General features: G+C 43.8%; 3 protein-coding genes across 3 annotated transcripts; all 3 read left to right on the top strand.

Moving 5' to 3' along the window:
- Positions 1–3,232: 3,232 nt before the first annotated feature.
- LOC310869496 (jupiter microtubule associated homolog 1-like) lies at positions 3,233–32,388 on the top strand. Its single transcript, XM_083780262.1, has 5 exons — positions 3,233–3,467; positions 9,798–9,940; positions 25,449–25,597; positions 26,707–26,734; positions 31,975–32,388. The coding sequence occupies exons 1-5, from the start codon at positions 3,412–3,414 to the stop codon at positions 32,133–32,135; spliced, it is 537 nt and encodes a 178-aa protein (XP_083636388.1). The 5' UTR covers positions 3,233–3,411; the 3' UTR covers positions 32,136–32,388.
- Positions 32,389–39,102: 6,714 nt separating this feature from the next.
- Positions 39,103–44,274, top strand: LOC310868665 (uncharacterized protein; the record flags this gene model as incomplete). The annotated part of the gene is made up of 4 exons (XM_083779121.1): positions 39,103–39,319; positions 41,999–42,013; positions 42,728–43,075; positions 43,832–44,274. The coding sequence occupies 4 exons, from the start codon at positions 39,103–39,105 to the stop codon at positions 44,272–44,274; spliced, it is 1,023 nt and encodes a 340-aa protein (XP_083635247.1).
- An 11,919-nt stretch (positions 44,275–56,193) lies between these two features.
- Positions 56,194–59,081, top strand: LOC310868664 (uncharacterized protein; the record flags this gene model as incomplete). Its single annotated transcript, XM_083779120.1, has 4 exons — positions 56,194–56,263; positions 56,994–57,341; positions 57,601–57,743; positions 58,921–59,081. The coding sequence occupies 4 exons, from the start codon at positions 56,194–56,196 to the stop codon at positions 59,065–59,067; spliced, it is 708 nt and encodes a 235-aa protein (XP_083635246.1). The 3' UTR covers positions 59,068–59,081.
- Between the last annotated feature and the right edge of the window lie 1,867 nt (positions 59,082–60,948).

Below are 60,948 nucleotides of genomic sequence, written 5' to 3'. Positions count from 1 at the left end.
TGTGCACGTTCACGACGGCAGCACGCTCGTGCGCGTTCAACGGCAGCGCGTTCATGTGTTTGGGGCCACTCACTATTGCAATCCATCCCAGAATGCACTCTGTTCCTACCCGGAAGGAGGAGTGAAATCGCCTCATGCGCTTTTGAGCAACTTAATGCAAGTGGATGGAAGGAGAACTCGGATGTCATCTCTATTCATATATACTCTAAGCATTTAACACGTCAACTATCAGGAGCAGTGGGTGTCATTTAACACGTCAACTATCAGGAGCAGTGGGTGCCATTTAACACGTCAACTATCAGGAGCAGTGGGTGCCATTAATACAACGCTCTGGGAGCCATTATAGGGGCTTAATAGTCCTGCTCGGACTTGGACTTCTGTTTTCCCAGATGGCCTCTCTCTGTCTGTCTCTCTCTCTCTCTCTCTCTCTCTCTCTCTCTCTCTCTCTCTCTCTCTCTCTCCCCATTCAGAATGAAGAAGTAGACAATGGGCAACAATAACATAACACGTGGTTAATAAGTGACTCAAAGATCCTCAGATAAATCAATACATGGACAGATCTTTATTGATCCCTCTCATTATGAAGACATTCAGGTGTCTTCATGCGTGCAGCAACAGCAGCCAGTAAGCGTGAAATTCAGGATAATTACAGACTGTGAGACCATATAATAGACATCTGTCTCTGACTGAGATGTGGTTTTTTTTGCGAGAGTCCTCGAGGGGGTTCCAGGAGTTCCCCAGCCAGCAAAATGAGGAACTGTTTAATTTGACCGAATGATCATAGGTTTCTCTCTCTCTCCACAACAGCACGTATATTGGCTACGGCAGGGGTACTCAGCTTAAGATGGCTCAGGGGCCACTCAGAAAAACTCAAAAAATTCAAAGCTAAAACATGTCAATATTTTTTTTTTTAACGTTTTACATGTCTAAATGTACTTTGTAACAGACTACACAACTAGTCTAAAAAATAAGGAAACAATAAGAGTACAAAGCCACATTTCCATCTATAAGACCAAAACCTCAATAAACAAAAACATTGTGATTTAATGATGAAGTTACAAAATGAGGCTTTGTCCACCCCGCGGCCTTCATCATGTGGCTGAAGAACGGCCAGCCGTTGGAGTCCGACGGGATGCGTGTCTTCGTCACGTCCACCGTGGCGGTAGACTCCTCCACCGGTCTGTCCACCACGTCCTCAACTCTCCAGTACGAGGCCACCAAGCAGGACGACGACGCACATTTCTCCTGCCTGTCCGTCCACGAGCTGGGCACGGAGGAGTCCGAGCCGTTATTTGTCGTCAGTTATTGTGTTTGTCACAACCACTGAGAGCTCTCCGTTCACTATGACGTAAAATCCTCCATTCATGTGTGGGGGGCCAAAAAGGGCTTATGTGGAGGGCCAATAAATAAGGGCTTGTGTGGGGGCCAATAAGGGCTTATGTGGAGGGCCAATAAGGGCTTGTGTGGGGGCCAATAGGGGATTATGTGGAGGGCCAATAAGGGCTTGTGTGAGGGCCAATAAGGGATTATGTGGAGGGCCAATAAGGGCTTGTGTGGCGGCCAATAAGGGCTTGTGTGGGGGGAAAATAAGGGCTTATGTGGGGGCCAATAAGGGCTTATGTGGGGGCCAATAAGGGCTTATGTGGGGGGGCAATAAGTGCCATTGGCCCTTCAAGACAAACATTTGACAAGTAATGATAATTCCACTATCATAATGAATTATCTTTTAATGTGCTGGCTGCCATCAGTCAGTTTTTGTTTCAGACTAATGAAAACATATTGCTTATTTTATTGTCCAATGACATGAAATGGCACAAGGGACGGACTCCACAAAAAGACCACCCCCAAAAATCGGCGCGCGCTGTGCACGCGCCCACACATGTGCCCTTTTCTGGAGTTTGAGCCCCTGCCCCCTCAGTGCTCTCTGCACGGCCCTGTTTAGCACCCTCAAAGTTTGTGTTTAGCACAGGGGGGACGTCAGACAGATATTTTGTGAAGCCACTAAGGAAATCGGGACATCCTGAAAGTTCATATAATGGCCTGTTGTGGCGCTGTCATTGGGCCCAAAAAAACCCATATCCCCATAGAGGTCCATGTATTTGGGCCCAACTTCACCTAGACTAGTGTATTATCTTAATACACATGGTCATGAATACTTTTTGCTTCCAGTCACTAGTTTAAAGTCTCATTTGTCATAATATTCTTTTTGGAAAATTATATAAATTTAAAAATAAAGTTGCGTATGTTCTGAGGGGCGTGGCTACCGTTACAGTCTATGATCGGGAGCCACCCCCCGTTCAGTCAAAATAAAAACCAACTAAGAAGAAGGGGGGAAGTCCCGCCTCGTTGTCTGGGCCAGCCAATGGCCAGCCAAACGGATCTAGAAAGATGGCGATTTACAATACAAGGACTGACTGGCTTCATTTTACGTCCATATCAGACCCGGCGAACGCTTTGTCCATATTTGTTTTTACAGTCTATGGTTTAGCACCCTCAAAGTTTGTGTTTAGCACCCTCAAAGTTTGTGTGTAGCACCCTCAAAGCTGGACATAAAACGATATAACACCCCTCAAAAAGTATTGGAAATTGGAAAATAATATTGGAAAAAGTACAAATACATACAAATTGTACTTTAAGTATATAATGTATTGATTAAAGTTATGCCTGATGCCATGATGACGACACATTGACGTTAGACAACACACTCCATATTTGGGCGTATAGCTGCTTTGGAAACGCATTATATGGTCATAGTTTAGTCACTCACGATGATGACATCATGAGTGTGATGTCAGAGAATCTAATTCAGAGAGGTTCTCAAACTGCGGGCCGGGGCCCCACGTGTGGCCACAGGTCAAATGCACAAAAAATGCAATAAAACAATAATGTGATATATTATTGAAACAAAAAGGATACATCATATCCATAGTAAATAAAAACGTCTGGGTTTCCGAGGCTATATCCATAGTGATAATAGTAATAGTAAAATATAACCTAGTAGTATGACATCAAAAGATGTCTCAACTAAATTAAATAAGCTGTTGACTGACTTCTCCACTCTGATCATTGATTGGATGTCATTGGACAGACAACTGACTGACTGGCAGGACCGCGCAGCCAACCGGAGAGTCCCTGTCCGTGCGTCTTGGGTCCAATCAGAGCGGCCGAGGGGCGGGCCCATGTGCAGCAGTGCGTCGGGTGGAGTCTCGGTGTGTGCGTGTGACTGTGTGTGTGTATGTGTGAGAGAGAGAGACAGAACAGAACGCAGAAGAACCGTTTAACAGACACACAGGGAGGAGACCCTCTGCTTTTCTTTTTCATTTCAACAACTCCTCTTCTTCCTTTTTTCATTAACCTCCCACCACACACACACACACTACAAAGACTGTGATTTTTATTAAAACAAAGACAATGACGACGACCACCACCTTCCAAGGAATGGAGCCAGGCGTTAAAAGCAGCTCAAGGTAAAAAAAAAAAAAAAAGAAAAGAAAAGAAAAGAAAAACCTTATTTAAACAAAAAAAGAACATTTCCTTCCAGAACAAACAAAAGACGGGTCGGGTCGGTGTGGATGCACATTATTTCAGAACCAGTATAGAGGGGTTCTGGATCTTTCTAAAAAGAAAAAAAAATCTTTATAGTTGCATTGGTTTGTTTTTTTCTGCTAATGGACACAGAAACAGACTAGGGGGGTGGGATTATAATGTGGATTATGGTTTAAACTGCTATAATTAATCTTATTGTTGGTGGGAGTGGAGTGGAGTCTGGGACTGACTCAAACTGAACTGTCTGTTGGACCAGCAGAGCCTGAAGCTAGGCTAGTTTTTTTTTAGTTTAGGGTTCAGGCTCTCCGCCTGGCCTTTATTTGTCGCTAAATAGAGACACTGACTCTGCAATCAGGAAAAAGGAAACTCAGAGAATATACATGCCTGATGCCACGAGGTGGAATCACCCTTTCTCTCTCTCTCTCTCTCTATCTCTTTCTTTTTGTTTATCATGGTGATTTAATTTTAGAAAGCCTGATCAAATCAAATGTGCCAGCAATGAAAGCTGATCCAGGGAGGAGGAACAGCAGAGAGAGAGAGAGAGAGAGAGAGAGAGGAAGGAACTTTTATTCTGTTCCAACTATCTGTCCAGCTATATGCAGACAGATTCAAAGAGTGTTGCTCTGAAGAAGCAGACGAGGTTGGAGTGTTTTTCCTCTAGTTAGATCTATGTATGCTTCTTATGATCTTGTCGCTGCATTTTCTACTGCATTAAAGAAGCATAATAATAGGAAAAGATTTATAAGCTTTCAGATGATGTCCAGCCCTATAGCCACGACAGGGCTCTCTGTCTCTCTGCTTGATTCATTACAGGAACAATATATCCCAGACAGACCCAGACTCTATCAGTCTGCGGATCTCATTATCTCTCTTGAGTTGGCCTTCACTGTAGTCAGTGTGTTGTTGGATCAGAGAAGCTCGTCTAAATAGTTTCTTCTGGAAAGATCCAAGTGTTTGCTCAACATTGTCATTGTCAGATGGTGCTTATAAACGTGTTTGTGAACTGAAGTATGATGATCATTTGACCCATTAAAAATGCCTCCTTTTTAATAATAATAATAATAACTTGCATTTTATAGCGCCTTTCAAGAAACCCAAAGCGCTTGAAGTTGCTTTTTGAAGTTGTTGTGAATGGACTGAGGGAAGGAGGGAGGGAGGGAGGGAGAGTACCTTTTGTAGGGGCCCATTTTTAGGGAGTCATTCCTCAGGAACTCAGTCAGACCTTGGCTTCCATTTCCTGGAAGTGGTGATGATGATGGTGATGATGTGTTGCTGACTCGCTGTGTGCTTTCACTCAAAGTCTCAAACACTGAAGTGAAAAGAAGATACTTGGATAAGGAAAGATCTGTCTGTAAACAACCAGACAGTTTGTCATGAACATCTGAAACGGATCTAATTTGACAGCTATATTGCTGAGCGAAGGAAGCATGTGAGATGCTCGAGCGTTCCCTATTGGCGTGGTTAATATAAAGGGTGGTGTGGGGGCTTTGAGTGAGCTGGCTAAAAGCCGCCCTGTGTGCAAATCACTGGTATACGATCTTTGCTTTTCCCGTCCGTTGGGCACTTTTCCTTTTAATGCTGACCGACCCACTGCGATCGGCACACAGCCGGCAGCAGCAATCCCCAACTTCAGCAGAAAGAAATTTGCCTAGGGAAAAATAATCTTACTAGGCCATCAGAAGCCATCTTTGTGTCTGTGTGGACTGTGGAGAGAGCCGGGCTGCATGGTGTGTGTGTGTGTGTGTGTGTGTGTCCCTATCTGCCTTTTCCACTTTTCCCAAACAAACATAAATTTCTCCTGCTTTTTTACCCCCCCCCCCCCGCCTTCCCTTCCCTTCATAGAAAATATTTGCAGTTTCATTCTAGGGTGGGGTCTGCCCAGCTAGCTACAATCCCTCTCTCCCTCTCGTCGCAACAATCTGAGCGTGGAAACCATGATCTCATCCTCCTCCTCCTCCTTCTCTCTCTCTCTCTCTCTCTCTCTCTCTCTCTCGGCCTCGAGCGAGGTGAAGTCTGGTTCAGGCATTAAGCGTTAACCCCAGTAAGACGGAGGAGGATGGGTGTATACACAGATTACACTGCACACACACACACACACACACACACACACACACACACACACACACACACACACACACACACACACACACACACACACACTCAACTAAACGAACAGACCCCAGCAGAAACAAACATCCATTCCACCTCCTTTTGTGGATTGTTGCTTCTCTTCGTTATACAGTTGTATCGCTGTATAGTTGTATAGCTATATGGTTGTATAGGGGCGACATTGTTTTTAGGATTCCATCTGCCTCGCCTGGCCTTGGCACAGCTGCTGTGTGTGTGTGTCAGCTGGTGGCTGCGTGTGTGTATGTGACTCTGTGTGTATGTGACTCTGTGTGTGTGTGTGTGTGTGTGTGTGTGTGTGTATGCGAGTGACTGTGTTTGTGCGTGGGTTCTTGTGTTAACATGTCGAGAGGACCAAATGTCCCTCCCCACAAGTACACAAGAGAAATGGTTGTTTTGTGGTCGATACAGATTAGTTTTTGTTTTTTTAGAGTCACGCTTTGCAATTAGCCAGAGGTTGAGGTTAGGATTGTACACTTTAGAAACTTTGGTTTTCGGGTTGGGTCAAAGATATTGACATCTGAGTTGTTGTGCTCCCGAGATCCGCTGATGATCCGATCTACAAGCTCACAAAGCACTGATGATCCGATCTACAAGCTCACAAAGCGTCACAGTCTCTAGAGAGAGCAATCTAATGGACACACTGGGCTGTATTTTGCGTGTCTTAAGTACCAGGTCTTATTCCCTAACTTAGAGAGAGAGAGAGAGAGAGCTAGCTCTGCAAACGCATCAGTTTGTGTGTCCTCCGCCCGTCCCTTAACGCCAGCAGAGAGAGAGAGAGAGAGGCTTTCCCTGCCCATGATCATGTCCTCTATATGGAGGAATGTCTGTGGAAGCAGCCGGGGGGGTGGGGGGGGGGGTGAGATGATGTGGTGGTGGTGGTTGAGGCCCTTCCACGCTGTCTTCTGGAACACTCTAATTATTAGGTGACCTATATCGGCTGTGTGTGTGGAGTACAGTACAGTATAGCGATGCTATGCTGACCCCGATGGTGATGGCGGGTGGCTTGGCTTCATGCACGCCACCACAGTCACAATCAGTTCTGTCACATCACGGTTAGTATTATACAGCTCTAGAGAAGATGGTGAAATGATATTGATGCTGTTGTTGTTAAATGCTAAAGCACCAGCATTTGTAGTGTTAAGGAAAGGGGAAGAAAGAATATATAGGAATGAATAAAGGCCTATTCATAGTACTCCAGTTTTGGGTGATAAGGTGACCACCGAAACGGTGTTTAGGTAAAAAAACTAGAGAGATGTGTTTGGGGTGAGAGGTGAGTCGCTTATTTACCACTGCGGCTCAGTGACGTCATGTTGTAGTTTTAGTAAAAACAGAGGGATGTGTTTCGGTGAAGTGGTGAGTCACTCTCTTACCACCGCGGCTCAGTGACGTCATGTTGTAGTTTTAGTAAAAACAGAGGGATGTGTTTGGGTGAAGCGGTGAGTCTCTTACCACCGCAGCTCAGTGACGTCATGTTGTAGTTTCAGTAAAAACAGAGGGATGTGTTTGGGTGAAGCGGTGAGTCTCTTACCACCGCGGCTCAGTGACGTCATGTTGTAGTTTTAGTAAAAACAGAGGGATGTGTTTGGGTGAAGCGGTGAGTCTCTTACCACCGCAGCTCAGTGACGTCATGTTGTAGTTTCAGTAAAAACAGAGGGATGTGTTTGGGTGAAGCGGTGAGTCTCTTACCACCGCGGCTCAGTGACGTCATGTTGTAGTTTTAGTAAAAACAGAGATGTGTTTGGGTGAAGCGGTGAGTCTCTTACCACCGCGGCTCAGTGACGTCATGTTGTAGTTTTAGTAAAAACAGAGGGATGTGTTTGGGTGAAGCGGTGAGTCTCTTACCACCACAACTCAGCGACATCATGTTGTAGTTTCCGGTGGGCACCTTTTAATATCACCTAAAAGTGATAAGGTATGATGAATTGGCCTTAAGAGTAAGGAGAAAATGGGTATAAACTACAAAGAGGTCTAATAGAATAGATTGGAGAAAACAAAGTATATATACATTATAGTATACATATTATATGTACAGGTGCAATACAGGGGGTCAGATAAGTCCATATATTCACTGTAGACATAACACATAACATTGCATTATGAGGAATTATCTGCGACTAAGCCCCGGCATTTTTTTCCTGCGATGAATGGATGAGTGCCAACCAAGTGGTTACTGGACTGGTAAGAAAGGGCGCGTCTGGCCTGATAAACGTGTGTGTGTGTGTGTGTGTGTGTGTGTGTGTGTGTGTGGTGTGTGTGTGTGTGTGTGTGTGTGTGTAGGTGAGTCATTGGAATGGAGGCAGCTGCAGGTCCAGATTGGTATATGACAGGCTGACAGTTAGCCGGGGCTTAGCAAACAGAGGTCTTTGTGTGTGTGTGTGTGTGTGGGGGGGGGGGGTGTATGGGGGGCTTGGATGGGTATGGGGGTGGAGCATTAACAGGGTAGCAGCATGTATGCCTAATGTATTGGATTTGTTTATTGATTATTGGGTTTTGTGCAGCTGATCATCACCCCCACCACCACCACCACCACAGTTTGACTGACTGACAGGCTAATCCTGACCATTGATTCTCAACCTTTGTCATTTCAAGGATCCCAGCAGTTTAAGATTGTGTTTTTTAGGCCACACTGACTGAACCCTGGCCCATTATTTTGATGTGATTCTGTTCATCTCTGGGAACTCCCACGTTACAATTATCAGAGCGCGTCTGAGTTACAGACCCGTAAGGGTCCATCTGTTTTGTTTTGTTCTTCCGGAACTGAATGGAATTGAAATGTCCTTTTTATCATTGTGTTTCCTTTGCTTCATGTTTTATATAAAGCAGGTTAGGTTGAATTGCTTTGTTGTTGAAATGTGCTGTACAGATAAACTTGCCAAAAAAACAATCATTTAACCCATTTTGGGCAGGAACCCCTTTTGGAGAAATAGCAGACCTACAAGCTCGAGCTTGTTGGTCTGCTATTTTTGAAAAATCGAAGAACCACTGACATAGAAACATAGGCCTTTTCAGAAAACTGTCAGGATGTAGAAGACATTTTTAAAATCTGATCTCAGGTCAGAATGGGTTAAGTGGGGAACCCCCTGGAACCCCCTTAAGGACCCCCTGGGACCCCCTTAAGGACCCCCTTAAGGACCCATGGTGTCACTGGTCGCCTTGTTGAGAACGTTTGAATGAATCTGGTTTCTTAACGATTCCCTCTTGTCTGAACGCTCAGACTCCCTTTAACGATTCCTTTAGGCCAGAGGGTTCCAAATGGACCCTTACAGGTCTGTCACTCGGACCGAGGGTCCTTTTTCCACCGTTGAACCCTAATATTATTGAACTAGTTCAGAGTTCAGACTCTGAGAGAGTTTCCACTGATGATGAGTTGATTCAGAGTGACTTCAGTATAGGGGGTTGCACCAGCTCCAGCTCACACTAAGTTCAAACCTAGTAGTAATAGCCTTACTATAACCTAGTAATAGCCTTACATGGCTTATCGTAATGCATAAGTCTTGACTTAAAAGCTAATTAAACTAGCCGTTTAACTAGGTTAAGTTTGAACTTTGAACTTGGTGTGAGGTGGTGCAACTTTGAACTTTGTGTGACGCGGTGCAACTTTGAACTTAGTGTGACGCGGTGCAACTTTGAACTTAGTGTGACGCGGTGCAACTTTGAACTTAGTGTGACGCGGTGCAACTTTGAACTTAGTGTGAGGTGGTGCAACTTTGAACTTAGTGTGAGGTGGTGCAACTTTGAAGTTTGAACTTAGTGTGAGGTGGTGCAACTGGTGGTGCAGGACTGGAACCGGGCCGGTTCCTCGGAAGCACCAATAAGGTTCCGAAACGAAACCAGTTCTAGGAAACGGGGCCTGAGAGTGTACAAATGGAACCAAATTCATGGTTCCATTTGTCCACTCTCACAGTTATGGCCTCATAATTATTATATGTCAAAACTGTTCCTGTGTGTGTGTGTGTGTGTGTGTGTGTGTGTGTGTGTGTGTGTGTGTGTGGGGGGGGGGGGAGAATGTTATAGCAGGCCTGTCACAAAGGTGATTTTATACTATACAGTATATCGTCATGATCTGATTGACGTTTTATTCCACCTAAATGTTCTAACGGATCGTTTCCTCCCCCGTCCAGGATTCTGCGGCCGCCGGGCGGAGCCTCCAACATCTCGTTCGGCACAGACGAAGACTCCACCCCGCAGCGCAAGAACAAGATGGTGTCCAACATCTTCGCCGGGCCCGACGACCCCCACGCCCACCGGAGAAACAACCCACCCAGTACGTACCGCACACACACACACACACACACACACACTGATGCACACACACCGATCTATTGGTTTGATTGATTGGTGTTTTTATTGGCAAAACACGCATATCTCTGTCGCTGCCGGCAGAAACCAACTAAAATATTCACTTTTGGGGTTCTCCTTCCTTCCACTCTGTTTAACAAAGCACACAATGGGACTTGAAATATGTGTTTTCTTTGCTTTAATGGCCTGAGAACAAAACGGTTTCAGACGGTGAAATGAAAGGAAGCGAGCTGTTTTACAACTGGACTAATTGATGGTTGTGTCTCAGCTGCCATTCGGCCAGCTGTTTGTGGAGGATTTGAAGTTAACAATGGAGCTCATCATCATGGTGTTAATGGGCTTATGCCCCGTTAAAGCCGGGACAGCATCTGTGTCATTTGTTAGACGTTGGCTGGACGTTTTAACCCTAACCCTAACCCTTAGACGTTGGCTGTTGAAAAGTAGCAGATCTACAAGCTCACCGCATGTCACTTTGTGCTGCGGTGCAGCAATCTTTATCTATTAATTGTTTATAGCTAACAATTTAACTCAAATCTTTGCTTCTGGGAGGTCCCTAGAAGAAAATATTTTGAGATGGTGGGGTTAAAGGGTTTGAGAACCACTGATATGGCGACATGAGTCTTTGTAGAATCGCTCACAGGTAACCAACCCTCTCCGCATAGAGTCTGTCTGTGCCTCCAGAACTGTCCCCCATAGGTAACTGCTGTAACAGTCTGTGTCTCCACTGTCCTCCATGGATAACTGTAACAGTCTGTGTCTCCACTGTCCCCCATAGATAACTGCTGTAACAGTCTGTGTCTCCACTGTCCTCCATAGATAACTGTAACAGCCTGTGTCTCCACTGTCCTCCATAGATAACTGTAACAGTCTGTGTCTCCACTGTCCTCCATAGATAACTGTAACAGTCTGTGTCTCCACTGTCCTCCATAGATAACTGCTGTAACAGTCTGTGTCTCCACTGTCCTCCATAGATAACTGTAACAGCCTGTGTCTCCACTGTCCTCCATAGATAACTGTAACAGCATGTGTCTCCACTGTCCTCCATAGATAACTGCTGTAACAGCCTGTGTCTCCACTGTCCCCCATAGATAACTGCTGTAACAGTCTGTGTCTCCACTGTCCTCCATAGATAACTGTAACAGTCTGTGTCTCCACTGTCCCCCATATATAACTGCTGTAACAGCCTGTGTCTCCACTGTCCCCCATAGATAACTGCTGTAACAGTCTGTGTCTCCACTGTCCTCCATCCATAGATAACTGGGGCGGTGGTGTCTCAGGGGTAGAGAGTGGCTGGATGGTAAACCGCAAGGTTGCCAGTTTGAAACCGGGCTGCCCCAGAGTTGGTGTCGAAGTGTCCTTGAGCAAGACACTGAACCCCTAATTGTTTCCGCCGCCATCGGTGTATGAATGTGCGTGTGAAAGGGGTAAATGTAATGCACAATCTTATGTAAAGCGCCTTGGATAAAGGCGCTATATAAATGCACCATTTTATAACCGTAACAGTCTGTGTCTCCAGTACTGTCTTCCACTGGGCTGTGTGCAGCGTTGTGTTGTAATGTTTACGCTGGGGCAGGTTCTGCATGTTTTCTGTGGCCACACTTTGGGCAGCGAGCAGCAAAGAAAACCCCTCCACCACATAACTGTGTCTCTGTAGAGACACCACCTCCTCCTCCTCCTCCACCAGCAGCACATGACTGTGTTTCTGTAGACGCAGTGACCCATGGCCTTGCTATGTCGGCCATGTTGTTATAGAAGACACAAATCAAACACGTTTCACAATGTTTAAAAAAGTAACCGATTAAGCAATGTTTCACGAGAGGGTGTGCGTTACCGACCGCCATTCATGGCAAGCCTGCGTTGCTGCAGTAATCAGCGCATTATGCCACACAAGTTACCCTTATAACTACGATATTCAATATCAAATCATTGAGGTCGATGAAGCAAAAACTCAGCAATGTCCAACAGATCAGAATATAGAATTTAAACTTTTTTTTTTTTTTTTTTTTCTTTTTTTACAGAAAACACTCTGTTTTAACCAGAAAAATATCACTTACAGCGCCTTTTGAATTCTTTGGTGGGCAGAAAAAGCCTCCTAAACCAAACAACACACCCAGGTGGTCCCAGGAGGAGGAGGAGAAGTACTGGGATTATGGGTAATCTGACCCCTCCTTGGTGTTGGTGTTGTGTGGAACGGTGTCCCTCCGCGGAAAGAAATAGGCCAGCTAGCTGAAACGTGGGGGCGGTTGATGGCGGTCGGTGCACATTAGCCACAGAGTGCTTTCTGCTTATGTGTGGAAAAAGCAAAGTGGTGCCATGTCGCATCCAGGGCAGCTGTGTGTGTGTGTGTGTGTGTGTGTGTGTGTGTGTGTGTGTGTGTGTGTGTGTGTGTGTGTGTGTGTGTGTGTGTGTGTGTGTGTGTGTGTGTGTGTGTGTGTGTGTGTGTGTGTGTGTGTGTGTGTGTGTGTGTGTGTGTGTGTGTGTGTGTGTGTGTGTGTGTGTGTGTGTGTGTGTGTGTGTGTGTGTGGGACACACAGACGGAGAAAGCAGAAGGAACGCGCACAGCGCCAGGGGATTTCAGAACCCTCACAATGACACTCAGTCATCAAGGTCAAAGCCGTGTGTGTGTGGAGGCATGCATACATGCCACAAACCTAGACTAGTTTCATTACAGTGCTAAATCACAAGTTGTCTTAAGACAACTCTCTTTCCTTTTAGTTTACTTTATAGAGAGCAGAGCGCCAGTGTTTCTCTCCCCATGTATGAGCAAGCATTTTTTGGTGACAGTCGGCGGGGAGGGAAAAACTCCCCTCTGACGCGGTGAAACCTCCAGGCGAGCAGAGCTAGCCTCTAGACTAGAGTGTGGGCCGCTGTCTGGTCTGACTGAGCTGGAGGGGACAGACAGACAGGCAGGCAGGCAGACGGATGGAGAGAGAGAGAGACAGACAGACAGACAGACAGACAGATGGAGGGAGAGACAGGCAGGCAGAGGGAGACAGACAACAGCAACAACAACAATAGTAATAACTAGAGCTGACCAATTAAGCGAAAATATATCAAAAACGAAATCTCTAACCGACTTAATCTAGCTGGTGTATGTGCTGTGTAGATACATTGGCTATTCGGTCAAGATGTTTAGTCTCGGGCGCCACCGACACAATTAGAGAATAGCAGAATTGATATTTTGATCAACGTTATCTCTCCTCATGGTACCAACATAAACACAGCATGGAATTGTGGACAAAATCCTATTCAACGATCTGAGAGGCTAAAGCTCATCTAAAATAATGGTGGTCCGTCCGTGGCTCAAATGTGGAATGGAAAATGGATGGACCTTGATATGAAAAGGGTTGAAAACCAGCGGTTTAAGCCGGTAAATCATGTGCATGTGTGGGTATTCGTGTGTGCGTGCGTGCTTTTGTGTATGCGCGTGAGTTTGTGTGTGTGCGTGCGTGTGTGCGTATTAATGAACAACGATCAATGTCGCGGAGGGAAGCTGTCTGATTCCCGGAGCGCTGCCTGGGAGGGAGGGGGACATTGCAGCATTACAGCTAGTGTTGCCTTACGGTCCAACTGGTAGCCGGTGGGAACCAACTCACAAGGCTCCACACATCACATGTTTGCACATTATCCACTTTTTGCAGCGAAAATAAACCCTTTTTAGCACAAAGAAGTGTATAGCGTGTCGTGTCGTATAGTGTGGCTTCAGAGGGTGTGGAGGATGTATTCCTTCATTCTACCTCCACCAAAAAAAAAAACTGTCAGGATTTCGAAGACATTTCTTTTTATTTATTTCCGATGTTTCGATGTCTAAATGGGTTAGAATCAGGTTAATCTGCACAAAAGGAAAATGAAGTGGGTGGCTGCGGACGCTAAGGGGTAATCGTCATCCCCAAATGACACCCCTGGTCTGGGTCAAGAGTGGGCCAGTCTGGGTCCCAAATGACACCCCTGGTCAGAGCCTTATAGCTGAGAGAGTTGTGCCATTGAGGGGTCAGAAAGGAAATTATGTGTGCTATGTATGAAGTTCTATGACCTGTATGTCCACCATTTCCGAAAATAAAACTGAACTGAACTATTACTAAAAAAAAATCTAAAATAAAGGGAGTTAAGATCATTAACCCTTAGAAGAGCAATCACGGGAAAACCCGTGAAGTAATAGCGTTCCGTAAATGGGCAATCACTGGAAAACCCGTGATTCTGTTTCTTGATTAATATCGATATATTAATAACCTCCGCATCGCTGTGTGAAGTCCCTTTGTTGAAATTCCAACTGCAATACCCAGAAATCCCGTGTCACGTAACACGCGCGCACATCTTGGCTATAAAACGTGCCCGCCCCCTGGGGATCTGCATGCCTGGCCTGCATGGGGAGCAAGCCAGCTGCTTGCGGGCTTTCTGAGTTCGCTCTTCCCGGCCTGGCTCGAGCGATGACACCGTACTACGATCTGGACGGGTGACCAGATTTTTCTATGGTAAGAATCTTATTGTCTGAAACATTATATGCTATATCTATTCAGTGTGTATTATAGTTTCTAATCGCTGTTTGCCGCGCCGCTGGGGTAAGGCAGGCCGCTGAGCTAATGTGTTTTTTTTTCTTTGCCGAGCCTCTGGAGCGTAGCTAGCGTTACAGGCTGCGGCCTGCGCTCCAGAAGCTCTGCAAAGTTAAAAAAACAAACACTGCACAAATGGTTACATACATACGTGATACTAATTATACAATCATCCATTTGTAGCGACGACTCGGCACAATAAAATCATTTGATCGCTAGCAGTCATCGGAGAATATATAAGGGTCGGTATTAGCCCAAACCGACCATGTAGCTGCTAATTAGTTAGCATTACTATTAGCTATTTGTAGCATCGGCCCACGGCAGCACAATAAATGTATTTGATCGCCGGGTAAAAAACACCATGTAATGGACATATATAGTAGCGAGCACTGACTACAGCTAAATGTGTCTTTATTTGTATATACATCAGGCGAGCCGCGAGGACGAGGACGACCGAGGACCATGATGATGATGATGATGCTGATGATGACGATGAAGAAGAAAAAGACTTCTCCGACACTGAACCAGATACATTAATTCATTTCAGGGGGCAGTTGTGTTTTCTATTTAGCCTACACAGTACACACCGTCAAGAACTGGACTGCAGTGGTTTGGGGACACTGGGGGAGGCGTAACTGTTTTGTATGTAGAATGAATAGTTTATTTCGATCTTTTGAGAGGGAGACATTACACAAAAACAGTTTACTTTTTCTTTTGTGATCGAAAAGGCATAGGCAGAAGCTTAAAGCTTATTAGTGCCTATCCTTATCTCAACGTATTCCAAAATACTGTTGAAGATATGCATAACAATCAACATATAAACAAAACAAACAAATGACATTTATAGAAGAATAGAAAATTAAACAAACAAAAAACAACAGACAACGAGAAAAAACAAAACAAGGAGTGGAAAAAAGACAAACAGACAACGCTACAATGTTATACCTTAGTCCAACACTATACATGGCATAAACAAGGCTCAGCTCCCCGCTCATTCCAGGTTATATCTATGCAATAATTCCTGTTTGAGCCTCTTTTTAAATTGTTTTAGGCTGTAGGCCTATTTATTTTCTGTAATATATGTATTATAATTTTATTATGTTGGTAGTCAGAATAAATAAAAATGCACTATTTCAATCCGAGATACATGTCATTTTTTTACACTATTCTGAGGTTTATGTTCTGACTAAGCGAGTTTCAACTGTGATTTACTCTGTAACGGTAGATGGTAAGAACCCAATTTTTTTTTTATATAATACAGTAAACATTCAAGTCTACATTTCTATACATATCATAGGCACCAAGTCCGGAAAACTATGTCATTGGATGTGTTTTTTATCAAAACTGTGTTTCTTCATAACAGGTTTTTGAGATACATGAATGAATAGACTAGGGTACTGGTAAGACTATGTAAACATATTATATATCGAAATCTTCGTTAAAATGTCAAGTTTCATGAAAGAATAACAGTGAGTTTCTATCTTGTTCCAGTAGGGGGCAGTAGGCGGTTTTATTTGGGTTGGTCAGTTTGGTAATGACTGACCATGCTATTTATAGATGGCAAAATATCTACAGTGGTACATGTGGGAAACTTTTTATTTTTTTATTATTGAACTAGACAAATCACCCTTTAAAATGAGATATGTCATAGGTATGGGCTCCCTGTAGAAAAAAAGTTGTTACCAAAATAAACATTAAAATGATTGTATCTTTTTTCCATGTGCTAAAAAGCACTTTTGAAAAAAGCGCATTTTTTTTAAATGGCTTCCAACACAAAAACTATACATTGTATCAACTCAATTCATTTTTTTCCTGGAAGAAAACTTGTCAAGCTTTCTCTGAAGGTCTTTTATTGTCACAGAGTCACAACAGAGAATTTTCAATAAATCATTCAAAAACGCATATTTCCCATAGAGAAAAGCAATAACAACATGGGATTTGACTTGAACACTTCAGAGGGTTAAAGCTGGGTTGTTGCCTGAGTCCAGTCCAATGCATTCTGCCAACTTCCAGTCCAGGACTTGGTCACTCTTCGCCTATAGCACTTTAGCCAATAGAAGTCTCCATGTAGGAGAGCCGCCCGCCGCCATTGGACTGAAGCCCCACGAAGTGAACGGAGCTGTCAGAACTCTGTCTTATTCCAATGGCTCTGGTCTGGGTCAAGAGAGGGCCAGCCAAGAGGGTGTCATCTGGGGTCTGGGACCCCCAGATGACTGGTGACTGGTCTGTGGGTCAAGACTAGGCCAGCCATCCTGTACATTTATTACACCACATCCACGGATACACCTGCCTGTAGGATGTTGTCCTGCTTCAATGAGCCACACTGTTTTTATATCAGCATTGTTTGAGCACTTTGACCTTTACTTAAACCCACATTGGAGCCGAGCAGGTGTGCTTTATGTTGCCTATACATGGAGTCCTCTCTCTGTGTGTGTGTGTGTGTGTGTGTGTGTGTGTGTGTGTGTGTGTGTGTGTGTGTGTGTGTGTGTGTGTGAGAGAGACTGTGTGTGTGTGTGTGGGGCCTGTTGTTCACGTAGCTGCAGTTTGTTCAAGGGATTACGCCGTTTAGAGCCGAGGTTGATTCTACAAAATGTCTTCTAAATCCTAAACACAGTTTGTGTCAGTGGATGTCAAACGTTTTCATGTCAAGGACCCCCAGAGCTATGCATTCTGCTGCCAACCCCCAAGCGGAACTAATATTTGAGTTAAAAATGATATATATATATATATATATTCAAAAGATCTGCGCCATGTTTTGACGATTTTTCAAAAATAGCAGATCTACAAGCTCGTAGTGAGGCACCGAGTGCTGCGCTTACGAGCTTGTAGATCTGCAATTTTTTTAACAGCTAGTCAGCTACAGTTGCAAATAATGTTTGAAAGCTAATGTGACACAGATGCATTCCATTCCATGTCTTAAGGGATTAAGCTGTTTCCAAAATGAACCATCTCTCCAACCATGTCTGCAAGTTTAGGCTTTTCTTGACAGAGCTGTGCTGTGTTCACAGTATGGATTATAAGGGCCCTATTTTCACTGTGCTGTTCACAGTATGGATTATAAGGGCCCTATTTTCACTGTGCTGTTCACAGCATGGATTATAAGGGCCCTATTTTCACTGTGCTGTTCACAGTATGGATTATAAGGGCCCTATTTTCACTGTGCTGTTCACAGCATGGACTATAAGGGCCCTATTTTCGCTGTGCTGTGTTCACAGTATGGACTATAAGGGCCCTATCTTCACCTGACAGAGCTGTGCTGTTCACAGTATGGATTATAAGGGCCCTATTTTCACTGTGCTGTTCACAGCATGGACTATAAGGGCCCTATTTTCGCTGTGCTGTGTTCACAGTATGGACTATAAGGGCCCTATCTTCACCTGACAGAGCTGTGCTGTTCACAGTATGCACTATAAGGGCCCTATTTTCACTGTGCCTGTTCACAGTATGGACTATAAGGGCCCTATTTTCACCTGACAGAGCTGTGCGGTCACTGTGTTCACAGTATGGACTATAAGGGCCCTATTTTCACCTGACAGAGCTGTGCTGTCACTGTGTTCACAGTATGGACTATAAGGGCCCTATTTTCACTGTGCTGTTCACAGTATGGACTATAAGGGCCCTATTTTCACTGTGCTGTTCACAGTATGGACTATAAGGGCCCTATTTTCACTGTGCTGTTCACAGTATGGACTATAAGGGCCCTATTTTCACTGTAGCATGTGGTTGCTGACACAATGCCACACACAGCTCTCCTCGCCACATTGTGTAACTTGTAGACCACTGGTTCCCAACACTGGGTCGCGGACACATTGTTATGGGTCGTCTTAGTCTTGGTTTTCTACTCAATAATTATGATTTCAAAACATTTCCAAAAACATAAAAAAAAAAAAAAAAACTATTCATGAATTAATAACAACCAGTTCATGTCTTGAAGAAATGAACGACAAATCTAAGAAGAAGTAGTGAAAATAGCCGATCTACAAGCTCGTTCACGCCGGCGTTGTGAGCTTTGTTGTGCGTTTGGGTCCCGGGGAGACATGACACGTCTGGTGTAGACCAACCAGACGAACCCAAGGAAGAACCGTCTGGTGTAGACCAACCCGGGGGAGACCCATTTCTCACTGCAGTGTTTCCGACGGAGCCGCGCTGCAGAATGTGCTGACATTAGCGTTCGTATGAAACCATAAGAACAGGAAACACAGGCCTCGCGTTGTTCCTTCCTCTGCCCTGTTCTCCTCCTCCTCCTCTTCCTCGTTGGTCGAGAAGCGTTGTTCCTTCCTCTGCCCCGCTCTCCTCCTCCTCTTCCTCCTCCTCCTCTTCTTCCTCCTCCTCATGTGTCGAGAAGCGGACCGGTTGACGACGCTGTGGGTTTGTTCGAGTGCTCTCTGCCCTCAAACACGCAAAGAATACTCTGTAATCAGAGATGAAAACCTCAAAGGGCCTTGAGGCGGCAGCAGCACTACAGCTGTCTGTTGTGTGTCTGTGAGCGTACTTGTTAAATCGGGAACAAGTAGAGCAGGCATGAGCGCTAGTCTGTGAACGAGAAAAATAATAGATGCAACTCGTAAACCATGTAAACCTCTGTCTAAAAAATAACACACTGTCTAACATTTTGGACTACGGGGTAAACGGTGTGTGGAGCATTGTCCAGGGTATTTTAGGGAAGGGAGAAGAGCCTAGGACGTTTTGAGCGTTGTCCAGGGTGTTTTAGGGAAGGGAGAATATAGTCTAGGACGTGTGGAGCGTGGTCCAGGGTGTTTTAGGGAAGGGAGAAGAGTCTGGGACGTGTGGAGCGTTGTCCAGGGTGTTTTAGGGAAGGGAGAAGAGTCTAGGACGTGTGGAGCGTTGTCCAGGGTGTCTTAGAGAAGGTAGAAGAGTCTAGGACGTGTGGCGTGTTGTCCAGGGTGTTTTAGGGAAGGGAGAAGTTTCTAGGACGTGTGGAGCGTTGTTCAATGTGTTTTAGGGAAGGGAGAAGAGTCTAGGACGTGTGGAGCGTTGTCCAGGGTGTTTTAGGAAAGGGAGAAGAGTCTGGGACGTGTGGAGCGTGTTTCAATGTGTTTTAGGGAAGGGAGAAGAGTCTAGGATGTGTGGAGCGTTGTTCAATGTGTTTTAGAGAAGGGAGAAGAGTCTAGGACGTGTGTCTTAACAAGAGCTTGTGACTAAATTATAAATCACATTGGATCCATGGAACACAGGTTCTTTAGACAAATGCACTTTCCACCCGAGTCCCGACATCAATGACATACATATATATATATATCATAAATACACCCCCACAGGCACTAGACTGTATGAGTTAAGTAGAAAGCTATGTGTTGTTGCGATCGATGGCATAAAACATATTAGTCCTGACGATCAATGTGCTTCATTCCTATCTCGGCGTGCCAGTGGAGAATTGATTAGGCTAAGTAATGCGGAACCCGCCCGGGAATGAAAGGGCCCTTGTCCAGTCATAGTGACTCTCTCAACAATGCTGAATCATCTCACTCCATCAGCCAGCCAAAATGGCTACCAGGCAACAACTCAACTCAAGCCCTTCAAAGTATATACATGCATGCTTCTGGTACTAGTAGCTGCTGAGAGAGTTAACCCATTCTGACCTGAGATCAGATTCATACGAGGTTTCCACTGGACACACATTGGTCTGATTAACCCATTCTGACCTGAGATCAGATTAAAAAAATGTCAGTCGTTCTTCGATTTTTTTCAAAAATAGCAGACCTACAAGCTCGTATCGCGCCACTCGGTGGCGCGATATGAGCTTGTAGATCTGCTAATTTAATAACTTGTAGATCTGCTAATTTTTAAATAGCTAAAGCACAACATGATGCTGACACCAAAATGGGTGCCCGGTCAGAATGGGTTGAGTGTGTGGCAGCATTCAAAAGTACATGGTAGCATGCTTTAAAAAAAATTGTGAAACATATTTTCCTTTTGATTTTAATATATTGCTTGCTGTGCTGAAATTTAAGGGCATTTTCCCCCGAAAGTATGGAAACATGTTGAAGATGGATCTAGTACAAGATGTCGGTATTATCGTATGACACTGTTGCACGGTGAGCGTTAAAATAATCTGATTGACAGCCCATACATCCACACAGTAAAGTCCTATCTGATTGACAGCCCATACATCCACACAGTAAAGTCCTATCTGATTGACAGCCCACACATCCACACAGAAAAGTCCTATCTGATTGACAGCCCATACATCCACACAGTAAAGTCCTATCTGATTGACAGCCCATACATCCACACAGTAAAGTCTGTCCAATTAATTTTAGTTGCTCTTATTTGTTTTTGTTACAAGAGAGAGACTTTAAGAGAGGTTTAATTCAAGCACGTTGATGTTGTCTGCTTAAAGCCACAGTAGTTCTGGCTCCAGGTGACACATTTTTAATGTAATAAATGTTCAGCAACTAAAGACAATACATATTTTCATGGGGGAAAAAAATATAATTGTGATCTCAATTCTTGTGGAGGAAAATCGAAATTCACATTTGAGAGAGAATCGTGCAGCACTACTATGTGATTTGCATTAAACACTGTTAAACTCACTTTGCCACTCGCTCTATGCATGCGCACACAGCCTCTATAAAAGGACCTCTTGTTGAGTCTAGACAGTGAGTCTAAACAATGCAGAATGATCTCTCCACTACTCCATTAGCTGGTCAAAATGGCTACTACTGCTGTACTGTAACTCTCTTCAAGTCTTTTGTTTCCTCATGTCACACGCAATCTGTCCCCTCCTCCTCCTCCTCCTCCTCCTCCCTAAAGCCTTCTGGACTACAGCTGTTGCCTTATGTGGCTCCTCCTTGGCACGCAGTGCGAGGCCGCTGCCCGCTGGCTGGGCCCTAACGCTGGTTCGGTAGTGCCTCGTTCGTCTGCCTTTCTTTCTGCTTCGGGTCAGAGGAGAGAGCGACGCTTTGTAGAGGTTCGTTGTCTGCTCTGTGTGTGGAGGACACGTTCAGACTTGGTCTATATGTCCACTCCCAAACTGCTACCTTTCAGGATCGCAGATCTACAAAAGTAGCAGATCTACAAGCTTTTCGAGCTGCTTTTCGAGTTTGCAGATCTGCTACTTTTGATGCTTTTGTGTTGTGACGCCTGTGGTGTGATCCAGTAGGACGTTGACTTACGGATAAAAGTTGTACTATGTAGATAAAGCGTTGTCTGCCCAGTGATTTGGTTAAACGTACTAATTAGGCCCCAACCCGTGGTCTGTGATGTCCTAGCTGTGGTCAGAGCAGCAGGGTCATTATGTGAGGCAGTGTGTCTGGACATGGTCCATTGTAGCATTTTCTACTAGCTCTGTTTGTTGTTGTTGTTCCTTTGCATTCTGGGAGGAGGAGGAGGAGCAGGGAAATGGGATTTGGGTGTTGAGTGACGATTTGAAGCCAGGAATTTCCCCGGTGGTGGTGATGTTGTTGTTGTCACATGTTGTTTTTGATGTTTCTGACTCAAATTCAGCTCCGGCTTTCCTTTCCTTCATGACAGAGCGTGATCTGACTCGCGTAATACTGTCTTTTGATGGTGAATAACTCACCGGGACCGATTTCACTCATGTGGAAATTAATCCATAGATTAGAAACCTTCTGTAACTCTCTAATTAACTCTATAATAACTCTCTAAAATCTAATTCTCTGGGCGTGACGCAGCCCACCACCAAGTGTAAATCTGGTATAGCACTAACTATAAAGCCATGAGGCTGGTAAAGGCAAGTCCTACATACATAAATACATGGATATTAAAGTTATTTGAATGTTGTCAAACTAGAAATGGAATACATGTTCAGAAGCATCTCTCTTTATAAAGCCCCGAGTGTCTCAAGAAGATATTTCATTAAAGCAAAGGCTGTACAGTCTTAAATCTGCTGTATGTAGAACAGCAGGAAAATTATGATACCAAAACATCATAATTATACATTATTGTGATATTTTGTTTAGGAAACAAATCGTGTGTGTGTGCGCGCATGCGTGCACACATACAATTTACAATTGAGGCATTTAGCAGACGCTCTTAATCCAGAGCGATTTGCATTAAGCAAGAACAGAAAGCATGGCAATACATCACATACATAAAAAGTAGTTATAATGAAACATGCGTAAGACAAAGAACGTAACAGTGGAATATCTATATAATGAAACTATACATATAAACTATACATACTATACTATACTATACACTATAAAGTGCTATGACTTCATTAAATGCAATTCTCGTGCTGTCTACGTATGCATGCATGCGTGGGTGCACGTGTGTGTGTGCACGTGTGTGTTAATGAACAACCGATCAATGTCTGGGAGGAAAGCTGGCTGAGTTATGGAGCGCTGATTGATTGATTGATTGATTGACGAGAGGATGCATCTTGTGGTGAAAAGCCCTGGTTTGAAAATGACTTCAGTCTGAAGGAGGGAGGGAGGGGGAGGAGGAGGAGGGGGGGAGGTGCCCTCGGGTCAAATTGATTCTGAAATCTGAGGAAAGGGAGTTCTCTCTCTCATAACGTGACTCCCCACCAAGCACACTGACTGAGTCATGCTTTGTCACTGTCTGAATGAGAATACAATGCTGACTCATGCTTTGTCACTTCCCCATATTCACTTTCCTTTTGTCATAAAACCAACCCACCCCAGAAAGCCATAGTGGGGCAGTAGGGCCATCCACACCACATTAAAAGAATCTATTTGGGTGGCGGTTGTGGTACCGCAGTGTGGGTTTGTTTATGTTCATTGTGTGGCCTGCAGCGCACCAAGGGACTAGTCACAATTTCTCACAAACTCAACCACACCTGGACCGGGCTCATTGAAACTGGACTGGTCTCATTGAAACCGGACCGGTCTCATTCAAACTGGACCGGTCCCATTCAAACTGGACCGGTCTCATTCAATGTCTCACGGACACGCAGTGTTGATTTTGATTTTAGTTTAGTCATAGTCTTTGGAATGAAACTTTTAGTCATCTGGAATGTTTTGGTGTTAGGGCCGATTCATACTCCTATTTTAGAGCCGAATAAAAGTCGGTTCGGCGCTGTAGAGCCTACAATGTGACGTAATTTGGCTCTGTAGAGCCTACAATGTGACGTCATTTGGCTCTGTAGAGCCTACAATGTGACGTCATTTGAGGTTTGGGGGGGCGGGTACCGTCCTAAAGTCGGCTCTTCGGTGCTACTGAAAATGTCTGACGAGCCGAAATCATTTCGGCACTACAGCGCCGAAACAGCGGTAAAATAGGAGTATGAATCGGCCCTTAGTCGACTAAATATCATACGATTTTAGTCGACTAAATCTACCGTTGATTTTGTCGACTAAAATATATTTTGGCGGGCCTTGATGGCGTCGTAATGTCTTATTTTGCACTTGGTCGCATGCTGAAAAGCTACAAGCTCACAATGCGATACCTTTTATATTATTGGGTGGAAAGAGGACAGAGGTCATTATTATTATATTAACAGTACTGTAATGAGTATTTGATGGCAATGTTGATGAGCTCAAATTGGAGTATTTGATGATCAAACACCGCTTGAAAACCACTTGACGGTTTGAAACCATCTTTATGTGGTGATTTTACAGCTTTCTGTTCCTCTGGAAGTGTAGCGGGTTCACCGCTTTGTGGCGAGCCCTCTGTGACGGTATTTTAATGATCAATTAGCTGGTGATTAACTGTTGCAGCCCAGCCAGGGTTCCAGTAACTACGACGTGTTGCACCTACAGGGACAATTCAGGCATTTAGCAGACTCTCTTAATCCAGAGCGATTTAACAGTAAACACAAGGTAATATATATAAATAGTTGCCTAGGATCATAGGTTAAACAAGAACCTATCATCAGTGTAAAGTTATAATTTAGATAATTATAATAAATATAATTTAGATAATGTATAATATCCAACAAATACATTTGAAACTATGCATACTGTAGGATGCCAGGTCAACAAATGAACCTGGCAATCTGTCTAAATATCATGCCATCTAAACGGAGCATGTGAGCGGAGTGGAGCGGCCGATAATTCCGCTCTTCGCTCTCGACGGCTTTTGTTACGCTCGCTCCGCGCTCACGTTCATCTCCCCCCACGCCGCTCCTCGCTCGCTCAGCGCTCACTTTCATTTACGCATGGAGCGCTCCCCGCTCCGTGCTCGCTCCGAGGCTACACTTAGATGCCCGCTCCGCTCAGCAGAAAGAAATGACGGGGGAAAAATAAAATGCTGTTTTCCTGAAATTGGCTAATTAAACCTGAAGGCCTTCGTTTCTTTTTTGGAGCATGATGTAAATTAGCCGTGCCGTGTGCATTGAGCGGCTCGGAGCGGAGGACAGTTCTCGCTCCGGAAGTCAATCTGACACATTTAAAAACCCGCTCCGCGCTCACGTCAAAATCCCCCCGCTCCGCTCCTCGCTCGCTCCGCTCCGCTCACATGCTCTGCATCTAAATGACATTTTAACCTTTACATAAGCCAGGCTATGGCTAAGCTAAGGTCTGTCTTACATTTGTAATCGTCAGTCTTCAGATTACGGCGTGAGATTGGGAGTGAGTCTACGCTGCAGTTCTAACTGCAACGGGGAGTTTCAGTTTGTTTCCACATGTGTTGGACGATGTGTGTTTGTGTTGTTGACGGTGTGTTGTTGTGTTTCCCTAGCGGGTACACCGCCAGGCACGCTGTGTGTGTGTGTTTGTGTTGTTGACGGTGTGTTGTTTGTTGTTGTGTTTCCCTAGCGGGTACACCGCCAGGCACGCTGTGTGTTTGTTTGTGTTGTTGACGGTGTGTTGTTGTTTGTTGTTGTGTTTCCCTAGCGGGTACACCGCCAGGCACGCTGTGTTTGATTGTGTTGTTGACGGTGTGTTGTTGTTTGTTGTTGTGTTTCCCTAGAGGGTACACTGCCAGGCACGCTGTGTTTGTTTGTGTTGTTGACGGTGTGTTGTTGTGTTTCCCTAGCGGGTACACCGACGGGCACGCTGTGCGGCGAGCTCTCTGCGCCTCTGAGACGAGTCCAGCAGACGCTGATCTTCCCCAAGAACCCCGAGCCCGAGCTGACCACCATCCACAACTCTGGAGCAGCACTCATCTGGCAGCAGAGACGAGAGGTAACCACACAGTCCTACTAAGATGAGAGAACATATGAGGCCAGTTTTAGCTTCACTACACTGGCTACCGATTGATTAAAATATATATTTTACTTGCTTATAAAGCTCTCAATAGTTTTGTAGTCTTTTTAGGGAATGCGTGCACGTCTCCTTGTAGTTTTGTAGTCTATTAGGGAACGCGTGCACGTCTCCTTGTAGTTTTGTAGTCTATTAGGGAACGCGTGCACGTCTCCTTGTAGTTTTGTAGTCTATTAAAGGTTTTATGACATTCATTTTCATTTATTTTTCTTTTTTCTTTTAGGTTTTATGACCTCAATTACACCCAAAAAACATTCAGTGGATTTTCTGTGGTCTGAAGTTTTCTTTGGGGTTTGGAAGCCTTTTGAGCTACAATGAAAACAGGCAACACAGTGAAAAAAGTGACATCTGCTGGCAAATCCCATTGACATATATGGGATTTGCAGGATCTTACATCACAATCTGCCGGCAAATCAGAGCACCTGTTTGAGCCAGAAAACCCCAGATCACAGAAAATCTACTGAAAGTTAAAAGTTCATGTTTTTTGGGTGCAATTGAGATTAGAAAACCTAAAAAAAAATAAGAACAATTCCAAAACCTTTTTTTTAATGTCACAATCCCTTTAAGGAATGCGTGCACGTCTCCTTGTAGTTTTGTAGTCTTTTTCGGTACATTCCGGATTCCATTCTGTGAACTTTCTCAGAAAGACCTCGGTTTTCGGGTGTCTTTCAGAAGGCCTTTTCTAAATGGGTTAAAGGGCTTCCAGTCAACGCTTTATCTGTAAACGTTTTAACTTAAATGGTCTTAGTTCTTATCTGAAGAAGACGTATGTCTGTGTGTGGATATCGTTATCTTTGCCCTGACGTAACTCCACATTGCGACTTGCATCGCATCATGCACAGTGAAACCGGTCTAAAAGTCACTCTTTTGGCACTTGGAGACAAACACGTTTTTTTGTGTTCCTGATTGGGTGAAACCATGTGTTCCTTTCTGTGCTTGAAGCTGATTGGGCGAAACCATGTGTTCCTTTCTGTGCTTGAAGCTGATTGGTGGAACCTTTTTGACTGACACTTTGTTGTTTCTCATTGCAGGATGAGAACGGACAAGAACAGAATGATGGTAAGTGTCTGTCTGTCTGTCTGTCTGTCTGTCTGACTGTCTGACAGACAATCTGTCTGTCTGTCTGTCTGTCTCTCTCTCGCTCTGTCTGCCTGTCTCTCGCTCTGTCTGTCTCTCTCTCGCTCTGTCTGTCTCTCTCTCGCTCTATCTCTCTGTCTGTCTCTCTCTCGCTCTCTGTCTGTCTCTCTCTCGCTCTCTGTCTGTCTCTCTCTCGCTCTATCTCTCTGTCTGTCTCTCTCTCGCTCTCTGTCTGTCTCTCTCGCTCTCTGTCTGTCTCTCTCTCGCTCTATCTCTCTGTCTGTCTCTCTCTCGCTCTCTCGCTCTATCTCTCTCTCTCTCGCTCTATCTATCTCTGTCTCGCTCTATCTCTCTGTCTCTCTCTCTCTCTCTCTCTCTCTCTCTCTCTCTCTCTCTCTCTCTCTCATACGTTCTCCCTCGTGCCACCAAACTGTCCTCTCATGACTCGTATTAGTGTCTGCTGGTCACAGTGAATAGCTTCATGGTAGACCGGTCCATTTCATTGTAAGCATTATGTTATACTTCAGCTATTGAAAAATAGCATTATTCACCCATTCACACACCGATGGCTGGACGAAACCATGAAGGCACCAACCAGCACATCAGGAGCGATTAGAGTCTTGCTCAAGGACACTTGGACACTAACTCTGGGGGATCCCACAGGGTTCGAACCGGGAACCTTACTGTTCCCATCCGGCTGCTCTACCGGCCACTCCCCCCATCCCGCTATGGCTCCTAAACTCCTGGAATGCCGCGGCCATATCGTTTGGCTTGGCTTTCTTTTAAACGGACGACACACATGCACACCTCGTGTTCCCTCCGCGTCCGTCTGTCCACACGATGCCTTTGATGTTTGGGGTTTGAAGAAGTGGTGCGTGGGCGACTGGGCGTGCTGGGTCGTGTCGTGGTGCGGAAGCAGCTGTGTTCCTTCACTCTGCCTTATGAAGAGATATGTATTAACGTCCAGGTGTCTTAACCCATTCTGACCTGAGATCAGATTCTAAAAATGTCTTCTTCATCCCGACAGTTTTCTGAAAAAGCTATGTTTCTATGTCAGTGACATGTCGGTGTCAAAAATAGCAGACCTACAAGCTTGTAGATCTGCTATTTTTTGTAGATCTGCTATTTTCTTTTAAAATAACCTTAATGCTACTGCACTTTGTGTGCAAGTATTGCATTGTGGGTTTGAGCTGACCGGGCCCTTTTTTATGTCTGTAGCAATGATTGCTAATCACAGTGACATTATAGAGCTAATTAACAGTTATTTTAACGAAAACACCACCAATGCACATTAAACTAACAATGACTCAAGTAGAAGTAAATCCAACTAATTGCTTCAGTAACAAAGTACGTAGTGAAAAGACTACTGAAGTACTGGGTTATAAACTGATATGTTTAACTAATCACTAAACAAATATACTTGAGTAAAAGTATATTTGTATTAAATCTAGGAAATCAACCGTTATCAGGACGTTGGAATATGGCCAATATGGCCATACTGGCATACTAGACATTGTGGTGTTTGGCTGTGTTCCCCCGGACTGGCCCATGCAGGGTGGTGGAGCAGACTATAGCCTCCCCTGCTGAACGTGTCATTTCCAACTCTATTGTCGGCGCGAAAGGAAAGGTACTATGTTTACCCAGGGTAACTGGACTAAGCTCAAGAACTTGTTTACAGCCAGGCCCTGCTCATAGAACATTTCATGGTAGAGGTTCAATGCCTTGTCCAAGGGCACTTCAACGTGCAGGTCCGGGGATACGAACTAGCAACCTTCCGATATCAAGACCGCTCCGCAAACCGTTCGGCCACCGAACGTAGGGGCTACTAATATGTACTATTCTCTGCCTATCGGGACGTAACTCGGACGGCGCTGGTGGCCGTCGCAACGCTCGGCACGGCGACTCGCTCGGATAGCGACTCGCTCGGATAGCGCCTCGCTCGGTGGTGCCTCACGTGGCTCAAGGCCACCAGACACGGCACGCCTCCGTCATTGACACAAAAAGCAAAACGCTCCCATAGTTTCAGTTCCGGATTTCCCAGTATGTTGATTATCACATACTGGGGGTATTTCTATGGTGCTGATTACAAACACCGCAGGTTGGTGCCTTGCATGGTTTCCGCCGCCATCGGTGTGTGCATGTGTGTGAATGGGTGAATGTAATGCACAATCTATGTAAAGGTGTGTGAATGTGTGTGTGTGGATGGGTGAATGTAATGCACAATCTATGTAAAGGTGTGTGAATGTGTGTGTGTGTGGATGGGTGAATGTAATGCACAATCTATGTAAAGGTGTGTGAATGTGTGTGTGTGGATGGGTGAATGTAATGCACAATCTATGTAAAGGTGTGTGAATGTGTGTGTGTGAATGTAATGTAATGCACAATCTATGTGAAGCTCCTTGGGTAAAGGCGCTATATAAATGCAGCATTTACCATCAAAAAGCATGTATTCTAATGAGATTTCATCATTCCAAATAGACCCTTATTAGACCTTTTACTCTTGAGAGTATAAAATTATACCAAATCCATTTGGTTTCATTTTTGGCTCTCAAGAGTTACATTATTGTTAAATATCTGCATTAATTAATTTACCAGAAGTGTACACAATTAGAGAATGTAGAAGAATTGTTATTTTGATGACGTTTGCCTGTCATATCTCCTATGCCTATGGTACCACATCAATACAGCATGGAATTGTGGACACAAGCTTATCTTAGTTGTGGGTCTCAGAGGCTAAATGTCGTCACATGGTGGTCCCGTGGCTCAAATGCAGAATAAATAATGGACCTTGATATGAAAATACTATGGCGTAATATGGAGTACCTTTGGGTGCGTTGACTTCAACATGTGGTCTCTGGTCCGTGGGGCTATTTTTAGGGTCTTAACGGAGAACAAGAGGCTTGTTCTTCACAGCGCAGAGCAGGCCAGCCTCAACAGAGCGCTCGCTGTTGAAGGACAAATCATTATATCATGTCCACTGTAATTCACTTAAAGCAGGTCTGGACAGGATGGCATTATGAGAGACTGTTGTCCAGACCTGTGGAAGTGTGGAAATGTGTACGAGACTCCAGGGGAAAAATAAGGCTGGACTCATAATATTGCATACATTAAAAAATAAAAGTAGACAATGTACATTTGTTTTCTAAATTATCTAGACCAAATTAATAAATTAAATGGACACATGCCTTGTCATCAACTGCCTAGAAATGTGTCCACTTGTGCACTCTAGTGGTTGTTTGTGAGAACTGCCTTGGCTGTCTGCTGTATAATTATTATTATTGCATCTTGTGGACTTCTGCAAAGGTTAAATTGTTACTCAGTCGGCGGCACTCGTAATAACTAATACAGTTGTTGGTCGTTGTTTTGTTTTCAAGCTCATGGACTTGGACTTTGATGCCACTAATTTAAAACTAAACCAAAGATCCTGGGCCGTGGCTCAGCGGTCCAGCCACCTTGGCTGGTAGTCCAGTCTGGCAGTGTGCCGCGGGTTCGACTCCCGATCCCGACGGCATTTACTGCATGTCACCCCCCCCCCCATCTCTCTCCCCATTTCCTGTCAGCCTACTGTCTGTCCCTCCATAAAAATATATAAAATAAAAATGCGGAAGCCACAAAAAGAAAACTAAATAAAATACTAAAAACATAAAGGAAGTGAGCATGGCAACATGCAGAAAACAAACACAAAAATCTGTCTTGAATTTATATTTGGGAAAAGTCCAAGCATGGGCCAGTGTTTTTTTTATGTTGTCTTTTTGTTTCTACAATTAGGCTACAGGTTATTTATCAGACGCTCTTAATCCAGAGGGATTTAAATGCATCAAATACATATAAATAGTAACCCAGGATCATAATGTAAACCAAGAAACTGTATATTTTTGAAAATGCTATTTAGTTTTAGTGTTAGTTTTAGTTTTTTTTTTAATACTTTGGATTATTTGTCAAGTTCAGGATTGAATAGGTAAGTATTGTGTAATAAAAACGTAAAATATAGGATTTTAAAATGTAATTTCTGTTACAGATGAACTGCCGACCGCATCCGCAAACAAAATCTAAGGGCGTTTTGTCTAATAATTTCAGTTAGTTATGTTTTATTGTATTGTCTCTCTTGCAGAGGGCCCCCAGGAGGAGTTAGTTATGTTTTATTGTATTGTCTCTCTTGCAGAGGGCCCCCAGGAGGAGTTAGTTATGTTTTATTGTATTGTCTCCCTTGCAGAGGGCCCCCAGGAGGAGTTAGTTATGTTTTATTGTATTGTCTCTCTTGCAGAGAGCCCCCAGGAGGAGTTAGTTATGTTTTATTGTATTGTCTCTCTTGCAGAGAGCCCCCAGGAGGAGTTAGTTATGTTTTATTGTATTGTCTCTCTTGCAGAGAGCCCCCAGGAGGAGTTAGTTATGTTTTATTGTATTGTCTCTCTTGCAGAGAGCCCCCAGGAGGAGTTAGTTATGTTTTATTGTATTGTCTCTCTTGCAGAGAGCCCCCAGGAGGAGTTAGTTATGTTTTATTGTATTGTCTCTCTTGCAGAGGGCCCCCAGGAGGAGTTAGTTATGTTTTATTGTATTGTCTCTCTTGCAGAGAGCCCCCAGGAGGAGTTAGTTATGTTTTATTGTATTGTCTCTCTTGCAGAGGGCCCCCAGGAGGAGTTAGTTATGTTTTATTGTATTGTCTCCCTTGCAGAGGGCCCCCAGGAGGAGTTAGTTATGTTTTATTGTATTGTCTCTCTTGCAGAGGGCCCCCAGGAGGAGTTAGTTATGTTTTATTGTATTGTCTCTCTTGCAGAGGGCCCCCAGGAGGAGTTAGTTATGTTTTATTGTATTGTCTCTTTTGTTTTTTGTTTTTTTTAACCAGCAACTGCATTTATTTAATCACATGTGAAAAATGTGGTTTACAATATGTCGGAGAAACGGGTAAAACAATAGCTACAAGGCTGGGACAACACAGATACAATATTAACGATGCAAAAAAGACAACCACAAGATTTGTGCAACATTTCATGGCTCGCGGCATTGAAGCTCTAAAAGGCGCTGGACTTCAACACAATCCCAACTGGACAGTAGGACAAAGACGTTTTAATGAAAAACAGTGGATTAAGAACCTCAACACGGATTTTCCTGGAGGCTTAAACATGCCTAAAATCTAAAAGTGATTGGATCAGACTTCCTTCGGATACATGGCGAATGCATTCATTCCTTGCATTGTGCTTACACATGTATTGTCTCTCTTGCAGAGAGCCCCCAGGAGGAGGAGGGGGACGTGGAGGAGGAGCAGAAGGAGACCCCAGAGCCGTCCGCCCCGTCGGGGGTTGCTACGCCCGACGCCGCCCCCGCCCCCCAGAACACCGGCCGGAGAAACCCCCCCGGGGGCAAATCCAGCCTCGTCCTGGGCTGAGAGAGAGAGAGAGACACACACACACACCACTCCCCTATTTTACATTGGAACGCTTTTTTTATTTTTTGAAAGATTAAAATAACCCCCACCTATACCCCTTCCACCTATCTCTCTCTCTCTCTCTCTCTCTCTCTCTCTCCACTCTCTTTAGCCAAATTCCAATATTAAACTTCTATCCTTGAATCCTCCCCCCTACTCGTTTCCCTCCCCCTCCTTTAAGCCCAGCCCGCACGCAGCCAGTGATTCAAAATGCGTTACGTCACGTTACAGAGAGAGAGAGAGAGAGAGAGAGAAATCGCAGCGCCAGGTCTCGAATTGCCCCGTTGCAGGTCGGCGCAGTTTTGGGGGATTCTGTTGCAAAGTGGTTGCAGGTCGCAAGCCGGTCGTTTGCATCGCGAATCATTTTGCTTGGACTGGACTTTTAGTCATGTGACCGATCGGGGAATGCTCGCCGTCGGTTTGAAGCCACAGGTCGGCAACTGTTGTGAGTGTCGGAGACCCTCGGTCTGGTCCTAACTGTACTGGGTGACGTGTGTGTGTTAGACCCTCGGTCTGGTCCTAACTGTACTGGGTGACGTGTGTGTGTGTGTGTGTGTGTTAGACCCTCGGTCTGGTCCTAACTGTACTGGGTGACCAATGAAAGCAGTTTGGCGGAACCTCGCCTCAGATAGAGACTCAGCGACACAGTGTACTTTTCGCCGGCAGTGTGGATGGGGTGTCACAAAGCGTATCACGCGGGGAGGGGGTATTAATAGTGTTGGGGTACATATTACTTATGATGTGTATCCTTCTCTTCTTCTTTTTTTTTGTCCTGCCACGTGTGGTGGTGGAGAATGTATACATCACGGGAGCGGAGTAAGAAAAAAATAGACACCCGGTTGATGTATCCTCTCTCCAAGCGGTCCCGGTGAGCCTCCTCGTTTGTCCTTTATGTTGTCGTTGCGTCCAGATCTACAAGCTCACAACGCGTAGCTTGTAGATCTGATTTAGACATGTGGCTGCTAGGGAACACAGGGCTGCACAGATGGATGTATCGGCTGTATATCGGCTCGATAGCGGGCTGATATACTTTGCCCCAGTTGCATGCCATCGGCAAATAACTTGACACTAAACTGATTATTTATCTGTTGATTTCTTTGACACTGGTTATGTTATGGTGTTGTCGGTTAATCTGCAGCCTAAGCTAACCAAGCTGCCGATTCTGAGCAGTTTAATGTCTTACAACAACGAGGTTGATTATTGAGTATTTGTTTCCCCTGTGGCAGAAAAGGCTGAATAACCCATTCTGACCGGGCACCCATTTTGGTGTTGGCATCATGTTATGCTTTAGCTATTGAAAAATAGCAGATCTACAAGCTCATATCGCGCCACCGAGTGGCGCGATACGAGCTTGTAGGTCTGCTATTTTTGAAAAATCGAAGAGCGACTGACATTTTTTTAAATCTGATCTCAGGTCAGAATGGGTTCATCAGACCAGCGTGTGTCCGGCGGAAACCTCGTATGAATCTGATCTCAGGTCAGAATGGGATAAATAACAATGAAAACCAAATAAATGTGTCAAATATCTGTATCTGTGTCACTATCGGCCCACAGTTTTCATATCGGTGCATGCCTACGTTAACGTTTGGGTATTGGAATTTGACCTCTCTCTCTCTCTCTCTCTCTCTCCCCTTCATCACTCCCTCCCTCGCCCTCTCACACACCACACACTCCTCGCCACACCCACCACCACCATCCTCCCACCTCCTCAAACCTTTTGGGTTTTTTTTTTATCCTTTTTCTATTAAAAAGAAGAAAAAAAAACTGTTGACAAAAGCACTTTATGTATCTCTCTCCCTCCTCCCCCTCCCCCTTGTCAGCCCCTCCAGCTGGAGAGGGCATGAATGAAGTCATCTAGCTTGTGTCTCACTCCCTGTTGTAAATGATAAAGAAAGGAAAAAGACAGAAAAAGATTTGATGCGTGGATTTCTAAGTACAATAAAGATATTGATATGAATTTGTTGTGGCTGAGTTTGTTTTGTTTTTGTTTTGTCATTTCGACACCAGAAAACATATTTGTCTTGCGTTGCCGGATTAAAAGTGCTATTTCTATTATTGGTGACATTAAAAAGTCGTGTTGATGGTTTAATAGCAATAGTAACCTTTGCTATTAGAGACCGTTTGTTCAGTAACGGGTCTCACCTGCTCTTTTTCAGGTCCACGGTCACCAACTTTCAACAGCTGGAAAGAATGCGAGACCAGCCTGTTACCGAACAAATACTCAAATACATGTTTGAGATAATATGAGCACACGGAGCTTGGTCGAGTATATTTTTATTATCAGTTGATTTACTACTTGCTGGATCGTAGCCTATGGCCATGCGGTCCACAATACAAAAAATGACTCGTGCAGTACAGCCCAGTATGGCCCATTATGGCAGTACTACGGCCCATTATGGCAGTACTACAGCCCAGTATGGCCCATTATGGCAGTACTACGGCCCAGTATGGCCCATTATGGCAGTACTACGGCCCAGTATGGCCCATTATGGCAGTACTACAGCCCAGTATGGCCCATTATGGCAGTACTACGGCCCATTATGGCAGTACTACGGCCCAGTATGGCCCATTATGGCAGTACTACGGCCCAGTATGGCCCATTATGGCAGTACTACGGCCCAGTATGGCCCATTATGGCAGTACTACGGCCCAGTATGGCCCATTATGGCAGTACTACAGCCCAGTATGGCCCATTATGGCAGTACTACGGCCCAGTATGGCCCATTATGGCAGTACTACGGCCCAGTATGGCCCATTATGGCAGTACTACAGCCCAGTATGGCCCATTATGGCAGTACTACAGCCCAGTATGGCCCATTATGGCAGTACTACGGCCCAGTATGGCCCATTATGGCAGTACTACGGCCCAGTATGGCCCATTATGGCAGTACTACAGCCCAGTATGGCCCATTATGGCAGTACTACGGCCCATTATGGCCCATTATGGCAGTACTACAGCCCAGTATGGCCCATCATGGCAGTACTACGGCCCAGTATGGCCCATTATGGCAGTACTATGGCCCATTATGGCAGTACTACGGCCCATTATGGCCCATTATGGCAGTACTACGGCCCATTATGGCAGTACTACGGCCCATTATGGCAGTACTACAGCCCAGTATGGCCCATCATGGCAGTACTACGGCCCAGTATGGCCCATCATGGCAGTACTACGGCCCAGTATGGCCCATTATGGCAGTACTACAGCCCAGTATGGCCCATCATGGCAGTACTACGGCCCATTATGGCAGTACTACGGCCCATTATGGCCCATTATGGCAGTACTACAGCCCAGTATGGCCCATCATGGCAGTACTACAGCCCATTATGGCAGTACTACAGCCCAGTATGGCCCATCATGGCAGTACTACGGCCCAGTATGGCCCATTATGGCAGTACTACGGCCCATTATGGCCCATTATGGCAGTACTACGGCCCATTATGGCAGTACTACGGCCCAGTATGGCCCATTATGGCAGTACTACGGCCCATTATGGCCCATTATGGCAGTACTACGGCCCAGTATGGCCCATCATGGCAGTACTACGGCCCAGTATGGCCCATTATGGCAGTACTACGGCCCAGTATGGCCCATTATGGCAGTACTACGGCCCATTATGGCAGTACTACGGCCCATTATGGCCCATTATGGCAGTACTACGGCCCATTATGGCAGTACTACGGCCCAGTATGGCCCATTATGGTAGTACTACGGCCCAGTATGGCCCATTATGGCAGTACTACGGCCCATTATGGCAGTACTACGGCCCAGTATGGCCCATTATGGCAGTACTACGGCCCAGTATGGCCCATTATGGCAGTACGGCCCTTCAGATAAAATAATGTTCCAATTTGAAGCCAGTGGACTGTGTAGGAGCATGTTCTATGTGTAGTATGTGGCCTATACTACACATAGAACATGCTCCTACACATGGGTTCCCAAAGTGGGGTCCGGGGACCCCTAGGGGTACTTGAGGGAGTTCCAGGGGGTACCTATAGCTCAATTAGAGATAGTTGGAACCAAATTAACCCTTGGTGTAAAAATGTTTTGTACACTCTGTTAAATTAACAGTGTTTTTGCAATATAAATTGGGGTACCAGAGGTAGAAATGCCATTAAAGCGGGCGTCCGTAGCATAATGCGTGTGAAACTGGGGGTCCATGAAATCAATGTTTTGGAATCACTTATAGAGCCGTAAAAAGCCTCCCTTATCGGGGTCACTGGCATATGTTTTCACATGGGGGTCCGGTGTGGCCTAATAAATGTTGATTTGGAGGTCCTTGACACGAAAAAATTTGGGAACTACCTGTATCTATGAGCGGTTTAGGGCATACGTTTCTCTCCCTTTCATCGTGAGAACGGACCTGGAAACTTGCCTTGGCAAAGCATGGAGACCTATGAAAAATGACTACTAAGCCAGTTCATTTTTGAAGAGTGGTACGGTTAGCTCTGACTGACTGACTGAATCCGTTTTTTTTGGCTGTCTTCCTTCAAGCATTTAAAGGAGAATTCCATACTAAAAGACTTTCTTACCTTTCTTTGTAGTCATTACGTCCCCACCAAAGAGGTACAGGTGTTATTTTGTGAAAAAGCTCCTTATTGGCTATTTCCCCTACCATAAGCCCTAAATGAATTGCATTGAATTGAATGGGAATTGAATGGGGCTATGGGGTGTTGTGCTAATTCACTTATTTCCATCGCTCAAAATTATAATTTCTTTGTATATATCCTCTCTTCATAATGTAAATATTATCCCAAGCGGCACACTTTACTACTTCTTTCGATGGAAATAAGCGAATTAGCATAACACCCCATAGCCCCATTCAATGCAATGCAATTCATTGAGGGCTTATGGTAGGGAGAAAAAAAAATTGCACAAAAAAAACACCTGGACCTCTTTGATGGGGACGTAACAACTACAAAGAAAGGTAAGAAAGATAAGAAAGCATTCTAGCATGTAATTCTCCTTTAAGATTGAAGTCGCAGGAGCGCAGCCAGCCAGGATCTGGTTCAATAGAAACTAATGTAGACGACGAATAGACGACAGACATGCAGGCAGCAGGGGATGATCAGAACCAGATGTTATTTTGGAGCAGGTATATTGAGACTCGAAAGCTGTCAGATTGGCCTTGTTTGGACAGAGCAGTTCTGCTATCTGGTAAAAGCAGTGCTTGTCCTTTTTAGGCTTCATTGAAAGCGTATGTAATTTTCAGCCCCAGATTGCAACAGTTTACAGTTACTACAGTCAACAAATGTGTACACAGTTTAAGTTTTAAATTTAACACTGATTTGAAGTTTGGGAGGGAGGGGTGCATTGATTGATTTATTAACAGTTTGCAGAATTACACTACTTTTTAACCCATTCTGACCGGGCACCCATTTTTAGAGGAGGTAAAAAGGGAAAATAAACATATAGGCTACAGTGAGGGGAAAAGGGGGTGGGTGGGGGATTATTATTTTACGGGGCCAGTTTGGAATTGCAGCCGTCCGTAGGTGCCCTTCGAGAGCAGTTTTGTAGGAGTCAAGGGATTCACATGTCTTAATGACTGTTGGTAGGGCGTTCCACATTTTGGTGGCATAGGAGCAAAAATAATTTAGTCCCTTGTTTGTGCCGAATCTGGGTTGCACATGGTTTGTTGAACTCCCTCTGGTGTTGTGGGTGTGGACTTAGTTTAAGGTAGGCTACATATTATCTTGGTGGTGTAGTGAATCTTGTGGACCAGACCCATTGCAAGATGCTGCAGGCCTACTCTGTGGTAAGCCATTCCAGCCTGTCAAAGTGGGTTCGGGGAGTGAGGCCGCAAAGCCTGCAAGTAGTAGCCCGATCAGTTTGTTTTGGGAAGTCTGTAGCCTATCCCAATCTACACTGCAAATCCTTAATCAAATGGAAGACATTCAGTAGGCTGCTATGGGGGTATTTGAATAGAGTTTTGATATAATCACTGTTTTAAAACTGTTTTAAGATCGGTGAAATGAAGTTTAGGATTGACAGATTGTAATCTTAAGTGTTATTTTTCCAACCCCAGTGCAGTTATAAAGTGCAGAAAGGATGAGTGAATGGAATGAGTGAACGAACCCTATGGAAAACATAACACAGTGCTAATGTGACTGACTGAGGACACCTAGTGGTGAACAAGTGTAAACATATTCAGAATGTGCAGTAACTGAAATGTCTGTTGTCTTGTCCAGTAGGCTACAAATTAACAGAATTATCTTATATTATTATACCTATATATTATATCTCTGAGAGATTGAAACAAAACGGAACATGCAAGTAATTAAAAACTAAATGGGTAAAACATAAATGACAATTATAATGGAATGGAATTATGTAACTAATTTCCTGTCTATCTCATCTTAATTTCTAACCTATTCCCACTGTGTTTAATTGCTCCACTTTTGTGGTGTTATTTAAGCTGCATCCATCTTCTCTCTCTCTCTCTCTCTCTCTCTGTTTGAGGTGTGTGTGTGTGTGTGTGTGTGTGTGTGTGTGTGTGTGTGTGTGTGTGTGTGTGTGTGTGTGTGTGTGTGTGTGTGTGTGTGTGTGTGTGTGTGTGTGTGTGTGTGTGTGTGTGTGTGTGTGTGTGTGTGTGTGTGTGTGTGTGTGTGTGTGTGTGTATATAAAGGTGGGTCAAACGAGGATTCTGCCCGTTGCTGTTGGGCAGAATCCTCATATCTCCATAATTCTTTTTCATAATTTTCCCATAAATTAACACACAATCATACTACATCGGTCACACAATAGTAGCAAAATAAAAGCAGATATACAATCTCAAACGGCGTCGTATTGCAGATCTGCTACTTTTGCTGAATTAGAAACTTAATGGTGAAAAGCAACAGTTTTGGACATATGAGGTTTTCTCCTGACATCATGGCACTGTGTGTGAACTACACACTGCTACTGTAGTAATGTGTCACGACCAATGAAATGGTGCCAGCGGTGAAAACACCCTCGTTTGGAGCACATAAAAAGTCAGACACAGACAGTCAGCAACACACCACCCTTCAAGGAGACCCCGACGCGATCTCCACGGACACACACCCTTCTAGAAGACCCCGACCCCCAATCTCCACAGAGACCACCTCTCAGGCTGACATGCTGCTGCGTCCTCAACTCCTGTGCTTGCTGGGCCTCATCGCACTAGGTAATAGAATTGTTCTTGTAGATCGGCTATTTCACCAGCTTACTTTCAAGCAGAAAGTAATCTGAAAATAATGCAAGACGCCCAACGCCGGGCAGTGTTGGGTAATTAACACCGCGCAGCTCAATGCTTGTAAATTAACTATGATCAATTAATTTAGCAGAAAGTAATCTGAATATAATGCAAGACGCCCAACACCGGGCGGTGTTGGGCAACCGACACTACATAACTCAATGCTTGTAAACTGACCACAATCAATTAATCAAGTAGAAAGTAATGCGATATAATGTAAAATACCCAACGCTGGAGGTGGGGGGGGGGGAGAGAAGTTGGGATGACACGGGACCGCTTGGACCGGCGGGTGACGTCGTCGGTGGTGGCCGCGCTGGGAGCGCGCCTCGTGACGTCATCGGTGGGTGCCGGGTTTGAAGAAGTTGAGGGAGTTGCTGTGTTGTTGTTGTTGCTGTCGCAGAAGAGTTTAAACAGGCCCGCTTTGTTGGTGGAGCGGACGAACGGGATGTTGAGCGTTCGTAGCTGTTTTTGGAGTCCTACGACGGTCCAGTCGGAGATGGAGGGTTGTGGTGGGCTTGGGTTGCTGGAGAGGAGCGAGGTGGCAGAGCTGCGGGTGGCGGTGTGGACGCGCCTGGAGCGCCGTGTCACCTGGGTGGGTGGAGGGAGGGTTGGTGCCGGAGGTTGGCTGTAAGTCTCACGGCTCTTCCTCTTGTCGGAGCGGAGCTTTCGGAAGCGGTTCCGGATACGGCTCTGTTTGATACTGAGCCTGGATGGCTGGGAGGCGGCGGCCTGGGGGGCTGTGGTGGGACGGCTGTCATCATCGTCGCTGGACGTGGTATCGGGGATGAGCGTTGGTCTCCCCTGAGCGTCCGCGGGAGGATCGCCGTCCGAGCCCGAGGTGGAAAAATCCATGGCAGGTGAGCCGCTGGTTTTGCGTTGCTGGTTTTTTCTTTCTGTTGCTTGTATGAAGGGTACGTGCGTTGTGGCGTGTACGAGCATACAAAAGCATAGAGGATGCTGGGTTGTCTGAGGCGGGTATAAGTAGGCTGGGTAGATTGGCAAGGAGGGCGGAGGATGGCATGAGGGCATGGTCAAGGTGTGTTTCTCCGCCTCCTGAACATCAGTTGTTCCAACTCCATTACTGTAGGTCGACTGCACCTTTGTAATGTATGTAACAGGTATGTAACGGCTACATTTCATTTAATTTGTAAAGAAAATTATTATATAAATCACAAAGGCTAATTTGACCTTTGGGATACTGCTGCACTTTTTGGCTCATTCCACGCGCCTCTGCTTTTAATACAGTAATGTCCTCTGGTGGTGCGTGTGACAATGTGCCTGTCTTGTGGAGTAATATTATGTATTGCATACTGACTGACTTCACACCGTGATATTTCATGTTGTAATTAAATGAAGATCCATGTTTGTGTAGGTTGGTTACACGGCAGTTAGTATTTTAGTATTGAAAAGACTTGTATAATAGAATTGTATATTCACCAAACGTTCCCCTATTTTCACAGAATAATTAATTCCCTATTATGATGACAAGGTGTAGCTACTATATTAAAAACCTTAATCCTAGCATCGTGACCCATTCAGGACTAGTTCACCCAAAAATGACTCCAATCAATCGATTCAAATCAAATCAATTACGCCACGAAGTCTTGAATTCATGGACATAGTTTTTGTCACATTCCTAATTGAAATAATTTTGCGTGTAGCTGCTCAGTAGGAGACTCTTCTAATAAAATACTCTTTCTAAATTCCCAAAAGCTCTTTACATAAAAGACGCATGGGCCTTGGGAGCTTGTTTAACACCTCTGGGTGTAATAAAGCAACCTCAGAGAAACAAAACACAGGGTTTACGACTACAGAAACCACCAACTGTCTTATCTCCCATCTTGAAAACCTGTGGTTGAAAGTAACTATTATGTACATTCACTTCTTGTCTGAAACAGAGAGAGGGTGTTTGTCTGCCTCGTGGGTCAAGACTGTTTCCACGGTCGAAGAACCTGTGATACTTAAACACTCATACATACAACATACTGGGAGCACACTGGTGGTCTAGGCCCGTTCTAGGCCAGTGCAGAGGCCAATGTAGTGCAGGGGGGAAGGTTCCCAGTTCGATTCCATGCTCCCCCAGAGTTAGTGTCGAAGTGTCCTTGAGCAAGACTCTGAACCCCTAATTGCCCCCGATGTGCAGGTTGGTGCCTTGCATGGTTTCCTCCGCCATCGGTGTGTGAATGTGTGTGTGAATGGGTGAATGTAATGCACAATCTATATGTAAAGCGCCTTGGATAAAGGCGCTGTATAAATGCAGCATTTACCGATGTACCGTATATAGGAGAGATATGGCCAAACTGAATTCGATCTGAAAGATTATAATTAATTATAAGAGACACGTGTGTCAATCAAGTTTGAACAGGTGTGCTTTCATAATGTGATCTATAATTGGATTTCTAGGATGCTACTTTAAAAAATTTATTGTTATTTTACACAAGATGTGGTTTGTGACCGACAGCGCTCATTGGCTGAAGCAGCAGTAGATGTAGGTTAGATTTCCTGTTTCCTTGGTAGAGAAGAGAAGTCAGTTCAGGCATACAGTCACTGTCAACATGTCTTCTGTCTGGTTCACACTCATCACCTTCTCCATTCTCTCCTGCACTGCAGCCCTGAGTGACCAAGGTAAGTGCTGTTCTACCAAACATCTTCTTTTATCCTCCTTGTTTCTTAAACCATGTTAGCCAAGGCAGCTTCCAATCACTCTTTGTAAAATAAATACACATCATACACAAAACTTAAACATCAGTGCCCATATACATAATACCTAGGTGGGGTTGGCGAAAGGGCCTTTCTGTGTGGAGTTTGCATGTGTGTCCCCTAGGGTAGGTACCCTCACAAAAAACATTTAGTAATCCTGGTCTCTAAACTGACTCCCCCTGGCCAGCCTGATGGAGGGGAAAGGAACTGGTTAGAATAACGTGTTCCTTCCACGCGCTACGTCCAACCGGGGAAACTCCCCCCTGTCAGGTGAAAAGAAGCGGCTTGGACATTGAGCGTCCAATGCATTGCTCTCCCCAGGTTGGCGGAGGGAGTGTAGAGCCCAGGATTACATTAAACAACTGACACTGGGTGGAAAAAAAATAAACATATCATTACTTTAGTGCACTATAAATACAATAAATATCATAATTGTCCCCCAACTATAAACAAAGACATATATTACTCTTTCACGCTATAACCAGCAACCTTTTATGAGCCAATTAAGATAGTATATCATTTTCTGTCTGTCTGTTTTTCCCTGTCTGTGCACCAAATCCCTAAGAATGTAATATTGAATTGAATTGAAATGTATTCATATCTACATGTGTGTTTGTATGGTTTTATTTTCAACTGAAGGCAGCAGCAGCGGCGGGGGGGTGACATGGAGAACAATGGGCACATCCGTCACCATCACCTGTAGCCCCCCCGTGACACTGAGGGACCCTTTGGATTCTCTTAGCATGGAGAAAGGTCTCTACGAAAAGCTGCAGGTCTTCAACTTTCACAAGTCGGGCAAAGTTACCATCAAAGAGGAACTGCAGGCCAGACTGACGAGCAGCGGCCAGATGGAGAAGTTGGACGTGACCGTGTCCAATCTGACCCTGGCGGACACGGGGCTGTACGAGTGCCTTTACGCCACCTTTGATGAAAACTTGGATATCATAGAGACGAATGGCGGTTCTGTCCTCCTGGTGGTAGAAAAAGGTGAGTTTTATTTCATACAGCTGATTTCATTTTAGATTAATGTTTTAATGTTTTATTTTTTTATGGATCTCTCTCTCTCTCTCTCTCTCTCTCATTTTGGAGCCATTCCACATACATTTGCAATAGATGATGATGTCATAATTTTCACACTGCTGTATCTATACTAGCCACTGCCAGGAGACTAATATAGTTAGAATTGTTCTTGTAGATCGGCTATTTCATATCACAACATGTATCTGTGGAACAGAGTCAAACTAAATGTAATGCTTAGCAGTGGGGTGCACAGATAGACACTGCCCTTTTCCCTCTGGGATTTTTTTTACAGTGTACACTGTACAGTATGTGGACCATGGTGACATTGATCAATTCTTAATAAAAAGCTTCTAATATATTATTTAGGCCCCAAAATCTATAAATCTCACACTATTAGGGCAACCGGCCGGTTCCACGCTTTGCACAAGGTGCCCTTTGTTCACTTGAGCACCTGCCCCTCTAAATGTCTGTGCACGCCACTGATGCTTAATTAGGATTCCAAGTGCTTGTCAGAACTGGATCCCCAGTTCAAATGTATGATTATTTTAATATGTTTGGCCAAAAAATGGTTCTTCTATTACTAATTTGGTATCCTTCTTTGTGTGTGTGTGTGTGTGTGTGTGTGTGTGTGTGTGTGTGTGTGTGTGTGTGTGTGTGTGTGTGTGTGTGTGTGTGTGTGTGTGTGTGTGTGTGTGTGTGTGTGTGTGTGTGTGTGTGTGTTAGGCACCGTGCACGCCAGTCCCTCGGCTGAGCTGAAGCTGGAATGTGGGAGCTGTCCCATGTTCTGGTTCAGCTTCAACAGTCGCTGCTACAAGTACGTCGGCTACCCTACATACCTGAGCTGGAAGGACGCAGAGAAGAACTGCCAGGATGAAGGTGGCAACCTGGTGTCCATCCACAACGAGGAGGAGCACGACTTCGTCCTGAACCTGATCCAGAACTATAAGCCTACGCAGCCACGCACCTGGATTGGACTGAATGACCACAACGTGGAGGATGGATGGATGTGGTCTGATCACTCTGATATGAACTACACCATGTGGCGTAGTGATCAGCCAAGTGGGGGTACAAGTGAACAGTGTGTGTTCACATACTGTAGTGGAAGTAAATGGTGTGACTTCCCATGTTCTAGTGATTTTCCTTCTGTGTGTGTACGCCGTGCATAAACATGATCCTCATTGAGTGGAATGTGTGATTAAACTCTCACTGACTTGTAGCCTACTGAGTCTCCACAATAAAAGCATGACATAAATATAATCCATGTGTTTACTCTTTACTGGTGCCGTCATTTCAGAGTGTCTCCATTGCTGAAGAGGTTAATGTGTAATAATAATAATAATAATAATAATAAACATCTCTAAAGTAACTAGTAACTAAAGTTGTCAAATAAATGTAGTGGAGTAAAAGTAGCCTACACATTTTGGAACTGAAATGTAGTAGAGGTAGAGGAGAAGTAAAAGTATTGGAAATACTCAAGTAAATTACAAATACCTCAACATTAAATGTACTTAGTTACTTTACACCACTGGTTATATATTAACTATATTATTATTAATGATGGACAAATTAGACTAAGTTAATTATATTTATTTATCACAATGAAAACTACATGTTCAAGTCATCATCATTTTTAACCCATTCTGACCGGGCACCCATTTTTAGAGGAGGTAAAAAGGGAAAATAAACATATAGGCTACAGTGAGGGGAAAAGGGGGTGGGTGGGGGATTATTATTTTACGGGGCCAGTTTGGAATTGCAGCCGTCCGTAGGTGCCCTTCGAGAGCAGTTTTGTAGGAGTCAAGGGATTCACATGTCTTAATGACTGTTGGTAGGGCGTTCCACATTTTGGTGGCATAGGAGCAAAAATAATTTAGTCCCTTGTTTGTGCCGAATCTGGGTTGCACATGGTTTGTTGAACTCCCTCTGGTGTTGTGGGTGTGGACTTAGTTTAAGGTAGGCTACATATTATCTTGGTGGTGTAGTGAATCTTGTGGACCAGACCCATTGCAAGATGCTGCAGGCCTACTCTGTGGTAAGCCATTCCAGCCTGTCAAAGTGGGTTCGGGGAGTGAGGCCGCAAAGCCTGCAAGTAGTAGCCCGATCAGTTTGTTTTGGGAAGTCTGTAGCCTATCCCAATCTACACTGCAAATCCTTAATCAAATGGAAGACATTCAGTAGGCTGCTATGGGGGTATTTGAATAGAGTTTTGATATAATCACTGTTTTAAAACTGTTTTAAGATCGGTGAAATGAAGTTTAGGATTGACAGATTGTAATCTTAAGTGTTATTTTTCCAACCCCAGTGCAGTTATAAAGTGCAGAAAGGATGAGTGAATGGAATGAGTGAACGAACCCTATGGAAAACATAACACAGTGCCAATGTGACTGACTGAGGACACCTAGTGGTGAACAAGTGTAAACATATTCAGAATGTGCAGTAACTGAAATGTCTGTTGTCTTGTCCAGTAGGCTACAAATTAACAGAATTATCTTATATTATTATACCTATATATTATATCTCTGAGAGATTGAAACAAAACGGAACATGCAAGTAATTAAAAACGAAATGGGTAAAACATAAATGACAATTATAATGTAGCCAAAAATCTTTTGGAATTATGTAACTAATTTCCTGTCTATCTCATCTTAATTTCTAACCTATTCCCACTGTGTTTAATTGCTCCACTTTTGTGGTGTTATTTAAGCTGCATCCATCTTCTCTCTCTCTCTCTCTCTCTCTCTCTCTCTGTTTGAGGTGTGTGTGTGTGTGTGTGTGTGTGTGTGTGTGTGTGTGTGTGTGTGTGTGTGTGTGTGTGTGTGTGTGTAAAGGTGGGTCAAACGAGGATTCTGCCCGTTGCTGTTGGGCAGAATCCTCATATCTCCATAATTCTTTTTCATAATTTTCCCATAAATTAACACACAATCATACTACATCGGTCACACAATAGTAGCAAAATAAAAGCAGATATACAATCTCAAACGGCGTCGTATTGCAGATCTGCTACTTTTGCTGAATTAGAAACTTAATGGTGAAAAGCAACAGTTTTGGACATATGAGGTTTTCTCCTGACATCATGGCACTGTGTGTGAACTACACACCTGCTACTGTAGTAATGTGTCACGACCAATGAAATGGTGCCAGCGGTGAAAACACCCTCGTTTGGAGCACATAAAAAGTCAGACACAGACAGTCAGCAACACACCACCCTTCAAGGAGACCCCGACGCGATCTCCACGGACACACACCCTTCTAGAAGACCCCGACCCCCAATCTCCACAGAGACCACCTCTCAGGCTGACATGCTGCTGCGTCCTCAACTCCTGTGCTTGCTGGGCCTCATCGCACTAGGTAATAGAATTGTTCTTGTAGATCGGCTATTTCATATCACAACATGTATCTGTGGAACAGAGTCAAACTAAATGTAATGCTTAGCAGTGGGGTGCACAGATAGACACTGCCCTTTTCCCTCTGGGATTTTTTTTACAGTGTACACTGTACAGTATGTGGACCATGGTGACATTGATCAATTCTTAATAAAAAGCTTCTAATATATTATTTAGGCCCCAAAATCTATAAATCTCACACTATTAGGGCAACCGGCCGGTTCCACGCTTTGCACAAGGTGCCCTTTGTTCACTTGAGCACCTGCCCCTCTAAATGTCTGTGCACGCCACTGATGCTTAATTAGGATTCCAAGTGCTTGTCAGAACTGGATCCCCAGTTCAAATGTATGATTATTTTAATATGTTTGGCCAAAAAATGGTTCTTCTATTACTAATTTGGTATCCTTCTTTGTGTGTGTGTGTGTGTGTGTGTGTGTGTGTGTGTGTGTGTGTGTGTGTGTGTGTGTGTGTGTGTGTGTGTGTGTGTGTGTGTGTGTGTGTTAGGCACCGTGCACGCCAGTCCCTCGGCTGAGCTGAAGCTGGAATGTGGGAGCTGTCCCATGTTCTGGTTCAGCTTCAACAGTCGCTGCTACAAGTACGTCGGCTACCCTACATACCTGAGCTGGAAGGACGCAGAGAAGAACTGCCAGGATGAAGGTGGCAACCTGGTGTCCATCCACAACGAGGAGGAGCACGACTTCGTCCTGAACCTGATCCAGAACTATAAGCCTACGCAGCCACGCACCTGGATTGGACTGAATGACCACAACGTGGAGGATGGATGGATGTGGTCTGATCACTCTGATATGAACTACACCATGTGGCGTAGTGATCAGCCAAGTGGGGGTACAAGTGAACAGTGTGTGTTCACATACTGTAGTGGAAGTAAATGGTGTGACTTCCCATGTTCTAGTGATTTTCCTTCTGTGTGTGTACGCCGTGCATAAACATGATCCTCATTGAGTGGAATGTGTGATTCAACTCTCACTGACTTGTAGCCTACTGAGTCTCCACAATAAAAGCATGACATAAATATAATCCATGTGTTTACTCTTTACTGGTGCCGTCATTTCAGAGTGTCTCCATTGCTGAAGAGGTTAATGTGTAGGCTAATAATAATAATAATAATAATAATAATAATAATAATAATAAACATCTCTAAAGTAACTAGTAACTAAAGTTGTCAAATAAATGTAGTGGAGTAAAAGTAGCCTACACATTTTGGAACTGAAATGTAGTAGAGGTAGAGGAGAAGTAAAAGTATTGGAAATACTCAAGTAAATTACAAATACCTCAACATTAAATGTACTTAGTTACTTTACACCACTGGTTATATATTAACTATATTATTATTAATGATGGACAAATTAGACTAAGTTAATTATATTTATTTATCACAATGAAAACTACATGTTCAAGTCATCAGAGCAGTAGGCCTATTGGTGGACCATATTTATTATAAAATATAAAAACACCCTATAGGTCCGACTGCACCTTCTGTCATACTGTATGAATTAATTCATGATTTAAATAATTATTGTTGTGGCTTGTCATAAGTCTCATCTCTCACTGCAGGAGTTATTTCAATTAATACTGTGCTCAGTGATTCGCAGTGGGGAAAGAGCGCCATCTGGCGTGATCACATAAGCATTACATGATAAGCTCCCAGACAATTTGTTTGGTGTTGATTTCGTTGACTAATACTAATACTAACTAAAAATGTTCGTCGACCTTTTTTCACTGTCAAAAACTAAATGGAAACTAAATTAAAGCTAAGCTATGATCACTAAAACTAAGACTATATATATATATACATATATATATATATATATATATATATATATATATATATATATATATATAGTGGATAGTGGATAGTGGATAGTCTGTAATAATGTATATTCAAAGATTTGTGGCATTTTCCAAGTTCATAGCGCGGCATTCGGTGCCGCGCTATGATCAGCTTGTAGATCTGCTATTTTTCAATAGCTAAAGTATAGCATAATGCTTTAATACACCGAAAGGGGTTCCCACTTCCCGCCCAAAATAGGTTAAACATGTTAAGGATTACTTTATGTATTAAATGTGACATGAATACAGTAAACTCCAGTTGAAGAATGTATTGCATCATATCACCCCATCATGGCACTGTGTGTGAACTACACACCTGCTAATGTGTCACGACCAATGAAATGGTGCCAGCGGTGAAAACACCCTCGTTTGGAGCACATCAAAAGTCAGACACAGACAGTCAGAACACACCACCCTTCAAGGAGACCCCGACCCCCAATCTCCACAGAGACCACCTCTCAGGCTGACATGCTGCTGCGTCCTCAACTCCTGTGCTTGCTGGGCCTCATCGCACTAGGTAATATAATTGTTCTATTTCATATCACAACATGTATCTGTGGAACAGAGTCAAACTAAATGTAATGCTTAGCAGTGGGGTGCACAGATAGACACTGCCCTTTTCCCTCTGGGATTTTTTTTAATCGATGTACAGTATGTGGACCATGGTGACATTGATCAATTCTTAATAAAAAGCTTCTAATATATTATTTAGGCCCCAAAATCTATAAATCTCACACTATTAAGGCAACCGGCCGGTTCCACACTTTGCACAAGGTGCCCTTTTTTCACTTGAGCACCTGCCCCTCTAAATGTCTGTGCACGCCACTGGTGCTTAATTAGGATTCCAAGTGCTTGTCAGAACTGGATCCCCAGTTCAAATATATGTATGATTATTTTAATATGTTTGGCCAAAAAATGGTTCTTCTATTACTAATTTGGTATCCTTCTTTGTGTGTGTGTGTGTGTGTGTGTGTGTGTGTGTGTGTGTGTGTGTGTGTGTGTGTGTGTGTGTGTGTGTGTGTGTGTGTGTGTGTGTGTGTGTTAGGCACCGTGCACGCCAGTCCCTCTGCTAAGCTGGAGCGTGGGAGCTGTCCCATGTTCTGGTTCAGCTTCAACGGTCGCTGCTACAAGTACCTCCCTACACTGCTGACCTGGAACGACGCAGAGAAGAACTGCCAGGATGAAGGTGCCAACCTGGTGTCCATCCACAGCGAGGCGGAGCACGACTTCGTCCTGAACCTGATCCAGAACTATAAGCCTACGCAGATAGCCACCTGGATTGGACTGAATGACCACAACGTGGAGGATAGATGGATGTGGTCTGATCACTCTGATGTGAATTACACTGGGTGGCATAGTGGTGAGCCAAGTGGGGGTACAAGTGAACAGTGTGTGCTCACATACTGTTTTGGTGGAAGTACATGGTGTGACCTGCCATGTTCTTATAAATTACCTTCTGTGTGTGTACGCCGTGCATAAATGTCCTTGTTGAGTGGAATGTGTGATTCAACTCTCACTGACTTGTAGCCTACTGAGTCTCCACAATAAAAGTATGACATAAATATAATCCATGTGTTTACTCTTTACTGGTGCCGTCATTTCAGAGTGTCTCCATTGCTGAAGAGGTTAATGTGTAATAATAATAATAATAATAAACATCTCTAAAGTAACTAGTAACTAAAGTTGTCAAATAAATGTAGTGGAGTAAAAGTACACATTTTGGAACTGAAATGTAGTAGAGGTAGAGGAGAAGTAAAAGTATTGGAAATACTCAAGTAAATTACAAATACCTCAAAATTAAATGTACTTAGTTACTTTACACCACTGGTTATATATTAACTCTATTATTATTAATGATGGACAAATTAGACTAAGTTAATTATATTTATTTATCACAATGAAAACTACATGTTCAAGTCATCAGAGCAGTAGGCCTATTGGTGGACCATATTTATTATAAAATATAAAAACACCCTATAGGTCCGACTGCACCTTCTGTCATACTGTATGAATTAATTCATGATTTAAATAATTATTGTTGTGTCTTGTCATAAGTCTCATCTCTCACTGCAGGAGTTATTTCAATTAATACTGTGCTCAGTGACTCGCAGTGGGGAAAGAGCGCCATCTGGCGTGATCACATAAGCATTACATGATAAGCTCCCAGACAATTAGCTTGGTGTTGATTTCGTTGACTAATACTAATACTAAAAGTAAAAATGTTCGTCGACTACCTTTTTTCACTGTCAAAAGAGAACCACTGAAATATATATATATATATATATATATATATATATATATATATATATATATAATTATATAGTGGAAAAGAGATCCGGTATAAATAAAATATAGTCATTTTACACTTGGTTGCATGCTGAAAATAGCCGATCTACAAGCTTGTATATAGATCGGCTATTTTCAGCCGAATCAGCCGAACATTCCAGGTGACTAAAATGTGACTAAAACTAAATGAAAACTATTCAAAAGACTATGACTAAAACTAAAATCTAAATTTGCTGCCAAAAACAACACTGCTTGGCTGGGTGGAAACCAAGTGGTCCATGCATGGCCCCTCCCACCTTATTTGTTGTGTCTTGTCATAAGTCTGTTCCCTTACAGCAGAGGTGACCTATGATGAGGCCTCAATGTTGGAGTTTACTTGGAAGTTGGAGGTTGTGAAATTCCACAGAAAAGGGAGTTTGAATCTCAAGAAGGGGAAGTGCAGCCAGCAGTCATTTAGGCCTGAGATCAGATTCTAAAAATGTCTTCTACATCCTGACAGTTTTCTGAAAAAGCTATGTTTCTATGTCAGTCGTTCTTCGATTAAAAAAACAACAGCAGACCTATTTTTTAATAGCTAAAGCATAACATAATGCTAACACCAAAAGGTTTATAGTTAGGTTATAGTTTATATGTATAGTTTCATTATATAGATATTCCACTGTTACTTTCTTAGCTTACGCATGTTCCATGATAAATGTTTTTATGTGATGTATTCCCATGCTTTTTTGTTATTGCTTAATGTAAATCGCTCTGGATTAAGAGCGTCTGCTAAATGCCTAAATTGTAAAGGGGTTCCCGCCCCAAAATCGGTTATTATAGGAATTATATATTGCATGTGTGTGCTCGACGCTCATATACAATCAGTATATGAGTTAATATAAAATTAGTTTAAAATAGAATGTTGGATAAAGTAAGAACAGAGTTATGGTAACCGTGAGATAAGAATAGTTCAGTGGTTCTCTTCCTTTTTTGAGCTCTGGACCACTAGCATATTTCAGGTCAATAATGACCGATAAGGGCTTGATCTAAGTTGTTGTGCGTACTACCGCGTATCTATCGTGTAACGAATTGTTCATTTTCAAGCATTTCCCCCCCACGCTTTATAATTAAAATATGTTTAGCCCATAAAATCCCTGACTTACAGGATTATAATGTGAGAGACTAAAATTAATTAAAACATAGACAATATCACATTCACTTCTGGAAACAGCAAACTGCACAAAATAAAAATGAACCTCTCTCTCTGTCTCTCTCATGTGTGTATGTGTGTGTGTGTGTGTGTGTGGGGGGGGGGGGGGGCGTGTGTGTGTGTGTGTGTGTGTGTGTGTGTGTGTGTGTGTGTGTGTGTGTGTGTGTGTGTGTGAAAAGGTGGGTCAAACGAGGATTCTGCCTGTTGCAGTTTGGCAGAATCCTCATATCTCCCTATTTTATTTATGTATTCATTTATTTATTTTCCAATAAATTAACACCCTATACTTGTTCATACTTCAAAGGTCACACAATTAACAGTTTCCGTGCCGCGAATGGATTACTCCAGGTTAATGTCGCTGCCGTATCGGACATACCCGCCTTTTGTTTTATGTGTTTAATCCGCCGTAATGTAATGAATCAAAAGAAAATCCGTCTTCGTCGCGGAGTATGAGACTGGATGGCTTCGCTTTGATGACGAAACCGGAAATCGTCACATGCTGTGGGCTGCTAGGGCTTCTGGGAAATTGAGGCCAATGGAAATGCATTGGTTGCAACGCCTCATTGAAACCAATCTTGTGTGCGTCTTCCGGGTGCACCAAGATGGTGGATGCTACACACAGATCATAACAAACCACGGGAGCTTTTTTTGATGGATTTTCGCGGATTAAAAGCCCAAATAATTCAGCGTATGCTCTAAAGGTAATACAACAATCTCGGCAGTGAAGGGGGGTTGATTAAAATGCGGGTTAATCGTAAAAAACAGTCAAACTGTTAAGATATAGGAAACCATAGCAGATATACAAGCTGAAACCGCGTCGCATTGCAGATCTGCTATTTTTACTGAATTAGAATCTTAATGGTGAAAAGCAACTGTTTGGGAAATATGAGGTTTTCTCCTGACATCATGGCACTGTGTGTGAACTCCACAGCTGCTGTCATGACCAATCAAATGATCCCAGCTGTGTTAGGCGGTGCTATTTCGGGATCTCGCGGGATGGGTGGTCAGCTGACACAGTAGTGGTGGTGGTCCCCAGGTTGCTTTTAGTCAGGATGGTGGTCCCCAGGTTGCTTTTAGTCAGGGTGGTGGTCCCCACATTGCTTTTAGTCAGGATGGTGGTCCCCAGGTTGCTTTTAGTCAGGGTGGTGGTCCCCACGTTGCTTTTAGTCAGGATGGTGGTCCCCACGTTGCTTTTAGTCAGGGTGGTGGTCCCCAGGTTGCTTTTAGTCAGGATGGTGGTCCCCAGGTTGCTTTTAGTCAGGGTGGTGGTCCCCAGGTTGCTTTTAGTCAGGGTGGTGGTCCCCAGGTTGCTTTTAGTCAGGGTGGTGGTCCCCAGGTTGCTTTTAGTCAGGGTGGTGGTCCCCAGGTTGCTTTTAGTCAGGGTGGTGGTCCCCACATTGCTTTTAGTCAGGGTGGTGGTCCCCAGGTTGCTTTTAGTCAGGGTGGTGGTCCCCACGTTGCTTTTAGTCAGGGTGGTGGTCCCCAGGTTGCTTTTAGTCAGGGTGGTGGTCCCCACGTTGCTTTTAGTCAGAGTGGTGGTCCCCAGGTTGCTTTTAGTCAGGATGGTGGTCCCCAGGTTTCTTTTAGTCAGGGTGGTGGTCCCCAGGTTGCTTTTAGTCAGGGTGGTGGTCCCCAGGTTGCTTTTAGTCAGGGTGGTGGTCCCCACGTTGCTTGTTTTAGATAATAGTATCTCTCTCTCTCACACACACACACACACACACACACACACACACACACACACGCACGCACGCACGCACGCACGCACGCACGCACGCACGCACGCACGCACGCACGCACGCACACACACACACACACACACACACACACACACACACACACACACACACACACACACACACACACACACACACACACACACACACACACACACACACACACACACACACACACACACACACACACACACACACACACACACACACACACACACACACACACACACACACAGGCCAGTCTGTGATTGTGAACTGTGCAATATCCAGACAATGCAGTTATAGAGGGTATGCACATGCATACAATGTGTGTCATGGTGAATTTAACGTTGTTTAATTGAATGCAATAGGACTTTCCTGTGGATGTAGGGGCTGTCAAGACCCCCTTTTTTTTGCCACTCAGGCGTTCCTCCTAACTTCCTGGTATGATGATGATTTACGGCAGTAACTTTCAATACTTTAACTGCCATGAAATGTAAAGAGCATCCATGTTGTGTGACTACACTGTACATTGTGTTAGTTCATCTCATACAGTCTGTCTATAATGACTATAATGTACATTGTGTTAGTTCATCTCATACAGTCTGTCTCTATAATGACTATAATGTACATTGTGTTAGTTCATCTCATACAGTCTGTCTCTATAGAGACTACATGTCTCATTCAATTCAATGACTTACACTGAGTTGTTATTCAACTCTCACTGACTTGTACTGAGTCTCCACAATAAAAGCATGAAATAAATATAATCCATGTGTTTATAGTCTTTACTGGTGCCGTCATTTCAGAGTGTCTCCATTGCTGAAGAGGTTAATGTGTAATAATAATAATAATAATAATAATAAACATCTCTAAAGTAACTAGTGACTAAAGTTGTCAAATAAATGTAGTGGAGTAAAAGTAGGCTACACATTTTGGAACTGAAATGTAGTAGAGGTAGAGGAGAAGTAAAAGTATTGGAAATTGGAAATACTCAAGTAAATTACAAATACCTCAAAATTAAATGCACTTAGTTACTTTACACCACTGGTTATATATTAACTATAACTATCTTATTATTATTATTGATGGACAAATTAGACTTTAAGGTAATTATTTATCACAATGAAAACTACATGTAGTGGTGGACCATATTTATTATAAAATATAAAAACACCCTATACTGTAGGTCGACTGCACCTTTGTAATGTATGTAACAGGTATGTAACGGCTACATTTCATTTAATTTGTAAAGAAAATTATTATATAAATCACAAAGGCTAATTTGACCTTTGGGATACTGCTGCACTTTTTGGCTCATTCCACACGCCTCTGCTTTTAATACAGTAATGTCCTCTGGTGGTGCGTGTGACAATGTGCCTGTCTTGTGGAGTAATATTATGTATTGCATACTGACTGACTTCACACCCTGATATTTCATGTTGTAATCAAATGAAGATCCATGTTTGTGTAGGATGGTTACACGGCAGTTAGTATTTTAGTATTGAATAGACTTGTATAATAGAATTGTATATTCACCAAACGTTCCCCTATTTTCACAGAATAATTAATTCCCTATTATGATGACAAGGTGTAGCTACTATATTAAAAACCTTAATCCTAGCATCGTGACCCATTCAGGACTAGTTCACCCAAAAATGACTCCAATCAATCGATTCAAATCAAATCAATTACGCCACGAAGTCTTGAATTCATGGACATATTTTAGTTTTTGTCACATTCCTAATTGAAATAATTTTGCGTGTAGCTGCTCAGTAGGAGACTCTTCTAATAAAATACTCTTTCTAAATTCCCAAAAGCTCTTTACATAAAAGACGCATGGGCCTTGGGAGCTTGTTTAACACCTCTAGGTGTAATAAAGCAACCTCAGAGAAACAAAACACAGGGTTTACGACTACAGAAACCACCAACTGTCTTATCTCCCATCTTGAAAACCTGTGGTTGAAAGTAACTATTATGTACATTCACTTCTTGTCTGAAACAGAGAGAGGGTGTTTGTCTGCCTCGTGGGTCAAGACTGTTTCCACGGTCGAAGAACCTGTGATACTTAAACACTCATACATACAACATACTGGGAGCACACTGGTGGTCAAGGCCCGTTCTAGGCCAGTGCAGAGGCCAATGTAGTGCAGGGGGGAAGGTTCCCAGTTCGATTCAGCATGCTCCCCCAGAGTTAGTGTCGAAGTGTCCTTGAGCAAGACTCTGAACCCCTAATTGCCCCCGATGTGCAGGTTGGTGCCTTGCATGGTTTCCTCCGCCATCGGTGTGTGAATGTGTGTGTGAATGGGTGAATGTAATGCACAATCTATATGTAAAGCGCCTTGGATAAAGGCGCTGTATAAATGCAGCATTTACCGATGTACCGTATATAGGAGAGATATGGCCAAACTGAATTCGATCTGAAAGATTATAATTAATTATAAGAGACACGTGTGTCAATCAAGTTTGAACAGGTGTGCTTTCATAATGTGATCTATAATTGGATTTTTAGGATGCTACTTTAAAAAATATATTGTTATTTTACACAAGATGTGGTTTGTGACCGACAGCGCTCATTGGCTGAAGCAGCAGTAGATGTAGGTTAGATTTCCTGTTTCCTTGGTAGAGAAGAGAAGTCAGTTCAGGCATACAGTCACTGTCAACATGTCTTCTGTCTGGTTCACACTCATCACCTTCTCCATTCTCTCCTGCACTGCAGCCCTGAGTGACCAAGGTAAGTGCTGTTCTACCAAACATCTTCTTTTATCCTCCTTGTTTCTTAAACCATGTTAGCCAAGGCAGCTTCCAATCACTCTTTGTAAAATAAATACACATCATACACAAAACTTAAACATCAGTGCCCATATACATAATACCTAGGTGGGGTTGGCGAAAGGGCCTTTCTGTGTGGAGTTTGCATGTGTGTCCCCTAGGGTAGGTACCCTCACAAAAAACATTTAGTAATCCTGGTCTCTAAACTGACTCCCCCTGGCCAGCCTGATGGAGGGGAAAGGAACTGGTCAGAATAACGTGTTCCTTCCACGCGCTACGTCCAACCGGGGAAACTCCCCCCTGTCAGGTGAAAAGAATCGGCTTGGACGCTCATGCATTGAGCGTCCAATGCATTGCTCTCCCCAGGTTGGCGGAGGGAGTGTAGAGCCCAGGATTACATTAAACAACTGACACTGGGTGGAAAAAAAATAAAACAATAAATAAACATATCATTACTTTAGTGCACTATAAATACAATAAATATCATAATTGTCCCCCAACTATAAACAAAGACATATATTACTCTTTCACGCTATAACCAGCAACCTTTTATGAGCCAATTAAGATAGTATATCGTTTTATGTCTGTCTGTTTTTCCCTGTCTGTGCACCAAATCCCTAAGAATGTAATATTGAATTGAATATGTATTCATATCTACATGTGTGTTTGTATGGTTTTATTTTCAACTGAAGGCAGCAGCAGCGGCGGGGGGGTGACATGGAGAACAATGGGCACATCCGTCACCATCACCTGTAGCCCCCCCGTGACACTGAGGGACCCTTTGGATTCTCTTAGCATGGAGAAAGGTCTCTACGAAAAGCTGCAGGTCTTCAACTTTCACAAGTCGGGCAAAGTTACCATCAAAGAGGAACTGCAGGCCAGACTGACGACCAGCGGCGAGTTGGGGAAGCTGGACGTGACCGTGTCCAATCTGACCCTGGCGGACACGGGGCTGTACGAGTGCATTTACACCACCTTTGATAAAAACGTGGATATCACAGAGACGAATGGCGGTTCTGTCCTCCTGGTGGTAGAAAAAGGTGAGTTTTATTTCATTCAGCTGATTTCATTTTAGATTAATGTTTTAATGTTTTATTTTTTTATGGATCTCTCTCTCTCTCTCTCTCTCTCTCTCTCTCTCTCTCTCTCTCATTTTGGAGCCATTCCACATACATTTGCAATAGATGATGATGTCATAATTTTAACACTGCTGTATCTATACTAGCCACTGCCAGGAGACTAATATAGTTAAAATATTGAGATAAGAGGTTTATTTCTGCCCATTTCTAACGTCCACAGCAGGAGCCATGCCATGTGAGGCCCAGCCGTCTGACCCGGGCTCGTCCCAGACTCCCACTGTCCTGCTGGTAGTGTGCACTGTGACCGCTGGCTCTGTCCTCCTCATCTGCCTCATCGCCTTGTTCATGTGGGCCATTCCTAGGGTAAATATTACACCTGTTTTATTCCATCTAACGTTTAACATGCAGGTTAAGAGAAAACGGTTAAGAAAAAAGGCACGTGCCTCAGGTCAAAACATTGAAAACACAAAGAAATAATTCACAAAAGACAGCACACAATACTATAGTGTGCATGTGTGATGTTCAACCTTTTGAATCTCAAAGACCCCCAGATTTAATATGCCGAAGGTTTCCGACTCGCACGTTTTCAAATGTAAAAGAATGTTTAAAAATATATTTTGAAAATAGCAGATCTACAAGTGTCCTCAGCCCCTCCTGCAAGGGCTGAGGAGCAGGCCATGACAGGGGGTGTATGTGTGTACAAGCCTGTGTGTGTGTGTGTGTGTGTGTGTGTGTGTGTGTGTGTGTGTGTGTGTGTGTGTGTGTGCGCGTGTGCGCGCGTGTGCGCGTGTGCGTGTGTGCGTGTGCTCGCGTGCGTAGGCATAATCCCACAGTCAGTGTCTGTATGAGTCACCCAGGGTTCACGGATTGTTCTGTCATTACTTGATAGCAGTGAAATCACGCTGCCAAATCAAATAAATGCGAGGCCTACAGCGTTCACATTTACATCTCAGAAAAATAACATATGTCTCTTTCCATTTGCTTCTCACCCAGTGAGTAAATACAGTCTAGTATTGTGCAAGACGTGTTGCGTTGGCTTCTATGACACATATCATGAAAGTGTGATAATAACAAGTTGCGTAATTCTCTAAAATGATGACAAGATGTCATCGCGATCCAGGCAGCCAGCATCGAGTGCAGCTTTTGAGATTCGCTGGTTTGGGCAAAACTGCCATCTGCCATCCTAAAAAAACAAAATGTATTAACAACATGTATACCTACAGTATGCATTCAGTGTTGCAACTCGCAATGTGACACATTCTGAGCTTGTAGATCTGCTATTTTCAAAAGATTTTTGAAAACTTGTGAAATGGGGCATTCTGCATTTAATGAGTATACTTTCTACTTGTGGTACTTATATTAAAGTGCATATTGATGCCAATGTTGCATTTTGAATTCTGAGCTTTTACTTGAAAGTATTTCTACAGTGCAAAAATGTGCCTCCTTTTTCCACCACTGATGATGATGAAGAAGGATAGGATGACGCTAATAATATGCTCATAAAACTACGTGTTGTTGTTGTTGTTGTTGTTGACGACAGGTGAAGAGCTATTTCAGCAGCTTCTCGCCGGCGACTCGCCAACGCGTCAACACCAACGATGTTTACGAGGACATGCGGTCCACCGTGAGACGCAGGGACGACAGACCGATCCGCGGGCAGCAGCAACCCCTGGCACAACACCCCTGAGGAGACCGGTCCGGTCCGCGGACAGGAGCAACCTCTCTCACAACACCCCTGAGGAGACCGGTCCGGTCCGCGGACAGGAGCAACCTCTCTCACAACACCCCTGAGGAGACCGGTCCGGTCCGCGGACAGGAGCAACCTCTCTCACAACACCCCTGAGGAGACCGGTCCGGTCCGCGGACAGGAGCAACCTCTCTCACAACACCCCTGAGAAGAATACAAGTACCTAATTATCACCAAGGTTATGAGGCCGATTCTAAAAATATATATATATATATATTCTAAATCCTAAAGGTTTTCTGAAAAACCTATGTTTCTATGTCGGTGGTGCTCAACCTTTTTCATGTCAAGGACCCCCAGAATTGTCTGTATTTGGCCGCAGACCCCCCATCTGAAAATATGTTGTTCCAGGGACCCCCGAGAAGCAAAGATTTGAGTTAAAAACATTCGCTCTGAAAGAATATATATTCAAAGATTTTGCGCCACATTTATCACGATTTATCAAAAATAGCAGATCTACAAGCTCTCAGCGCGGCACTCTGTCCCGAAAATCTTATAAATTGACACAAACAGAAACTAAGGGCATTTTGTCCATCATTTCAGTTCCCTTTAGCTCCATAATGGAGTAAGCAAAGTAATAAAGTACAGTAGTAGAAACCTGAATGATTTAAAGGAGAATTCTATGCTAGAAGGCTTTCTTACCTTTATTCGTAGTTGTTACGTCCCCACCAAAGAGGTCTAGGTGTTATTCGTAGTTGTTACGTCCCCACCAAAGAGGTCCAGGTGTTATTTTGTGCAAAAGTGCATTTTTGGCTATTTCCCCTACCATAAGCCCGGGTTGGGTTTTTGTGCTAATTCGCTTATTTCCATCGAAATAAAGTGTGCCGCTTGGGATATTATTTACATTATGAAGAGAGGATACATTCTCTTCATAATCGCTCGATTTTTGAGCGATGGAAATAAGCGAATTAGCACAACACCCTATAGCCCCATTCAATTCAATGCACTCATTATAGTAGGGGAAATAGCCAATAATGCGCTTTTGCACAAAATAACACCTGGACCTCTCTAATTTATGTTCTTTTTTCTTTTTTTTTCTTTCCAAGAAAAGCAGATGTACAAGCTCACAAATGAGCTTGTGCAACTGTTATTTTTGCAGAAATAACTGCACAGTGCTGAGCCTTCAAGTGCACACACTGTAATTATGTATATAATATACTGTATGCTTCTACTTGAATCATTTCACAACCAAAGAATAATGACCTAATTGAGACAAACAAGCCTTAAGGTTCTCTGTATAGGTAAAGTTTTGATTGAACGAATGTAAAATGACTTGCAGTAGTAGTTGCTTTGGAGATGATGATTACAGTTCGGTAAACTAGTCCCTTTGATCTGTTTACTGTCATAACGCGTTACAGTCATTTCCCGAACGCGCCTCTGCACTTTGGTTAGTGTGACATATTGTGTACCTGCAAGATTTAGCATAATGTGGATGACGAGCGTGTCAAGGCCAAAGTTGTGGACACGTTTGCTTTCAATTACAAATCCATCAATGTCGAGTTACAATTCGTGTCGAGCCCATAAATAATTGTCAGTTTGAACATGTGTATATGTGTAAAAATAAATACATTGTTTTTTTTGTTTTAATAATGTATTGTTGTATTTATATGACCTTAAGCATTATGGGTTAGCAGTGGTGTTAAGTAACATTTACTCTCAAGTACTGTATAGTGTATACTAGGCTACTCGGGTACCATTTTAAGGCGTGGGAGTGGGAAGGACGGGTCAAAGAAGGTTAGACGCTCGGTTTACCATGCCCTGTGTGTCAAAATGGCCTTGAGCAAGGCACTTTAACCCCCTCACTGCTGTCATGTTCCTGTAATG

The sequence above is a fragment of the Protomyctophum parallelum genome (genome assembly GCF_964188405.1).
Source record: "Protomyctophum parallelum genome assembly, chromosome: 13".
Classification (NCBI taxonomy): Eukaryota; Metazoa; Chordata; class Actinopteri; order Myctophiformes; family Myctophidae; genus Protomyctophum; species Protomyctophum parallelum.
This window is presented reverse-complemented; position numbering and strand designations above follow the sequence as displayed.

Bases quoted from the DNA above. Each gene is read 5' to 3' on its own strand.
- LOC310869496 (XM_083780262.1), top strand. From the start codon at position 3,412: ATGACGACGACCACCACCTTCCAAGGAATGGAGCCAGGCGTTAAAAGC. The intron at 3,468-9,797 runs GTAAAAAAAAAA...TCCCCCGTCCAG, and splicing joins GGCGTTAAAAGCAGCTCAAG to GATTCTGCGGCCGCCGGGCG. The intron at 25,598-26,706 runs GTAACCACACAG...TTCTCATTGCAG, and splicing joins TCTGGCAGCAGAGACGAGAG to GATGAGAACGGACAAGAACA.